This window comes from Paralichthys olivaceus, chromosome 2 (genome assembly GCF_024713975.1).
Source record: "Paralichthys olivaceus isolate ysfri-2021 chromosome 2, ASM2471397v2, whole genome shotgun sequence".
NCBI lineage: Eukaryota > Metazoa > Chordata > Actinopteri > Pleuronectiformes > Paralichthyidae > Paralichthys > Paralichthys olivaceus.
This window is the reverse complement of record NC_091094.1, coordinates 5,933,003-5,993,950: the sequence shown is the minus strand read 5'-3', so window position 1 is coordinate 5,993,950 and position 60,948 is coordinate 5,933,003. Positions and strand designations below refer to the sequence as shown.

Genomic DNA, 60,948 nt, shown 5'->3' with positions numbered 1-60,948 from the left:
TTATCAGAGTTCCTCCAAAGAGAAACATGAACATTTTAACAACATTTCAAATTCTTTCAAGCTGTTGAGACACCATGCACCATAGGGTGCTGCTAGAGGAAAAGTCACCAAAGCCATAAGAATTCATTATCTTTACCAGCTGGAGGCGCTACAAGTAAAGTCAAGGATTCAACAAAGCACAATGTCAGAGCACATTAGATATACCTAATTTCATGGCAATGCAGCCAGGAGTCATAGTCATAGTAAAAAATGTGAACCTGCTGGAAAAGTCAGACGATCAGTCTAGAATGACAGGGATGTCCCGACCGACCGACAGATCAACGCTGGCCTCCCGGCAGCTATGCCAATAGCATAGCTCAAAAATTCCCACATTTTTTCAAGTTGAATGAACACAACGCAAACAAAGGGGTACGGTGCGTCTGAATGACTGAGTGATTGGTGTCTGCACCACATGGCGGGTTCTGCCGGAGTGCTGATGAAAGCAAATTCCACTTTATCTGTGGGGGTATTATGGTTTTCAAAACACTTCGACAGGGGGAATTCAAACTATTGTACCATAACAGTCTCATGATTTTAGAGTCACGCTGGGTCAACTGTTGACAGAAGAATACAGCATAACCCTCCAGTTATGTGGATTTACAGTTAGAGTCATACCACACCAGACAGATCTTTTATAATGAGAACATTTAATGAACATTCCTGACCTGATGAAAATTATATCATATATTTTATACATTATGTCTCTTGGGCACCTTTAATTGGAAGTTTTCTGGGAACATCCAACTGGCAGAGGAGCCTGGGTAAGACCCAGAATACACAGGAGAGACCATGTATCTTATTTAATTTTCTTTAAAACAGGGACATAAGTAAGTCACACCAGATAAAGCACAAGGTTCATTTCCATCTGGAACTCCCAGGATGAGGGAGGGAGACATCAGATGGTTGGATAGACGACACAGTTCTAAAAAACTGTTGAACTGTTGCCACAGAAAACATCTTTGTACGTCAATTAACTTGTTGTATTCTCTTAATTGTTGTATTGTATTGTTCTTGTGATGTTAACATTTTCTGTTCATTTTAGAACAAAATTACTTATTTGGAGTCGACGGCAATGTGGCTTTGTAGCAATGCTTTTTGCAGACTGGACTTCAACTGGTGAAATGTACTTGAATGTAGAAGCACAACAGTAAAAAGTTGTTAAACCACAGCTTTCCCCATGTTGTCCCTGCGGTCAAACAACAACGGAAAACATGGCTTTGCAGAGGGACCTCAGGGCTATCTTACTTAACCTGCTGTCACTGTCACCTGACTCTGGGTAAATGGTACAACATGGATACAAATATTTACAATCTCTTACGCATACATGGGTGTTTTAACTATGATTCAGAAGGTACTGGTTGCAGTAAGGTCAAATACTGTTATGTATGAATCATAACAAAGGTATAAACAAACGTCTCCAGTAAAATGAACCTAATCTTGTAATCTGGTAATCTTACCCATATAGCTCATGGGAAAAGAAGCAGAGGACACAGGCACTGGACTACAAATTCCAGAATGGAACAATACTTTAATTTTGTCAGCTGACTCTTCTCAAGGTTAATGGCGTCAGGTTGCAAGAAGTTGGGCAAACCTCTTCAAGGCTACAGGATCGTGTGAACCGGTGTCAGCATGTGATGAACTGGTTTACCATCCATGCTTCCCTGCATCCAACCTCTCACACCCAGCCCCAAGGTTGATTTAAGGATTATGCTTTTATGATTTGTCAGGAATCTGTGGCACAGAGGCCTTTTGAAATGTGGAGCAATACAGATGGTAGCTGATGAAACTGAGACTTTCTCTTTCTGAGGAAAAATCTACCAATGAAGCAACAGTTACATTTGTCCACAGAGACACTGATATAAAATGTCTCCAACAGAAAACTATGATTACAAACATAACAGAATATAATTAAAGCAATGAAACAGTGATGTCACATGACGGACTCATCATACATTCTCCAACTGAGCCCCGGTGCTATAAATAAGCTCCAGCTGTCTACACAAATGTCCCTTTGAGAATGGAAAACTACACAGAAACTCTACACTCTACTTGATGCGACACAAAAATGACTCAATCTCACAAATATAGGTTTTGAGTTCAGAGACTCTTCTGTACACGTTGTGCTAAATATCTGTGGTCTGACACAGTCACGATAATCCATTGAACGGGAGGTGGTGTGAAAACAACCATGTGCTTCCCAGAATGATTGTGGAGACAAATATAGAACCTGGAGGTGCCACCATGGAGGAGCCCTGTGTTTGTTATGAAGCAAACAGAAAGCCACAGTCCCGCACAGGATGTGATTAAGTCAAGCGCAGCTTAGTCCGAGAGCTATTTAGAGACTTCACCTTTAATTGAGTTGCATTCAGAGATTCACTTTCACAGTAAACATAATAAGTCTGGGACTCACACACAAATAAACACGTATACAAGAGGGTAAATAATGCCGCTGCCACAGATATGCACCAGGAATAATCCCCGCAGTAAACTGAGAAGCAGAGCTGCAGCCCAGACACACTGAGCTACACAGGCACAATAAAACCAGCTGGTACAATAGGTGACAGTAAACACAGTGCAGGCATGACTGTAGCCATCACAAGCTAAAGGATGATGGGGTTTTTCCCAGAACATTCATGGATCATGTGGTTACAGCTTTGTCATTTCAGTGACACATTCAAAGGAAATAAAACAATCACAAAGGGAACATATAGTCACTCTGGCCGAGGAACGGGTAGACACGCCTGACTGGTTTGGTGCACCTCGGTCTGTCCACGGTGGCTCTGCGTGCGCACTCGTCGCTGTCGGTCCTGCAGGTGCCGCAGTGGCAGCTGAGGGCCACAGGGTAGGTGAAGACAGGGTTGGCGTTGACGGGACAGCCAGGCAGCACGACCGTGCGGTACGCCACCTCGTCATAGGTGCAGCCTCTCTGGACGACGCGTGGGCCAAAGCTATCCTTCAAGTTGCGTTCCTGCTCATCACACACAAACATAGGTTTTCCCATCTGCACATTAAAACCTCCATTGAGCAGTTTTATTTGTTGGCCTGTTAGTTGGCAGGATCATGCATCATGTGGTGTGGGTCAAGGAAGAACTCATGAAATACATTTTTTTTCACTTTCTTTAACATTGCACGATACAGCATTTTTCACCATCGTCCTTTATGGAGCTTGATAAAAAAACAAAAAAAACAAGCATGTTTAGGGGTTCGATATTTATGAGTGTGTTTAATTTGGTGCAGATTCTATAAAAAATGTGTATCTAGTGAATTTTAAGTTTCATAAGAGGACTGCTGGGCCTTGGTGGAGAAATGCCATTCTAGTTAAGTTTTGATTTGAGATGGAGGTGAGGAAAAATGTGCCATGATGGTTTCATTTTAATCTGACTTCTTTATTTCATGTCAACACAGCAGTAGATGAAGTGATTGGGATAAGGCTTTTTGTAAAAATGAAAATGAAAGGAAATATTCATTCATCTATATTTGAACTCAAAACTTAAATTTCAGCAGCAATTTTACAACATAATTCACATTTTCTATTTTCAAATCCTTGACACATTGACCCAACCTCTCCAGCTAAATAGAAACTAGTATTCTCTACATTTTCTTTAGTTTTTTTTCTTGTACATACCCATGAGTGGCAGAATCCCATGCAGCTCGTCGTGTTGATCGCCACACAGAAGTCACACTCGGGCTTCTCCACATACAGTGTGAAGTCTGTGGGTAAACACATGGGAACAGTTGGGCTGAACAGCAGAAAAAGGAGCCAGCAGTTGAACACAGTCGTCTCCATGTTAACTTATGTTCTTTATTCCAATCAGTTTCAACCTGCAGGGGAAAGAGAGACAAAGAGATGAAACGACAATCACGTAACAGACTGGATCAAATGCTTGGCATCTGAAGTATTGGTTGCTAGCTCACCTTAATGAGAGCTGTGGCCTGCAGGTCTGATGATGCTGTGAGTCTGAACTGTGATGTGATATTTATATAATCCACCTTTATGCAAATGTCCGTTATCGTCTATCAGTGACGAAAAGGAAGAACTAAACTTCCTGTCCATTAAGTGAATGACATGAATTAATAATGTCTTTCATGAACACATGTCATGCAGTAACCAAGAAGAATGACGCACTGGATTCTTCACCGGCTCATAGAGTCTGAAGCAGTGTCCACTAGATGTCACAACATCCCCCAAAAGCTTCTGCTTGAAAATAATGTTTACTTAATGAAGCGGAAAAAGTCAAAGTTTAACCTGAGTTTTTCTTCATTTTCCAAAACAAACCTTATCTGTCTCTAATTTGAATAAAAATTAACTTCTTTTAACAGAATATTTCTGTGTATGTCTTGTGTGCATGTGAAAAAGATGATAAGGGCTGAAAAAGGAGAGTGTTTGTCAAATCTTATCTCTAAGTCAGTAGAAAATAAAAACTACTGCAGTAGCCATCAGAATTCACGTCCCAATACCAGATTTTTGTTCTTTAATTTTTCATCAACAGCTTGAGACAGCAGGGACTTATCTTTATATTTGATTAATGATTGTCAACAAAACCTCTCTCTTGTGAAGTTAGCGATTGTTTCTTATCTTGTTGTTGCAAGTTTTTATCTGATCTGTCTTCATTCATGGTGAATCAGTTTCCTACAGACAAACACTTATGAAAAATACTCCTAAACTCCTCCTCAAATAAACGCTATCTTTTATCACACACATAGCTGGCATGTCTTGTCCTTCTCTGGTGTATCAGTGACTAGTAACAGTGTGAAATCATGACTGTAACATGAAAACATGAAGAGCGCTGAGCCAGTTCAGTGTCCATCTTAGCTGCTCATTATCTGCTCAGCTTAACAAACATTAACTGTAAAAGCCATTTCTCATTAACGTCAAATAATTTACGGGAGCTGATGCTGTCTCGAATGACTTGAATGAAACGAACCATCCTCATTAGGTTGGTAATATCAGAAGTGATCACACTTCAGCAGCAGCTTTAAAGCTACTTATTCTGTGTCCTCTGCAGTCGTCACATTTTTTCTGAAGTTTGAGAAACGTCTTTGAAGTTGTGTTGGAGGCTGTGTTAAGTAAAGCTTCAGGAATGATGACAGCAGGAGAAGTGAGCCGACCCTAAACTTTAAACCTCCCTGCCCCGAGAGATTCCTGATTTAACCGGTGACTACTGAGTAACCTGGAGTTTTAGAAGGAAACGTTGAGGACGTAAACAGGAGCGGAGACAATATCAATGAGCGCTGACACATCATAAGATCCTCGTGTTTTACTATCGTTGAAATTGTGGGTGACTTCAGCCCGATGTGTCCTTGATGGATTATTAACTCAAGTAAAGAAATGTTTATAGTCTGACGTCAGAGTGAACTAGACCAGAAGTAGTCTTGTGCTATACTATCAGCAGGAGAGACTCTATGAACTGATACTCTCAACTAGCAGATGATAAAAACAATGAAATCTTTGGATTTTTCTTTTCTTTCCGAAAGGTTTGAGGAGAAACTTTTAATTTGAATGAAGCTGATTTCTGGCAGTTGACAGATTCTGAGACGAGCTGAACAGCTTTTTTCTATTTTTTCTGACATTTGCCTTCAGGGTGTATTTTTGTTTTGGTTTATGAACAACTGGACTTGAGAGCAATTTCAGGACAATTTAAAGGGAAGAACATTAAACATTAGCAAGGTTGCATAATAGAGGAATCCTGGTGAATCTGCGCTGTATAAGGAAGCTTCTTCTACTGAACTTACCATGGTTGGTACAGGTGGTCCTGTGGACACGTTCTCAGTGTGGGACTATGTTGTGTTTGCTGCCACGATCTTGGGGGCAGCCGGCATCGGTCTCTTCCAGGCCTTCCGAAGCCGCAAGGAGACCAGCAGCGCCGAGTTCTTGTTGGGTGGACGGCAAATGACAGCTGTGCCGGTCGCCATGTCCCTCACAGCCAGCTTCATGTCGGGAATCACGGTCATCGGCACACCTGCTGAAGCTTACCGGTTTGGAGCTGCCTTCTGGCTCTTCGGATTCTCCTATGCCATCATGTCTGTCATCACCGCTGAGATCTTTGTCCCGCTTTTCTACCGACTGGGGATAACCAGCGCCTACGAGGTGAGGCACCGCAGACATCTAAATTAATAAAAATGGTACAAAGTCTGTAAGACAGATGCAGCATGAAATAACTTTCAAGTATTACATTTCAAAGCTCAATAATGGAAACATGCTCTTTTGAAAAAGCTACACAAACAGACACAGGCTGCAGATGAATCCACAATAGTTGGATGATGAAGGGCTCATGGGGCTGTACTGAATCCAACTGCTAGAAATGTATTTTCTACATAAGTGTGGAGTTAAAACATTAAGAAACAAAAACAAAGAAACAAACAGCTTTAATATTTTGTAGCTATGGATTCAACCAGTAGATGTAAACAACACAATCCATCATTTTAAAGCTGTTTGATGATTGCATTGTCTCTTGTATTTCTAGTACCTGGGGATGCGCTTTAGTCGGCCCATTCGGATAATTGGGACGTCAATGTACATCGCACAGACGGTAACTAGTACAAACAAACACTTGATGAATAAAGTGGTTAATCTAACATGGTAAACAGCAGCTGCTTCTTTCTGTTTGACTTTATGTAAAATTCATTCTTGAATATGAATCACATGCTTGTTGTGCTTCTGTCTAATCAACTAATGGTGGTATCTTTTTCCAGGCGCTGTACACCGGTTTAGTAATCTACGCTCCAGCTCTTGCACTAAATCAAAGTACGGTGAAGAACAGCTCACAAAACAAAACTACTTCTACTACTTCTTACTGCTCCTTGTTTTTCGAAGGGCTCAAAATAAGATTTTAGCTTGTAACGTTCGAACACGATCCCAAACTTAGTAAATCAACATTTTTTAACCTGTGAAGTAAATCTGCATGATGAGAATTTGACGGTGTACATTCATAGAAAAGATTCATATCTGTAAAAAAATTATTCCGTACATACCATTCACATAAGTTAAAGACTGATTGTGATTTCGGCTGCATTTATGCAAAATAATCACAAAGAGAGACATTTGGAAGCAGTGAAAGATTCTAGTTATGTTCTTATTATTATCTATCTTATTTTAGTCATTCACTTATGAACTTAAGATAATCTCTGCTTCACTTTTTTAAAGTTTTTTAAATTCACCACAGACTTGTCTTTCACGAATACAAATTTTGAGTTTTTCATGAAAATGTATTTTAGTCCATTTACAACAACAACTGACCATAACCTGAGCCAGTATTTTTCTTTCGGTCTTCTACACAAAGTTAAACCTAAGAATGTACGTGTCCTACTTGCAATAAATGAAGAGCAAACCTAAATTGAGCATCAAGTAACAAAAGATCAAAGTTATATACAGCATTTGAATATATGAATAACAAGCTTTTCCTTCCTGAATAGTCACTGGACTTAATCTGTGGGGAGTGCTGGTGGCGACCGGAGCAGTCTGCATCCTCTACTGCACTTTGGTTTGTACTGTACATTCTACAGAATATCATTTTTTGGATTAAATACATAATCTGTGCACCATAAGTGTTTTGCGTGCTGATAATAATCATGGACAACAATCAAAAACCTCCAGGTTCATTCAGGTTTTTAAGGACACCATCATCCACCTGCTTGAGTTTGTTGTTCCTGAAACTGCAACCATTGTCTGCATGATGATATACAGTTATAAACATTGTAACGTGACTGTGACTCTCAAAATAATTTCAAGAAAGTGCACGTAAATACTCAACCATGTCTAACGTGGATTTTTTTTCAGGGCGGCCTGAAAGCAGTGATCTGGACAGATGTTATTCAGATGGTGATAATGCTGTCGGGGTTTGTGGCTGTTATAGCCAGAGGAGCCATACTGCAGGGAGGCCTGACCAATATCTGGGAAGATTCCCGCCAAGGAGGCCGACTGGAGGCGTTTGAGTAAGTGCACAAGTAGACTCAGTTAGTTAGTGGAGTTTGTTTGACGGGTGGGGCTTCCTGAATCAGAGTTTTTACTGTCTTCTGAGTTTGCAGACAAAGGGAAACAAACTACATCTAACTTTTTTATCATTTTCTGTAACGCAACTGGTCTGCACTCCCCTTTTGAAACCACATTTAAATTTACTAAGTTCATATTTTTATTTGGATCTACACGAAATTGTCCACAATCATATATATGAGTCCCCTCATATGCCTGATTTTTCATCAAGATCCACAAATTCTTTCCTGAGAAATAGAGGCAAATGTCAAATAAGGCTCACATAAATCTCGTTAAAGTGAAAAAAACAAAAAATCTTGGATCTGCTCCAAAGTGTAATGGCTTCATTCTTGACCTATGTCCCATCCTTCCACCAAGTTTATTGGAAACCTGTTCTGTAGCTGAGTTGTAATCCTGCTGACAAACAAACCAACAGGCGGGGCTGAAAACCTCTTGTTGCCTTAAATGTGACACATTATTGTCAGTTTATGGTTTAATGTCCCTCAAAGTCTCTTTCCGCATTCTTTTGTGTTGTTGATCTTTACTACAGCTTTGACACAGATCCTCTGAAGAGACACACGTTCTGGACCATTGTAGTCGGAGGCAGCGTGATGTGGGTGTCTATCTACTCCATCAACCAGTCCCAGGTGCAGCGCTACATCTCCTGCAAAACCTTGGGCCACGCCAAGATGTGAGCGTTCCTGTGACGTAGTCCAGCAGTATATTACAGAGTGTGAGCGAGGGTTCGTGCACTGACAAGTTCTTCTTTTTCATCTCTCAGGTCTTTGTATGTGAACATGGTCGGCTTGTGGGTAACTGTGAGTCTGGCTGTGTTTTCTGGCCTCACCATGTACTCCATTTACAAGAAATGTGACCCTCTTCTAAACGGTGATATAAGCACCCCTGACCAGGTAGTCTATTAACTCACCATAAAACGGCCGTCCTGCTGTACATTGTGTAAAAAAGTTACAGATAACAGTGAAATGGTTTGTGTCTGCAAACCAGCTGCTGCCCTACCTTGTGATGGATATTTTGGCGATCTACCCTGGAATCCCTGGTTTGTTTGTGGCTGCTGCATACAGCGGGACTCTGAGGTGAGGCCTGGAGAAGAAGGGCAACTGTATTATTTCACATCAGTCAGGTGTTGAAGAGGAAATACATTCGTTGTTAAGCTACAGCTGTAAAGAGATAGTGTGTGAGCAATACCTGAATCTAAACATCATGACATTAATCTAATCTACCATTTAAATTGATCTGAAATGAATCGGTCTTACTGTGTTGTTTTTCAGCACGGTGTCTTCCAGTATTAACGCCATGGTTGCCGTCACTGTGGAAGACTTTATCCTCCCTGTGTTTAAAAACCTCACAGAGAAACAAGTGATGTGGATGAACATGGGTCTGAGTAAGTTGTGAATAAAAAACTTTGATGGAGAATGAAAATAAAAAACATGTACAATAGAGAAGTGAAAGGAAATGAGAAGGAGAGTTAATTCTTGTTATGAATACATGCTGTAATCACCATGAATTACAGCAGACACTCCTATGGCTGAGGACAGCAGAGACCAAGCTATAATTACATCCTCTAAGAAGGTTGTGTTTTCCATCTGTTTGTTTGTTCGTTGCTTAGTTGGTTTGTTTACTTGTTTATCAGCAATAAATGACTCAACAGATTTAGGCAGAACTTGTTTGTTTCCCACTTTCTTTAACAAAGAGAGATAGGCTTGTTAGTTCTTTGGTGTTTTCCACTATTTCCATGGGAAATGATTTATGGATCTTGATGAAAAGTCAGGCATATTTAGAGGACTGATCAAGTAAGTGCAATTTGGTGCAGCATGATTGAATTTACGGAGACTGTTGGTCTTGGTCGAGGGAGGTGCTCTACTGACTGCCAAGAAAGCTATCTTATCATTTAAACACTGATCATTTCCGCTTCACAATTTACAACCGAATCAAAGACAAATATAAAATCTAGTTCATTACAGAAACACAAGACAAACAGACTTCTCAAAGCAAAAACAGTGACTGTTTCAATAATGTGCAGGATTTCATCAGGTAGATTAAATAAGACAAACATGTGCAGACAAGAACACAGAAGTTCAATGAACTTGAGATAGGATGAGATCAAGAGCATTGCTCCACAACGGCATTTATCTCAGAATACAGCCTCAGGAAATAATTCAACACTCTTTGTTGTGTAATAAAGACATTTGGTTTGTCATGTTGTTTTTACATAATACAACAATGTTCTTAGTTTTACACAGGTAATAACTCAAGCAATGGTTTGTGTGAGGGAGAATGACACAATACCACATTAAATCCAATTAAATCCCTGTTTCGTGATTATTCTAGCAAATTTACATGGACCAGAATTATTTCCGGCACTTCAACTCTACAAAAGAAAAGTGATTAAACAGATTCCTGCACAGACAACACTGTCACAACAAGTCTACTTATTGCTAAGGATGTACTGTCTCCCGACAACATGCTCAAAACAATATTATCACTAAGATTACTGCGTATATGCCCGAAGAAAAGAACAAATATTTAGGGCTTTTGTAAGTTAAGACTTGATTTATGAATGGGTTTAGATTATTATGCTTTTGCAGGATAGTGATTTCAATAAAATAAAAAAACTGCTGCACAATTCAGCTTGGAAAACTCTGTAAAAATTTATTTTTGTAATTTTCATGTGCAGAATTTGGCTCAAGTAGCTCAAACTTTTGAAGTTGTGATCAGATTGTTCTTTTAATTTCAGTTTCATAATGACATGTATAATTCATGTCTCCACAGGTGTGTTCTATGGAGTCCTGTGTATCGGAATGGCTGGAGTTGCCTCTGTGATGGGAAGTGTTCTGCAGGTAAAACAAATTTACAGCTCTACAGCACCATCCCAGGGTGAATACAAGGAACTACAATTCTCCTGACAATTTTTTTATTTTCAGGCAGCTCTGTCCATATTTGGCATGATCAGCGGGCCTCTTCTTGGTCTTTACTTGCTGGGCATGCTTTTCCGAACATCTAATTCAGTGGTGGGTATTTACTTGAGTATTTACCAGAACAAATGCGCCCCCTGACATTACAAAGAAGCTTTGATTTAAGAAAAATGTATGTGAAATATTTGACTGCAGCAATGTTTACCTTTCAGGGAGGACTACTGGGAATGATCATTGGTCTTGTGTTGACTCTGTGGGTGGGGATCGGAGGCCAGATTTACCCACCGACAGATGAGAAGACGAATCCTCTCCATGTCAGCACTGAGGGCTGCAACAGCACAGTGAGCCACAACTCTTCAACGATAGCTCCCTGGACCAGTGCGGCTGTGACCGGACAGCCTGGGTGAGTCATGTGACAGAAAACAAAAGGTTCATCTTCTCACGTTTAAACATGACAGTCACAGTTAGTAAGTTAATGCTGACTGAATATGCAAACACTTAAATTTAGATCTGAAAATACTTTTTCACTGACAAAGCTTCAGTTTCAGTTCAAACATCAGAATGTTTGCCTTAATGTTGGTGTCACAATTGTAGAACATCAGGGTGAGCATGATTTAATCTAATGTCGAGAGTCAAATCAAATCTCTTCCAATCACTTGCTATACTTCTTCATAAAGGACTTCAAATTCAGCTGCAACTGCTGAAACATGGTTTTGACGCTGTTATCACCACCAGTAATATTTATAAAGTTAAAGGAATAGTTTGACCAGGGAACTCAAATACTTTCCTCAGTTTCAGACCAGCTCTGGCCGACTCCTGGTACTCCATCTCCTACCTCTACCTGTGTCCGTTGGGCACACTGACCACAGTTGCGTGTGGTCTGCTGGTGAGCATGGTCACAGGTGAGATATGCTTTACCCTCCACTTCCACTGCAGAGAAACAGTAAAGCTGCTCTCCTGTAAATGTTTCAAGTTATAACCTACTGTAAAACAGTTACTGGCATATAAATCTGTTCTTAAGGTGGATGTAAACAAGAGAAGCTGAACTCTGATCTGTTTGTGAGGAGGAGGGACCTATTCTGCTTCAGCTTCTTCAATAAATCAAAGGTAAGATGTTGTCTCTTTTGTCAGGTCAATGTTTCTCACAACACTACAGCGGAGTCTGTCATGGTATTGATGTGCTTCTTAATGTTCTTAACCCACTACAGGTGTCAGATGTCACAGAAAAGGCTTCAACAGAGTTTCATATGAAAGCGGACGACTTCGATTTGAAAATCAAAGCTGAAAAATCCACCAAGCTGTAATGAAGCTCTGTCAATGTACTGTTCATCATGGAGAATTCTCATTTTTATTTTTCTACATTAATTGTGCTGATAAAAAAGAAAGAAAATTACTCTACTACCTGCTTGTGCATATTTATGTTTCAACATGCTGCTGAATATGAGAATGAGATTTTTTATTTAAATATTTGTGAAAAAAAATTCAAACACTGGAATTGAACTTATCGTAACGTATCGAATACAATTAAAATGTAAAAAGTTGTGCACTTATGCTGCTTAATACCTGAGGCGATTAAAAAACAAGACATAGCAGAGAAATGTTCTGCACTGTTCTTCAAAAACATCATCAATAAAAGCAGAGATTTCATATGTTGTAAATGTTATCAGAACAATAGAGGGCAAAAGGGCACCTGAAGCAACACAGACACATCACACCGCGATCTGTTGTCTTTCTTCCATTGTTCTCCCTGAAAGCTGAGTTGCTTCACTTCATTCTAACTCTGACACACTGGAAAATGATTGTTGCCCATTTGTTATGTTTCTGACTATATGTTCATTGTCTGGTTCTTTTTATCAGAATTTTTCTTACCCAAATTAATAACATGTACAAAAAAGTCCCAAGTTGTACTTTTTAATAAATATTTTGTACAAACTGTTTACTGTATTCAAATGTATGTTTGTGAAAGAAAATACACAACAACAAGTGTAGAAATATACATGTGCTCTGTAGTAAAAGCTTTGAGAAAGCAGCTCGTTCTACTCTGGGCTGCAAAATGTATTTGAAATGAGCGCGCGAGAGAGAGAGAGAGAGAGAGAGAAGAAGAGAGATTGAGCTTTGGTCTAGGTTATAACCGTGCCCTTTGTCTCCATGGCAACACACAAAAGAGGAAGTTTACAAAGCACTGCCCTGCCCACTTTTACCTGCCACCATGCCAGCGAATCAACTCAGCCGTTTCATGGTTATAGGAAGTAGAGGAGAGTCAACCAGGACATGAAGGCAGACTCACTGCGGCCAAAGAAGTGAAAGAAGTGACTGTTTTCAGTCAAATTGAGGACACGAGGTGAGCCTTGATGTTTTTAAAATCAGTGAATGAACTATGTAAAAGTCTTTTAAAGTTTGTACTTTATCAAAATTTCACACAAGAGGGAGATAAGAAATGTTTCCACAAAAGACACGAGTCGGCTGTTATGTAATTTCTTGGTTTGTGCTAAGTCACGTTCAGTGTGTACAGTTGTTTCCTGCTGCAAATACGTAAATAAGAATGAGATCTTCTTACACACAGTACCGTGATTGAATCATTGTTTTCCCTGCATTATGTCACCAGTGAGCAAAACTCTTTTTTTAGACTGAATCTTTCTACAATAACGGAGAGAGATGTTCCATCAGAGCAGCATTTACAGCATTTATCCTGAAAGTGTTTTCAGCACGTGTTGTTTTTGTTTTCCAGTTCAGGGCTCAGTGACATGGATCCCCTCTTTGCTGCTCTGACTTGTTGCCTTTTGGCCAGTCCTTTTGCTGTGGCGCAAACAGAAAAAGGGGATTTCCCAGTCACCACAGTGAAACCTTCTGTCTCAAGCATGACACAAACAACTGCATTAAAAATGTCATCGACCTCCAGTGTAAACACAACTGTTGCTTCAAACGTGAATGAAGACACAACAGCCCCGTTCAGCAGCACAACCTGGGACAATGAAACGCTCGAAAAAACCACAATCCACCCGCAGACTTCTCAGTCAACTACCATCATGACTCCTCTGACAAACAGTTCCTCCCTGACGACCAGCACGCCTGCCGCTCACACTCCAACATTAACTGTGTTGACAGTGCCAGCGAGTGAGACCACAACAGGTTACACAAGTACACCTGGTACTACAGAGATTACTAGTGCAAATTCATCTCGCACTGTTAAAACAACTTCACATCCAGTGGACAGAATCACCAAAGGTACATATCAGGTTCAATGCCTTAATCATGAGAGTTTGATTAATCCATGTCTTTATTAACTTCTATCACCTTTTATGTTACTGTGCTTCCAGGTTTAGGACTAAACATTTCAGAAGAGAACATGACGATTGTCTTCAGCGTCGTTCTGGGAGTTTTTGCCCTGTCACTGGTTATATTCATGTATCACAGATGCAGACAAAGAATCCAATACTTGCATCAGCCGTTAAACAACTCTGACTTCCCGGGTAAGGAGCTCCCTGTTCACCACAGGATCAATACCAACTATTCTATGTATGATTAGTTAATAATACCCATTTATATTTTACAGATGCTTTTGTAGCAGATGACGATACGCTCATAATCTCTGGAGGACTTTATGAAGGACATCCCATCGACGATAATGTACCTACAGTCCCAGAAGACCAATCTCAGTTTCGCCTCGAGTTCCTTCAATAAGCAGAGACAGTTAACTACCGTTTAAAACATAATCTACACACAACCAAGTTTCCTCATCTCCCAATTTCAAGAGAAAATTCTTCATGAGGACGGGAAAATGATGAAAACATTCAAACAAGAGCCGACCTGATCAATTTGAACACTTTTACTCATATCACTGTCAATACTAGAACAAATAAATATGTTAGGATAGTAAAACATAACTCATACACCTTTTCCCATACCAACAATATAAACTAAACATAGAAACATCAGTAACACATCAGGTAACATCAGAGGTTTAAAGGATAAAATATGAACACCCACCAGAACTGTTTAACTGACCCAGAACAACACTTCTTGAACATGTAAAGAAATAAACTTATTATTATTATTACTACTGTCTATTTGATATTATATATCATATTATTAAAGTTGGAGTATCAACTACAAAACCTATGTTAATACAGTTTATCTGTCATTTAACTTGTGTACTTATGCAAAGATCTTCTCGCTGTTCTTCTTCTTCTTCTTGTCACAGCTGGTCACCGCGGTCCAACCAGCATCTCTCATCCTCTTCATTGCAGCCAACTTCAGGAAGTTTCCTGGTGACTTAGTGACGGGGCTCTGAATCAGAAAAAACGTTGATCCAAGTTTTCACATAAAATAGAGTTCTTATTTCTTTTTTCATGCATACAGATCATTTTAAGTAGCACAACAGCAAGATGTAATGTGTTACCTTTTTGAAGGTGTTGAGTTTGCAGTGTGAAGCAGGAAAAACAGATGCAGATTCATTTGCAAAGGTCTGTCAAAGAGAAAAAACAGAAACAGGTGAAATAAGCTCCTCTGGTGATCTTGCACAGATAATCAAATATGAAATCATACATTATTGGATTGATTCTGTAAATTAAAAAGTAAAATTATTAAAAAACCCACTCACCAGGAGATCATTATGATCAGAGCTGTCAGACTTAGGGTCGAGCTCGATGGTACTCTTCTTCCAGGATGCTGCTATTTCATCAGAAGGTGGTGTTCTTATTCTGTAGGACTGTAAGGGAATTCAGAGAGTAAATGTCAGCAAAGGTCACTGATATTTTTATTCATTTGGGAAAATGTCAGAATAATATTGTACATTACTTTGATCTTTGATGTTCTGCCAACCTTGTAGGTCATAGTTCTAGAGGGTTTTGAGTCGTCGTTGTGAAAATCCTACGAAGCAAAATCAGTATCAATTTGAAATATCATGTACGCTTACGTTCACAGATAAAGATTAAACTTAATCACTCTATTTACTTTATTAACACTAGTGCAGTGTTAGCTGTTATCGAGGTAAAAGTTTGAAATAATTGTGATATTGATTTAATTCATATTGCCCAGCCCTAATTTAATTTATTGTTTGTACAAATTGCTCAAAATTCGACACTGTACTTCCTTGGCCCCTGATAATACACATTCCAAGTAAGAAGCTGATCCGATAAACAGTTCTCGAGTTATACATTCACATACAGACAGATTGACAGAGATTTCTGGAATTATTAGACAGATATTTAACTGGCGCCTACCCTTTTCTTTGGTGTTGTTCCAAATGATGATCTGAGAGATTCAGTGTCAGGTTCCTTGAAAACAGAAACCATTGATTGTGAGATGATGGAATGATAATGAGCTACAGGTGAGTCAATACAAAGAATTTTAATGACATTTTTTCAGAACCTGACCATGCCAATTCAAATCTCAGTGCTGCTTATGATTACAAAGTACCCAATTTATTTTCCAACTCCTGAATTGACCTGAAATGAGACGATCTGCTCCACCTATGTAAAAGCATTAAAGTAAGCTCACCACGCTCTTCATAACGGCAGCACTTCCATCGTCTGTGCTGCACGAGGGAGTTTTCCTGGTCTTGGAGAAGTCAAACACGTGTCTCTTTGAAGCACTTTCTTTTGGAGTCTCTGAACATCTTCCTTGTTTATGGTTTGAAGCAGGTGACTAGAATTTTGATCAGAACTTGGTTGGTTAAGTGATGACAAATAAACACCCTCAGTAATATATTTGCAGTTGGACTGAGGCTATACCTGCTTGGTCCTTGCTTCTGACAGTGGAGTGAATTTCATTGATGACATTTCTTTCTTTAAATCAGCGAGCTCCTTCTGTAATTTTTCCTAATAACAAAAAAAATGTATCATTTCACTTCCTGTTTCAGTAAAAATAAAAAAATAAAATTGATTCAAACCAGGTCATACCATCTTTGTTATTTCTGTCTTCAGCTCTTTCTTGAGTTGATCATATTCAGTCTTATGCTTCAAGAGATCCAACTCCTTATTTTAAGAAATTCATTTTGGAAATATTAGGATACAACTGATTCATTATCTAATTGTTATTAAATTGGGACATATGTTAATTTAAGTTTTTAACTTCCTACCAGGGATTTCCTTTGCTCAACAGCCTCCAACTCTCTGTTCTTGTTGTCCTCCAGCTCTGCATCCTTTTCTTCAACCATGCGGTCGTATTGGCTCTAACAAAGACAAATATCTTTCAATGCATCATGTGTTTGGAATCTTTTTCAGGCACAACATACTTACAATAGCTTTACCTTATGTTTCTCCATAAGTGTGACCATATCTGCTATCTTGTGCTGACACTTGAGTTCTGCATCCTCTTTGTTCTTGACGGCCTCTGCTGCTGTTACTCTCAGCTTCTGTACCTGTGAGACAAGATGCCCTTATTCTTTTTTGTTTATTCTGAGCAGCTAAAAATGTGGCACATAACATGACATCATCAAGTAACCTCATTCTCAAGTTCTGCTGTTAAGGTTGATTTATTCTCAAGATCCTTGAGCAATTTCTGATGGTCTTTCTCATTCAGTTTTTTAAGGCTCAGGGACTCTTCCTTAAGATCGCTGATCTAAAGACAAAAGTAAGGACGTACATTAAACAAGGCAATGCTCATTAGTTAGAAATCTTATATGTGAATATTACAAACTGGAAAATTAAAAACATCACCATACCACATTTTCAAGCTGACTGGATTTCATTATCTCCTTTGCTATTTGTTTCTTGAGTGTTTTATTCTGAAAAGATACAAGTGTGCAGATAGATACAAACTGTTAAGCTAAATAAACATGAAACTTTATATTATAGTATTGTACATCTACAGTTTCACATGTATCACACACCTCTTTCTGGTATTCCTCCTGGGCTTTAAGTTTAACTTCAACCTTTCTCTTGATGTTGCACAACTGAAAAACAAAGTATTTCTTGTTGGTTCCAGTAAATGTTAAAAAATAAAACATTTTCAGTATTTTAAAATCACCTTTGCTTCCACAGTTTTTATCTGCTTTTCTTTTTCTGAAACTTTCTCCTGCAGAAGTTCACACTAAACACAAAAAGCAAAACTCATTGGTTAGTACTTTCAGAACATTATAAGATTGTTTGTTCATTGATGTTTGGTCTAGTTACTATTCTTACATTTTCTTCAATTTTCTTCTGCAGGGTCTCAGTTTGGTGACATTTCCTTTGGACTCTGGTTTTAAAAGACTTGACTTCTTCGCTATTTAACAAAAGGATACAATTCTTAATCTTCAGAACTACACATTCTCAAAAAATGATTTTGTTTCTAACCTGTGAACTCACTTTAAAGATAAGTTTTGTTCCTTGAGTCTTTGAATTTCTTTTAAGAGCTTTGCAGTCTTCTCCTCACGCTCCTGATCAATCAGAAGTTTTAAGTAACAAATAAATGAAACAATCCAACAGTCAACCCAAACATTCACACATGATAATTGACTCAAGAAAATCCCATTTGAATGGATAATTAATGAAGATTTGCCTCAGTAGCTTTTGCATTAGACAATCCACTCTCCAACTGCTGCTGAATGGCCATCTTCTGAGACTGAAGCTCATCAAAGTAGGATAATAGCTCTTCATGCTTTGCTCTTTAAAACGACAAAAATGAAACATTAGACATTAAGATTTAACTGTTTAATTTAATATTCTATGAGCCAATGTTTTAGACTGGCTGGATGTTATGAACTCACTTATGGTGCGTGGCTTCTTTCCTCAGTTGCTCCATCTCTTCTTTATTTTTCTTCTTCTCAGTAAACAATTGCCCCTCTAGCTCCTGCACTTTGAGCTGAGGGTATTAAAAAACCACACAATATCACCACACACTGTTTTATGATAGGAACAAATTTCCCAAAAGGGGAGTGGAGCAAGAAAATAAAAATCGCATAAAAACCTCAGTCACAGTGGATTTCGTATTTAAATCTTCTTGTGCTTTCTCCACAGCTTGACAAGCGGTCTTCAGTAGATAGTTTTCAGCAGAGGCCATCTCCAATTCACTCTTCAAGAATAAGGCGACAGAATAAGTCACGCATGAATAAGGTATCTGTAAGGAATCTATATCAGACCATCAAATAAACATATTTTTTTTTTACCTCAAATAGCTGGACTTCTTCAGTTTTCTTTGAAAGCTCAGCAGCCAGTTCCTCCACTCTGCCTTCAGTTACATTAACCTTATCCTTCATGGACTCGATGGACTTTAATTTTATGTCCTAAGATCAACAATACATATGTTGTCTTCACTGAAATGTTTATAGAAGTGTATAAAAAGACACTTATTTAAAATAACTCTTTACCAGTTCATTTTCAAGGATCTTGATCTGCCCATCTTTCTTGGCATTCTGCTCCTGGGACTCACCTGTAGAGTAAAACAGTTTTTGTTCAGCGGGACAGAGCGTCAAATAAAACACGTTTCACACAGTGGGACTTACGTAAAATGACGATCCTAATTTCAAGTTCCTCGTTGTTTGCCATGAGTTTTTCCTCAAGCTCTTGAGCCCTTGAAAATGAGTCAAAACAAAGAATGTAATGACACAAGTAAAAACTGGATTTTGTCAAAAAAAAAAAAATTACATTTCCAAAAGTTAATATACCTCCGCATCTCTAATGCCAATGAGCTCTGTAGCTCTTCAGCCGTTGTCTGAATCTGCTCCAGCTTCTCCGCTTGTTGAATCTTAACTCTGCCCATCTCCTGCAAGCTTAAGTCTTTGCTTTGGATGATCTGTGCACATTCGTCTTTACTCTGTTTCAACGCTGCAGCAATGGCTTCGTGATTTTTCTTTGAGGGAGCGGTAATGTTTTAATCAACACAGACAGAACAGAGCAAAGTATCACCAAAAATGACAATAATCTCAAAATAAGAAAGGTGAGTACCTGAGTTTCTTCACGCTGATGCTCGGCAGTTTGCAGTTTTTGAAGAAGAGATTTCAGTTCGGTTTCTGAGCTTCTGAGAAGTTCATCTTTTTGATCTGTAAGAGCAGAATATTACTGGATATGTCATAATCTCAAAATCTCTAATAATTCTCCTTTCTGAACTTGACTTAATAGAACAGTGGAGTTCATTTGGGGTTCAGTGGATTGCTATTCTTATTTCTGTCATTTGAATAAGCAGTTAAACAAGAGTACTGAGTCACTGCACACAAAATTGCAAACGCCTACAAGAACCTTATCTTATCTAATCATGATCTTACTTGTAGCCTCCTGAAGTTGTTTGCAGTGCTTCTGGGTTTCATGCAGGTCAAGCAGGAGTTTCTGTAGTTCATTTTCCTTATTCCCAAGTTTAGTTTGGAGCTCTGCAACCTGTCAATGCAACATCATCCCTCAAGTCTTCTTTCAAAGTTTGTGGTGAAACATAATACATGAATCTTTTTTTTTCCACAAACCTCTTCCTCCTTCATGTTGTATTCTTGACTATAGTTCTCTTTCAGTACTTCAAACTGCAGCAAGCCTTCTTTCGCTGGGAAAAGAAAAAAAATTATTCTCTTGCTATTGGACATGGTTATCTTGCTTGTTTAACGATGATACACCCCATGTCATTTTAAGATAGATATAGTCTTCGATGTTGTTTCAGGATCAAATTATAATGAATTTAAGCATTAAAAAGTATTAAGATTCCGAGTTGTGGAATTTCACTGTGGTGAAAATCATACCTTTGTGCAGTTCTTCTTGATCAGCTTCTACTCGGATACAAAGGTTTTCGAATGCTTCAATCAGTTTCTACAGAAAAAAAAAAATTACTTGCAAACTGCCCAAATGATCATAAAAAGGAAATATTTGATTATCATGACAAATGTCCATGAGTTTACCTGAATACTTTCACTGTTTTCCAGAAAAAGCTGATGAGTTTCTTCTCTTTCAGATTCAACTACAAAATATACATTATGATATAAAATGTCAGTATTTTCTGCACCTTAGCAATATGTCATGTATATGGAAAGCTCTTTTTACTTACAGACATGCATTTTCTCAGTTGACCGCTGAAAAGTGTCCTTGAGTATGTTACACAGGTTCCTGGTTGCATTGCTTCTGCATTGAACATATACATTTTTTTATGAATACAACATTTAAATTGCTTATATTATATCACATATGTAAAAATCTGATTTGGTAAATCATCACATTTATCAAAACCCATACTTGTTCCTCAAATCCTCATTTTCACTGATCTGCTCCTCCAGTTTTAAACTGAGACTCTCATTTCCAAACTGTAACAACAGGACACACCAAAAATATTTCAAAAAGGTGTTAAAATATGCTGTTAAAAAGATCTGCACGTATGAGACAAAGACACACACCTGCAATTCCTGAATGGCTTTCCGCTGAGTTTCTATTGTTCTTTTGTTTTCTTGGAGTCGTCTTTCTTTCTGCACTGTGTCAGAATCCACTTTGACCTTCCAGTCCCTGATTTTCTCAACTTCATCAAGCAGCTTGGTGTAAAGCTGCCCAGGATTACACTTATTCTGAGGAACAATCACAATGACGGGAAGTAAACTGAGGTACTGCAGAATAAAAATGTTGTACAAGCCGGGTATATTTCCTCCCCATATTTATCATTTCCGTACAATGAATATATTACCTCTTCTTTTTCCATCGGTGGCACAACTTTCATCTTGGAAAAGTCTTTGGAACAGAGGAAATAATGAATTTATAACATGAACGATAACCAGTTCTTTGTATTGAAAATCATATTCACAGTGTTGTGTTTATAGAAAAAACCTTGTCTGGTTGGTTTAGCTGGGGTTACCATACTTGTATTGGGAAAAGCCATGTTTTGCCCTTTGTCAAAGCACATACTGTAATCCTAGGGGAAAAACAACCATTATAGTTATGATTAGTCTTTTTACGATAATGATAACTGGCTCTTAAGACACCAGCTGTCTCCATACATGAGAGCTTTCAGCTTGCAACAGGAAAAGCAACGCTCACTAACGTGAGTACTCTCTCAGACGTGAGGCCGCATCACGATGCCTTTACTCGATTCATCCATATGCTGGTTAACCATTCGTTTTAATTTGACTCACCTGCTGTAATGTATTCATGAAATCCCCACACTTGTCAACTTTTTCCTGAGGCCTCACAGCAGAGACCTGTCCGCCGCTCACCCTGGGCGGCACCAACAGTTTGAAGTGAAACGCTCGGTCTGGCTCCATCCTGCAAACTCCACACACGGCTACACACAGATGTTAGCAGAGGTGGAGAAAGTACGTACATCCATGACATTACAGTAGAAATATGAAGACGTCCACGTGCACATGTTATCAACAGTACATTGTGTTTTAATGTCAAATCTTCACAAAGTGGCTAAATCTGTCAAATAAATGTTGAGCAGCACATTTCTTTTAAAAATAACTTTAAAATGGATTAAAAAGGTAAAAGTATCTCAACTGTAAGTGAAGGTAAATGTACCACTTCAGTAGTTTAATTAGTTTCATAAATATAACGATAATGTCAGATTATAATTCACCCACTCACCTGACTGGTAGTTCACTTGCTAATGCTAATTCGGTGTTAACCCCGGCCGGTGTACCGGTGTAGCATGTGGAGCTAGCACTTTAGCTGCGTTTAAATAAAACAAAGATAAAAGCCACAGACACAGTGAAACGCCAGGCTTCGGCCGTGGCGACGTTATTTTCCGGTAGACGACAGAGGGACTGACCTGCTGCCGGTGACACGGCAGGTTTCACCGGTAACAACGGGACAAGTGACGGACGTTAACCGTTAGACTCCGGTGACGCGTCACAGGTGAGCAGCGCGAGCGCGTGCGTTAATGAGAGGTCGTCAACGGTCATCGCGGTGCCTGATTCCATTATCGGACACCATCAGGCTCACATGGGAGAGGTGAGTATTTATAGTTTTATATAATAATGTGTTAACATGATTTTTATTTGTTACAGAGGTGGCAAGTCACGTCTGTCATTTATCCAAGTGATTAAAAGCTTGTCTATTATATTTAATTTTATATAATGTGTTTCAAATAATGTTCTGGTTGCTGTAGTTTAATTCTTTTAATTGAATGGCAAGAAGTGAATACACATCAGGAGTCATGTTCTGTCTGCCTGATGTGTATTGTTATTATGGGAGAGATTCATTAATATATTATATTTGTATGAATGTATATGTTATAAAGTATTGTATTGTATTTTGACTTTTTATTATACTAAGCTCTTTCTACTTTGCTTTTATTTTAATGTAATTATTGCACTGCTGAGCTGAGCTGTTTCTTATTGTCCAACGCCCTTATTGTACTGTTGACCCTACATTAACTTACACATGACAAATACAACTTTTAACTAACGTTAATAAACTATGTGTTTGTATTTTTACTGATGAAACTGTGTTGCTAAATAGATTTTTAATCTCAATGGCACTAACCTGGTTAATAATAAATAAATAATAAAGGCTAATACATTTATTCTTGATAATAATAATAAGTATATATAATAGGCGTGTGTATTACTCCGAAGTAGGCCAAGTACAACTTTAAAAGCAGGATAAATATTTGTATTATGGTTATTTTTTTATGGTTTTGCTATTTTACCAAAGCAAAAAGATAGTACTTCTTCCACTCTTGTTCATCGGCCTGTCCACTTTCATAATACAGTGTTTAAGTGAGATGGCATATACAGTACATTTCACTCCAGAGAGACAGAGACAACCAAATTGCCTGTTTGTCCAATAGCAGACCTTCGGGCCACATAATAAACAGCTGTCCATCAAAATGCCTCATGCCCAGACTTAAAGAGCTGAGACTCTGGTCACTTTGATGAAATATGTGAGCTTATTGTGACCCCAAACACATTATTTAATAAGACCAACAGAAGTAAAGGATATTGCATTTGCCTCTGCCAGGCCAAGACTTTTAGACCATCCATTGAGGATTCAGTGAAGTTTGCAGGTTCACTGACGGAATCATCTGTTCGCAAAAGAAGTGGGAGACATGTCATACAAGTAGAAACTGATCAATGAAGCCTAAATAAATTTGACAAGGGAAAAAAGAAGAGGAAAAGCTTCCAGAGTCTTTAGATCATCTCATTTAATTCCTTAGCACAGTAAAAAAAACACATGTATTATGCAGAAGGAATGAAATGAAAACTTGTGAAACTCTCCGTGTGTCCTGAAATTCAATATCATTTTTAAACATTTCTCTTATAGAGAAAGCACAATGGAAAAAGCAGTTTTGTACAGAATAGTCCAGAATGAATAGCAGGTCCTTTTTACAGCACTTCTGAATTGTCCAAAGGAAGATATTACTACAGCTACAGCTACCTCTCTGAAAGTATTCTTACTTGAGCAACAACCAAAACCTCCTGATCCATGTTGAAAAGCTGATTCCTCCTGCGTTTCGTAAATCTGCCTTCAGTATCAAGCGAATGCATGGCTCTGCTGGGCAGTTTGAGAATATATACAGAGGATACATGGGACATTATTTTATTTTGTTTATTTAATTTTCTGAAACGTGTTTCACTTACATGAACTTGTAGTCAGTGGCACATTTCCTATCGTGAATATGTGACAAGGTTCAATGCCCTCAAAAACCTAACCAAAGATCAAACAAGTTTATAAGAGGATTTGAGATTTCATGAACACATTTGTGGAATATAGAATATTGTGGAATGGAGATTGTTTTAAAACCTTCAGAAACTGCAAATAGGGTTCATTATGTTCCTTAATGAAAAAAACCTGGATTATAAGATGGTGCTTTTTAGAATATTAATATTTTAAACTAGCTAATATAATATGCTGCAGTAAAGTTAGAGTGATACAATCTAAGATAAAAAACAACATATTAATATATAGTGACATAAAAGGCAAAGCAAAATGAAATAGTCGAAACCCATTATACTAGTCCATATAAGAATATCAGCGGTATTATATGTGAATTGTTTATACAAGTTTAAAGGGCTTTAATAGGTGTGTAAATATTTTACACGGTTTTGCAAATGGTGGTGCTCAAAAACAATGCATTATGAAACCGAGGAGTCATAGAAGACTGTGTTTCTCTGTACTGCTTCGTGCAAGCATCCTACATCTTAATGAATATGAATATACATCTCACAGACAATATTAAATTGGAAAAACTGTAACCTAACGTGGTGCAGAACGTTAGACTGTGTCGTCTGTCTTCCTCGTGTCCGCCACTTCCTTAGCAGCATTGATCCTGTTGGACTTCTCTACCTCCCACACTGGCCTTCCTCTCCTCTTCTATTTTCTCTTTGTCCAGCAGCCGGTAGTTGAGTCCCATCCCTGCAAACAGGAAAACACTGGAGACGATGAGAAGGACCCCACAGCCCTGGTACGTGTACTTGTAATCATGATAGATGTCCTTGAACCTTCCTGCAAAGACAAGAAGAGTCAGGTTTCTTTCCACTGTGATTAACAACACACATATGGATTGATCACAATTTCCTTTGTCTTCATGTACTGGGTGATGTACTTACCAAGCAAAGGGGGGCCCAGCAACACAGGTCCACACTCTACAATAGTGACCAGGCCGACAGCGCTGGAGAAGCGCTGAGCTCCCACGAGGTCCATTAAGGTCTCAAAAAGCACTGAGCTCAGCCAGCCAAATGCAAACCCAAAGAAGATGGCGTAAATGACAAATCCTTTGTAGTCTACTGATATGGGAGCTAGGACGTGGCACACACCGTTGTACAGCACAGAGGCAGCAAAGAAGTATTGTATTCTGGGCCGCACCCATTTGGTGTTTGCCACTATGCCCATTGAGGGCCGGGCTACCATGTCGACAAAGGCCAGCACAGACAATAAGAAAGCTGCTTTTTCTTTAGGGATGTCTTTACTCTTGGCATAATTACTGAGGAACACCAGAGGAGCAAAGAGGCCGAAGAACATGATGATGTTGCCCAGGATGTAAAGCAAAAACCCTCGGTGCTTGAACAAAGAGAGGTCAATGAAGCTGTTGATGGTCTGGATCACAGTCTTACTCTCTGTGGTCTCCTCCACTGGTTTCGCTTTGGGTCCGATTGGGCGCATGAGGGATCCGGCAACGCAGCAGTTGAAGAGCAAGCCGCCGAGGATCAGGAAACTTCCTCTCCAGCCAAACTGGTCGAAGAACCAGGTGTTTAAAGGAGCCAGGGTGGAGAGGAACACAGGACTGCCAGCCATGGCAATGCCATTAGCAATAGGACGCTTCTTGTAGAAGTATTTTCCAATCATGGTGAGGGCTGGGTTGAGGTTGAAGGCCAAACCCAAACCTAAAGGATTTTAAATGATTAATGTTAAATATATGAGCTTAAAAATTATTTTCTTTTTTAAATATGTTTTCAAGAACACAAGAGGGCAACGGTGTGTAGGAAAAAAATGGGTGAGTCATGACTAAACTTAGATAGAAAAAGTAAAAATAGGTACCTCCCACCACACCGATACAAAAGTACAGTGCTTCGACAGACTTGCAGAACGAGGCAGCAACGAGGCCCAATCCAGACAGACATCCTCCAGCCATCATAACAGGACGACTCCCATATTTATTCACCAGGATGCTGCTGATGGGACCTTAACAGGAGAAAAAAAAGCAAACAGACGCATACATATTACAACTGAGAGATGCTGATATCTACTCCATCATCAATGCACAGTTCTAAATCTAACCACGAGAGGGCTCTGGTGCCACATCTGTGGCTCAACACATTCAACAACTTCTGCAAATGCTTTTTTGTCAGTGCTGCAGTGCAGTAGATGTGTACTTGTGGCATTAATAATGCAATCTGTCAGAAAAACCATGAAAGCTGTAATGAAATAATCATTTATTTGGTTCAGAGATTCATAGATATTGACAGAGGAATTCTTCTAAATTCTAAATTCTTCCTAAATGGACTTTAAACACATTTGAAATGATTATTAGAAGTACCTCAGTGGGTGGGGGCATTAGTGTGTAAGTGTGCGTGTGTGTCAGGCAACAGTAAACCAACTCATTAATATGCATGCACCTTGGATTCAACATCAATTTAACAAAATCCCAATAACTTGAAAACAAATTCCTGAAAATCCAAAACAGGGTTCAGGTCACAAACACCATCTCCATCTACAGCTTATAACAACTGGCCTAAATGAGTGTGAGGATCCATGCAGAAGACACTTCTGCCTCTCTGCCAAATCCCTGCACTACCCAATGAACCCAAATGGAAACTGACAGTTTTTGTTTAGAGGTTGTCCAGTCTCATTTGCCAGCACGGTGCAAGACAAAGGGTTTTTAAATTGTAATACAGCGAGACCGCACTCCCAACAATGAGTTTTTTCCTCCCGCCTTGCAGGGAGAGTAGCTTCAGATTTTAAAAAAAGAGACAAACCAATGAAGAATATTATTGTAATGAATCAAAAATTGAAGGAGTGCGGAGGTATGCAACAGCTACTCACTAATGAACTTCCGCTGGTGTGCTCAGAATGTTGAACAAACAGCAACAACTTCAGCTGTCATCCACTCACGGCACAGAGAAACAACTTGTCACTTACTTTCAATTATCATGCATAGCTTCCTTTTCATCAGAGTTTATTTATGTACGACGACATTTGCATTAACTATCAAAGTTATGTAAGAACATTGAGAGACACTGAGTCCACTGAGACTCATAACTTGTGAAGAAAGGTGCAAATATCACAGCAACGAAAATAGGTAACAGCCCACAGGAGCTTAAATTTATTACGTGTTACTTCTGATAACAAATATTACACATTATCTGCATGGCGGTGCAGTGGTTGGCACAGCAAGAAGTTTCCTGGTTCAAACTTGGATGGGGACTTTCTGTGCGGAGACAGCACGTTCTCCCTGTGTCTGCGTGGGTTTCCGGCTTCCTCCCACAGTTCAAAAACAGATTGAGGTCGGGTTGATTGGAGATGCTAAATTGATCGTAGTTGTGAGTGTGAATGGTTGTTGTGATACGCTGGAGACCTGTCCAGGGTGAACCTCTCGCCCAAAATCAACTGGGATTGGCTCCAGCTGCTCCTGCATCTGCAGTTCAACTGATTATCGGTTAGCTGATATAGATAATGGATAGATGCAAAATGAAAGACAAATCACTGTAACTCAGTGTTGCAGCCCTCAGTCATTATGGGACACTGGGACCGATTACCTTACAAAATCTAAGGTCATACAATACTTTTATTCTAGTTCATTTTATACATTTCTATCTTTTATATTTGTGCTATTTGAATACTTCAACTTATTTTTACATTTTTATATAGATTTTATTCTTTTAATTTCTTACACATTTAAATCTCTTATATTGCTTGAAATGTGCCCTTCGATTTCTTGTAATCGTGTGCCTGTGTTTATGTCCCTGTGCAGCACCTTGACTCTGTGTATGAAATAAGCTTCATAGATAAAACTGCCTTGCCTCTTCTACTGCTTGCATGTCACCCTGCAGCTACTCGCGTAAGTAGCACTAATTCCTTTAACAGGAGATATGTGGAAACTTGCCTTAATAGAAAATATGTAGTAAAAATATAATAAAAATCTTTATCTAAAACATTCAATATGCAATGGTTGCAGTTCCAGCTTAGCAAGAAAATACTGTCTACTTTTATTTGATTGCTTGCAGATCTTGCAAATAAATTTTAGCCTCATGCCGGAAAAGAAGATTGGATATAAAGTGTTTTATATGCTTTTACATTATATAGTTTCCACTTCAAATCTGTTTGGCACGCTGAGGCAACTTTCCAGAAACATTCCTGAGATTAGAGAAAGTTGCCCATGTCATCTTTTTTTCCAGTTTATTGCACATTAGGGTAAAAAGAGCCGCAGTGTTTTGACTTCAGAGCCGGACCGTCTTCAGGGACGAGGAGAGCTACTTTAAACTTTGTTCTCTCCGTGTTGCAAGATCACACTCAAGAGCGAGGCCTGATCATCACAGGACTGGCCGGACCTGTGTGACATCATCCAGAGCCCCGTTCATCTTATTAGTGAAGGAATGCAACCAAACGTTCACTCTGGAAGCACAGAGGAGACAATCAGAGGGCGAACAGGGCTAACAACCCATTCACATGCTCCAGAGACAGATAAGGCTTCATACAGTGTTATTTAATCTCAGTATGAGATGTTTGATTTAAGCTGTGGCCTCTTTGGGAGCTGTGGCCTCTTTGTGGACAAACCAAGGCTGAGAGGTGACAGAGCTGAAAGTAATGGATCCGCTCTGAATAAATCTGCCACATGTCAACGTTAACAGAGCCACGTTCGGCAGGTTGTGTTTTCGATCATAGCTCACCTCCACCATACATCACCGCCAACATGATGGAGGAGATCCAGGACACCTGGCTGCTGGTCACATCGAAGATCACCTCAATCTCTTTGAAGAAGACTGTGATGGACTTGGGGAACGCATAAGAGAAGCCTATGGATATGAAAGCCCCGATCACCACCATCCACCCCCAGCCGCCTTCAGGTGGCGTGTAGCCTTGAGGTCCACCGACAGCAGGCGCCATTTTTGCTCGGTTTTCAAATATGAGGACCTGTTCAGGCGAGAGAAAAGCAGCACAGAGAACAGTTTGATTATTTTGTTTTTTTAATTCAGTCAAGATTCTCTTCATCATATATTCATTTATTTTATTTATCACAAACTGAAAGATGAAATAGTTTAGTTCAATAATTTCAACAAAACAAAACACATCATGCATGAATATTATATTACATTCCATGAATATTACTATTCATACTGTCGAATTAGTTTTTTTATAAATTAAATCAATAAAAGAAACTAAAATGTAATATGTTACATATATAAAAAGTTTAAATGGTTGCATTGATAAATGTAAAATATTTTACTTGTTACAAATGCTGATAGTTTGGTCATTAGTATTTTTTTATTTCTATTTCATCAATGAACACGGGAAGATAAAAAAACAGCCTTGGAAATGGTTATAAAGACGTTTCATCAACAAGTGTCTAACAGAGCAATAAAAGTTATTTTTAAGAGTAAATATGAAATAAAGTAAATCAATGATATGACAATATTAACACTGAAACATTAAATTTATTACTAAACTTTGATTTTAGTTTGTAAGTTTCCTCGTTAGTTCTCTGTTTGCTTCCTCTGTATCATTAAAGTTAACCTTTAAACTTTCAATGATCATTCCAATAGGAGTGAATTGTTGGTTGTGTGATGTGTGGTTTAAAGATGTGACTCACTTCTGCCACAATTCACCCGTTAAGTTTCTCCTTTCGAAACTGTTTGCCGGACTGACTTTCTAATTCCACTTTCTATGCAGGTTTCAATTCATTTCAATGGAACCATTAATGACGGTGGGGGTGTGAGAAGGAGATGAAGGTTTTCATTTGCTAATCTGATAGAAAGTTGTTCAGTGGCGTTGGTGTCAAATATTTCAAAGGTGAAGGAAAAAGAAACAGTATTCATGTTAAACAGACAATGGAGTTATGCAACCCTTTTCACCCTTTAATTACACAGCTATGTTTCTTTTCTTTGCCGCCAGTAAGTGCTTGACGCATCTGAACTGTCAAAGATATTTTACCTTCATTATATAGAAGATATACATGCTGACTGTGTCCACTGACACTGTCAGTCTCATCTCTCAAAACAAGCTGGCCTTTTTATTCTCTGCTGACAGTGTCCACTTCTGCTTGTGTCGTTGTGCACATTTAGCATCAAGAGGCACAGCACAGGGTGCAGTAGAGCACACCCTCGGTACACTGACCTTTAAGTACCTCTCAGCACCACTGCTTTGCTGATACCTTGCACGTATTCCAAAAGATCAGATTTGTCAAAAAACATTTCCCTAACTTGATAACAGAAGTTAAGATTCAGGATGAAATTTTTGGCCTGGCATTGCTTTGAATTGCTCTCTGCGTGATATTGACTGAGCTCCCACCCACTGATCCTCCACAGTCTCACTTTAGAGGTGATGAATAAGAGTCCATCTGCAGAGTCAAACGGTTTACTGTATTGTTTACACAGAGGAGAGTATTCGAGGAGAACATCGATCAGACCGTGAATACAGGTTGAATTTACACGGCTCAATAGCCCGCTGCTATCCTCGGAGTGGGTGATGATATAGTGTTTTTCAGCCAAGGAGGGCTTGATTTGGTTGATGAATTAGTTTAGTGCTCTGAAAACGTATTGGATAAAGCCAGTTGTGTGCAGCGAGTGGTGAATATTTAATGTGTTAAAGAACTTTTGTTATTGAGCTGGGATTTTAGCTGCTGCTGCAGCTGTAAATGCGCCTGCTGCATTGTTCTACAGATTCATTAGGTAATGAAGGAGAAATAGGAACTTGTGTCACTTGGTGGTAACAAATTAAATTTGCATACAGGCAAACAGAGTTAAAATATTTGAACCGAAAGTGTTTTATTTATTGGATGATCAGGGATTTGTCGGCATCCTGTCAGTTGAACAGAGACAGAGGGATGTCTGCAGGGGGAGCTGGACGTATCAGGGACAACACAGGTCGCTACATGTTGGTGTGACAGGGTTTTTTGAAAAAGGTGATTATTTGAGCTCAACTGATTATCGGTTATCAGTTAAGTTTTATTTTACAGAATAGCAACATAAAAAGTTATCTTTATTTTCAAGCTCAATATAGATGTATTTCAAGAATCATTGGAAATCTCAGCCGATTTATTGATATGGGAAGTTTATACACTCTAATATCAGTGGCCGCAAATCCACATGGGTCAGGCTCTGGTCATCATCACATATCAACACTTAGCACTTGAGTGTTCTACTGTGGGACAAGGTCACAAACACTTGAGTTCTGGAGAGGTTCTCACAGAACCATGTACACATACTAATGACAAACTGAATAATTCACCAGTTTAAGAAGTAACTACTTTGTTTGGTTTCTTGAGAAGCTCAGTATTTATCCGTGCAGGGCTGGTGCAGCTGAGCCTAGCTTAGCATAAAGACAGGAGGAACAGTGGAACAGATAACCTGGCTCAGTCCAAAATTAAAATAGAAAAGCATACAACTATTTTTCCTGTATTTCATTTATCAAACCAGCACAAACAAAGACGACGTTTCATTAACAGATTCACACCCGTCAGCTTTTCCTCTTTCACAACAGAAGTTCTGCACAATTACAAGAAAGTCAGCAGAAACGATTTTCACCTTCTTAAAATAGACAATCACACACACACACACACACACACACACACACACACATATCCACGAGGCCTCTCAAATAGGACAGTGTGCTGGGGAAATGTTCCGCGCTGGCAGCACAGAGACCACACTGACGGTGCTTTTTAAAAAGTGAAAAAGCTCAATCGTCAACATTGGATGATGAATAGAGGGACAAGTTGAGACAGACGGGACAATGGAATGGCAGGAAGTGCAGGGATAATGAATAAAACAGATAATTTCATACAAAGGATGGATCGTCTTGGCTCTAAAACGCAGAGGAAAATGTAGGCTATCAAACATTTCTCTGAGTTGATTCATTTAAGGCAGACAGGAGAGTGACATAAGCAGTCGAATGTGCAGGGGCATCACTGGTAACCCCCCCCCCCACCACCTCCTCCTCCTCCTCCTCCTGCTGCTCAGGTCTAAATAAAGCAGTTAAAGTAGGCAGCCTCAAAGTGCCACTTGACAACAGACAGATATCAGCACAAATCAGGATCAGCTCTGCAGAGGACACTAACAGAAGGACAACAGGATTAAAAGTCAAAGCATAAAGACATTTTAACAGAAATATTATCCATCGCTGCATCAAACTCTACAGATCCTCAGTGGATTGTCTAAACTTCCTCTCTTGAGTTATTTATTCAGCTACATGTTTGATTAATAGGTTTGTTTGATTCACAGTAAATGTACTTTGGGTTTTGTTGGACGAACATTACATTTTTCTTCTTTTAGATTTTTTTTTTCCGCTTTGAGCTCCTGGGCAAAAGAGTAAGCATTCACGCCGCGGGCCTCCTGTGACCTACAGGTTTCTAATATCACTTATTAGATCTAGTGAATTTGTCTGATTAATTATAGATGAAGAACAGTGTGTTTAATATTTGCTCAGGGAAATCTGTCGCGCTCACGTAGTAAGTGTTGTAACATTGATAAAGAAATACACCTTTCATGGATATCCAAGCTGAAAAATCTAATGTTGGATGGTGCACGTCGTCTTTGTCAGACGTCTTCTTACCTTGGCAGGAGCTCTCCAACTAGGCCAGATGAGCTCTGCAGATACACAGTGGTCTCTGAGGCACGTTAACACGCCGCTGACATCATTGAATGGGACTCAGCGTCTCTGAATATGTATGGAAGGAAAAAAATAAATCACTGCATATGTTTCACAGATACTCCAGACGTGATCTGTGGCTCGGTATCTACTGTGACAGTCCTGACGTTGCCTGTGGCACCTCGGCCTCAGACTTCATCTGCTTCTTCCAGTGAGTAAAGTTGAAAAGTAGAGTTCGTTCAGTGTCTAGATCAAACTGCTGGACAATCTGGACACGACGGTGCTAAACGCTCAGGTCGGTCAAGTTCTTATAGGCAGTGGGAGGCTTAGTGCTGTGCTCCTACCACACTTTCTCCACCCCTCCGTCATGTGCCGGGCTCTCACACACACACACGCACACACAAGGTAAGAGAAATTCACTCCGTGGCCCTTTAGCATGTGTGACCTAAGAGGATATCGAAAAATGTCTGCACTCTAGGAGATAAGATGCTTTCTGGAACACTGTTTTCCTGCATTTGCTGATTTATCAGCGTTATTCAATTTAGCCATTGGAATTTGTACTTACAAGAAATCCATTTTCACTTCAACAACATGCATTGTTTCAGTCAGCCACCAAAAAGAAAGATTTCTGAAACCTTCAGCGGTCAGTGCTGGTTAAACCTCGCTGAACTATGCGGAACTCCCTGAGGAGCCATTAATGACTCTGTGAAAGGAAAGGGCCGGCAAAGTTCCCTCACATTCTTTGACATCCTTGATACATTATTTCTCTTTGTTATGTTGTTCCTCTCGATTTTTAACTGCAATAAGAACTTTCTTTTTTATTGCTTTTCAACCTGAGGATTCAATAGAGCAGCACCAACATTTCACAGTTTTCTCACGGGGTCAGTATTTATTTGCAAGTGGGAAAAATGGAAAAGAATTTCAGACAAAAACTTTCGTATGTGGCCAAACAGTCACTCAAATGCACACGTACACACATTTGTACATCTATCTTAGTGAGGACACTCATTGACATAATACATTCCCTGGCCCTTTACCCTAACCATCCAATCTAAATGCCTAACTCTAACCTAAACCTAATTCTAACCCTAAAACAAAGTCTTGACAGCCCATTGAAGAAAGTGAAGACCGGTCAAAATGTCCCCACTCGGTAGGACCTATGCTTGAAATGTGTGTTCTAACTTTTATATCATTGTTTTCTGCCAGTTATTGTTCTGATGGATGTGTACTTACTGCTCTCTCAGGGATTATACAGATCATCTTGATCCTTGATCCACTTTGGTTCAGACCAAGATATTTGAGCAGAGAGTGAAAGTATAGCATGATTATGATACAGACATGGTTCATGGTCCCGGGAGGATGAACCCTGATGACATGACATGTTATATACGTTAGATCAGCAGGTTGCAGATCTAGATGGTAAAGCCTGCTGACTTTCCCTCTAAACATTTTGGATTTTTACTTTACTTACTTTTAAAATATCTGTATTGGTTGGATTGTGATGGAGTTTGGTACAGACATCCCCGGTTCCCTTGAGGATGAATTGGAACAACTCTGATCTATTTATATGGCAACTTCCTTGTTCAGACGTCTCAAAGTGATGAAAGAGAGGAGAACAGAGACACGGTATAAAAATAATTAATAAAAAGAGATAGGATAAGTAAAGCTACTCAAAGGCACCTGTAATAAGATGGGTTTGCATTTGCTTTTAAAGGGGTTGACAGTGTCCACAGATATTAAACACCCCCCTTACAGAGACATGAGGCTCAGGGACCATGATACCATCCTCTCTCACATCACAACCAATCACGTCTGGGTGTCTGTGGCCTACGTGTCAGAGCTGTCGGTGCCCTGGGAGTTAATTGTGCTAATCCTCTTGAGTGAGCGGTCAGGACCAGAGAAGTTTCTGACCGTGCAGAGGTTGGGCAGAGTGAGGGGGCATGCTTAGTCAGGGGTTATGTGTAGTAAACAGGCTGCAGGAGCTTCAGCTTCCTACAGCAGTCATGTAAAAATCATTTTAAAGTTGCAACTGTGTGAAATGAGTTTCTGTGCCAAAAAAGTTATAACCAGACTAAACATCTTTGTATCCGCAGCAGAAACAACCTGCACATGCAGCAAACTGTTGAGACTGTATGTTATGTATGTTAGACTTGTTGTATATTTTCATATCTGGCCTCAGATTGTTTTTTCAAATTTGAGAAATTCCCTGAAAGTATTCTTTAGAGATCATGTTTTAAAAGGTCGCTCCCTTTCAAGGTGGTGCAACAGTTTTACTGATCTCTCACAGCAAGAAGGGTTCTAGTTCAAATCCCAGCTTCCTGTGTGGAGTTGGCATGTGTGAGTTTTCTCCTGGAAACTCAGCTTCCTCCAAAGACAAGCAGATTGAGGTTAGTAATTTAATTTGAGACTCTAAATTGACCATAGGTGTGAATGTGAGTAGTGTAGTACACATGGTGTCTACTGGCTTCAGCTCCCCCTGCAACCACCAAAAAGGACAAGTGGAATAGATAAGAGAACAAAACACGTTGTGAAGTGGCCGTGACCTTTGACCACCAAATTCCAATCAGTTCACTCTTGAGTCCAAGAGAACGTTTGTACCAAAGTTGAAGTGATTCCCTGATGGCGTTGCTGCGATATCATGTTCGTGAAACAAACGTGGATGTTGTTAAATCCGTTTCACCTGCACCACACTGTATTTTAATGAATGTAACACTTCAAGTGTCGGCATCACACCTGCCTTGTTTGGTTCTTCAGGCTTTTCAGATTAGTGTGAACCACGATGACAGTTGTGAAAGGTGCCCTGCACCAAAATTTAGTCAGACTATAAGAGGTCGTCTCAGTCTGGATCAAACAAACCAAAGTTCATTTTCAGTGTAAAAACACCTTTTCGGATAGTTTGACCTGTCAGACCTAATGCAGGAAGTTGAGACAGCATTAAATGATAGAAGAAGAAATGGATGTAGACTTCGCCTCCAACAATAAAATGTTTTAATGACACAAGCGTTAATTTTGGTCGTAATACTATAATTACAGTGGCAACAACATTAACACATCTCCTTCCAAATGAAGTGGCTTCTTTTTTTCTATGCACAAAAAAAAAGTAAGTTAATACAATATCTGAAAAGACAACATGCCGACGACAGCGGCACGCCCGTCCACAAACCAATCAATGTTAAGTTTAGGTATATTTAGCAGCCCACATAGGTGAAGACAACAGGATGTGTATATACATTATACAAGTGTCAAATGCAACGCAGATCTTAAACCAGTTCAGACTTTCAGGTGAGAAAACCTTAAACTAATTTCCATGTAATGATGAGCTGTGACTTTAGCCTAAAATAACTTTTCTGCTGTTGTAAGTAATATCAAGTTTGATGATGAATAAAAACTAAATATTACAATTATTTTCAGCTTTTTTTTAATTAATCATAATATTTCCTTTCTGTCTGGTAGCAAATGTTTCAAGGCCGAGCACTGGCCTGCAGCTCAGTGGTTGGGAACCACTGCAGTAAAACACTATAGCGTTTGTCAGAGGGATTAAAATTGATTAGCTCAGCTATGTGAAACACAGCCCCTGTACAGTATAAAGAGCTACAGTAAGAATCCCATTCAAACTGAGGCGTTCTCTGCACTGTTCTTTGTTCATTACTGTGACTGATTTGCCTTGTGTTCACATGCAGTAATCCCCCCCCACATAAAGTGTTCAGTACGTACCTCTGCTTTTTAAAGCCGTATAAGAACATGGGATAGTTATTTTTCAAAACAACATCAGCACGAACAACAAAACTACCTCAATGTAATACGCTCACAGAACTGACACCCACAGATCAGGGGTCAGTGGAAATGACCTTTCAGCTGAGGCAGGGTGGTGGAGATGAGAGCGGAGTAAATCCTGGTTAGCTGAACTGAGGGCGAGTGCAGGCTTCATAAAGGGTCAGTGTGAGGTCAGGGTGTTAAAGAAAAACCAATTAGCTCACACGTACCAGTAGGATAACATCTGTTTCATTTAGTGGCTGCAGTGACAGCCGAGCTTTCACCTGGTACAATGTATGAAAAGGCCCCGGCGCGCCTCCCTCCACCGACTCCATCACACAAACTGATTGTGTGTTTGTCTCGGGTCCTCTCAGGACAGAGAAGTCGGTGCTGGCAGACATTTTCTCTGTGGAACAAAGCCAGGCACCACAGTCACTGAGACACTGAGCCTGAAAGTGACTGAAGGTCTGTCCAGCTCCGGCAGCAATGCATCATTTGCTTGAGAAAGCCGTTCAGGGAACATTAGTCTCTTGAATGGCTTACTAAAGGATATAATGCTCTTATTAGATCAATGAGACCTGAGGCAGCTCATTTATCACATGAGGATTAATGGACTTTTTGGATCCTCAAAGTACAGTCTGTTTTATCTCAGGCGACTGGAGCGGTGTGGAGAACAGTGTCTGTATATCAAACTTTAGTTTTAAAGTTGTCTGCTGCCGCAGCGTGAATGGACCTGTCAGAAAACCTGTGTCTCAGAGACTTCATTAGAAATCTGATCGTACCACAGCGGCTCAACTACGCTGTACCATTTTGAATGTGTGCCATTCAAGGAATGCAATGAAGGATCCAACGGGTGGATCCATTCTCGCGCCAACCTATCCCAGGATTCATTGCACACCGGTGACAAAGCTAATGAGCTAGCTATGTGGATGGTTATTTTATATGGAATATAAAAAAGAAATGTAATTGAGGCTTAATATTTTACAGTTTAACTGTAAACTTTATCATAAACTATGAATAAAAAGAAATCATCAGGCTCTACTTTTAGTTACCACCGGTGAATTGGCAGCGCAAGCAAGCAAGAGTGAGGGAGTGGCGCTGTAGCAGCTCCGTGCCGAATGGTGCCAAGAACACATGTGTGCTGCACATGTATATTCTGAATCATGGTCAGGTCATACCAATCCTGCACTCATGTTTTCAGTGTTCTGACAAATCTGATCGAGGTGATTTTTGTTATCAGCCAATCAGAGCTTTTGCAGATGGATAGTGGGGGGGGGTTCTTACACCTAACAGCAAAATCTGACTGTGTGTGAAAGAGAGAGCGTCACAAACCAACATCAGCAGCACCACTGCAGAAGCTGTCATACATTGATGATAAGGATAAAAAATACTGGTGGTAAAATATGAGATTATTAATATTGATTTGTGCTTGTGAAGCTTGCCCTCATATGTAATATAATGTCAGCGTGACCCAGGGAGGCCACAATTACAAGAAGATCACCCAGGTTGAGAAAAACTAGAAATGATTATATTAATAAAATAAAAAAACCTTGTGTCGACCGTAATTCTAAAAATGAACCTGATCATGTATCATAACTGCCAGCTGTGTCTACATATAATGGGGTATGTCCTGGATAATAATTACACCAGCAACAACACGGTTCTTTTCTAGATACACCTGAGTGCAACAATACCATTACCCGACCTAATCTTTCTAATGTGTCGCCGGGTTGTGTGGCTAAACAGGCAGGTGACCGTGCATCCTAATGTGCCAGAGCAGGCCAGAGCATGCAGGTCTGTGCCAGAGCTTCGGGAATCACGCGCAAATGTTTTTTATTAAATCACACATGATTTATGAGGTATTGTTACATGTCACAGCACATTTCAATGTTATCACACAGAGTTCGCGACAGAGCGCCACACACAACTGTGCGCCACACAAAGTGTCGGTGAAAGATTCGGAAACTGCAACTTTTAACTTCTCTGATAAATACATCAGTCGCACACACTTTGTTTTGATCGCCTGTTTGTTTACAAGCCTCCTACGTTTCCATCAGTCGTACGCACGCACGCACGCACGCACGCACGCACGCATGCACACGCACGCACACGCACACAGTCCTCTCTTTCCTTCAAACGCTCTTTTGTGCTAACAGACATCCGGCCCCACGTACTTCCTGCCATAAAGGCTTTAATCTTGGCGCACAGTTGTGTTGAACTGAGGCCACAGGCTGGACCCATGTGCACTTTTGAATGTTATACACATGAAATCTCCTTTTTTTTGGTTAACATTCATAGTTTCCCACCAAGATACACTGTGTTTATCCCAGTAGTTAAAACAGTAACGTGTCAAAACAGTAGCACATCTGTGTTTTATTTGAATTTTGCATCTCATATGTTCTCATGTCCACATTCAACATAACCCAAACTCCAGTCTTGTTTGGGTACAAGTGGATTTATCTTATTTCTTTGTGGTTATTTGCCTCTTTTTCTTTAATATTATCTGGTCTTGCTCATCAATAGCTGGTTTGATGCTGCTTCAACAGAAACCTGATATTTCTATGGGGATCTGTACATCTAAATAATTTGTCTAATGTAAATGTAATGAATAAAAGCTCCATTGGCTGAGGAGGATCATGTCACACAACTGAGAGCTCTGAGAAGACGAAGCTTACGGCTTTAGCAACTATTGTTTCCGAGGACATGAAGAAACTTTAAAGAGAAATACAGGTTACTGTTTTACTTTCTTGGAACATTTACATGTTGCAGCACTTTTCAAACCCATCAGCTAAATTTCCCCTGGAAGAACAACTCGCACTAAAGATCAAATGTGCTCTGCATCATAAAATACAAATATTTGTCAAAGAAAAAAAAACCTCCAGCAGCAGAGGTCTGGAAGTGTATTTGTGCTCTTTCATTATACACAAGAGAGAGTTTTTCTGATGCAAACACTTTTATAGCTTTTAATATTTAATGTTAAGATTTTTAAATAAATAAAATCCCCCTCTTTCCCAACAAAATCAAATGTAATTTAAACACACACAGTTGTTCACAAAGCAAATATTTGTCTGGTGGAAAAACAAAGAAATAAAAAATGAATCCAACATGTTTTTCTTAATCTCTGGAGAGTGAACAGCCTGGTGCAGATTCATCACACACCAAACACTGAGCAGAGGAGTTCACTGTGTGCACAGATAAAGCATATGTGGTCGGGGCATGTTCTGTTATCACAGGGCTCCCACTGTTTGATAACAGAGCATTTGAGATGAAGTGAGGACCTTGACACTGACATGTGGCGGCAGCGCCGGTCCTCCGCAGACACATAGCTATGCTTTAGAGAGAACAAAAGACAGTGGAGATGGTCGTCTCGAAAAACATGACTGTAGTTGAGTCAAACCAAAGACGCGTCCCTCTACACATGCCTGACTCTTTGGAGTATAGTGCAGTCAGCCACCAGGGGGTGATGGAGACACTTTCGGGGAGTAGTGTCGTCCATCTTTATATAGACTCTATGAATCAAACGCTGACACCACCTTAGTAATATCTGACGGTTTTTCCTGAAAAATCACCAGAGACCAGAAGCTGATGAATTCTCTGTTGATGGACCATTGGACTTTTCATTTATTCCATAGTTACAATAAATCTCTTTAGTCTGTCTGTGGATTATCATCAGGTAAATGTGAGATAAAGTACAAAATAATGACATGCCACCAATGTTATCAATCTTATCTTGTCCCTCGTTCTTGTCTCTTTTTCACCAGTGCTTCTTTATGTTTCAGATCTTGATGTATAGATCAGAACCGACGCCTACAAAGGTGGATTCGATGTATATGCCCTGGTATATGTTCTGTCTGCTGTGTTGTGGGCTTCACAGGATGATACTGAAGTGGGAGAGAAAACGGTGAAGTCTTGAATCTTAATAAAAATAAAGCCTGAGAAAACAACCTATGTTTTTCTGATAGGATTTATCTCGGCTGAGTGAACAGCATCGTCTCTCAGGTGCAGAGGTGCAGGGTGCAGTAGCATGATGTTCATATGACAGTGTGAAGCCTCACAGTCACGGCGGATGGGCACAAAGGATCAGTCAACATTGTCGTTTTTTTCTATTTAAACAATCACCACAATCCTGCTCCATAACCTTCAACAAATAGCTTTCGCTGTCTGAATGTAACCAAGCCTGGGATTCAGAAAACTCTCACCTGGATGAGTTTTGAAACAGACCTGCTGCGAGCTTTTCAGGAGGCTGCGATAAACTCCTTGTTTGTCACTTAAGCTGTCTTCAGGCATGAGCTCTGGACATTTTCCTGAAATTTCCGTAAGGGGCTGCATGTATTGGATTTTTTCCTGATGTCCCAGTGAGCCCATGTAAGAATTAAGGGAGTGTCGAGATGAACACGTGAAATAAAAACAAAAAGAATATAAATATCTTTAGGATGAATAAGAAGAGAGCACAAGACATTGACAAAGATGTCAGGATTCAAATGCTTTTGGAGATGAGGGCTGTAAGCAAAAATATCTGATTATACATCATGTCCTACCGCACCACTTGCCTGAACATCAATCATTTAAGAAATTAGAACCCAATATCTTCGAGTTGTTCGGGTCTTCCTTTTAAACATGATCAAATAACTCAGAAAGTAATCGACCGATTGTGAAAACAACTAGAATGTCACTCAATAGATAGTTTACCTCATTTAAATTTACTAGATGCAGATCTTTATTTGGCTCTGCACCAAGCTGGCCAAACTTATAAATATCAGTCCCCTAAACATGCCTGATTTAAAAAAAAAAAAAATGCATTAATTTCTCAATGAAAATACTGAACAGCAGCTTTTGTCATAAAGAAAGAGATTAAAAAAAAAAAGTCAGGTTCTTCCCTGACCAACACTGCATCATTCCACCAAGTCCTCTTTACGTTATCTTGCTTGCAAACAATCGGACACGGGTGAAAACATAAACCTCTTTAGCGGAGGTAATAATTGCTAGTTAATGAAAGTTAACGTAGGTTTTGTTTTAGGACTTAGTAATATGATCAACACACCTCTGAGGCATCACAGGCTATTTAGAGCCGAGTACCTCGAGGCTTTAACAGTTTATCTAAACCTTGTATCTCCTTGATTTGGAGCCATTTTGTGCTGTCAACACGTTCTTCCCCCTCTAATCCCCGTGGCGCTGCAGGAAGGTGGTGGTAGTCATTAAAGTATCTGTAATGTGATTGGAGCAGAGGGGCAGAGGGGGCGGCGGCACAGCGAGCCGGAGGTAGGCAGGCAATAACGGGGGAGCTGTTCTGCTACTTTGTCCAACAGCATGGAGAGTTGACCTTGAGGGGAAGGGAAAATTGACAGAGGGGGGAGAGCAGTAACAAGGGCCCGCTATATATCAGGGAGGCAATTTGGAGCGGTTTATCCGATGAGGGTCAATTCCTGCTGCAGTACCATAGATCAGAGTTTTCAAGCCTTCACGGGGAGAGGTTAGGATAGATCCATGTTTGAATGACTGAGCTGCTGATTGAGCCCCTGAAAATCATTCACACAAAACACAGAAGAGCGGGGTAATCATGAGGATTTGTTATGCAGGAAAACGTGCATCAGCAGATTTATCTCCTGCTATTTGCGGCCTTGGCACCCTGGCTCCGATCCAACTCAAATCTTTTTTAAGAGGCAATTTCACACTGTTCCCTTCAATTATTTTACACATCAAGGACATGGAACAGGTTATTATCTGGAGGATACAGGCATTAATGTTATTATTACCGGTGATAAAAATGAATATCCTCATTTGTGGCTAAAGCATATTCCTCCTCACTATAGAAAAGACATCAACGATCCGCGCTGAATCCGTCACAGCTTTTCGGAGCAATGCCAGAAAAAGAGTGATTTTGCAGATGCCTCTACTCTGCCTGACCTTTTCTACTACTGCTTCTATTTTGGATCTTTGCACCTAAGAGAGCAGCCAGATGGCGCGTCTATTGAGTGATAAAATTTGAGAGACAAGTGCACTGTTACGCCATGAGACTCTTTGGCTCGGGCCCAGCTCCAGTCGAGGCTGCAACGGGCACATAACTCGAGCACAACATTTGAATTCCACTCATTATCTTCGCCTCCTGCGTGGCCGACAGACTGAGCTGCGGTTTTCACAGGGTGGCAGGACAACATAATGAAGATGGTGAGTTATGTAGGACGACCACATGCAAGCTGTTCCAGACTAAATGGTGTGATAGATGATGTGCAGAAGCTGAGATGCTCCTGAAATAAAATCCTCAGTGTGAAGCAAAACATGTGACTCATAATATGTTAATGAATGAGGACACCTTGTGGACAAGGATGTATTTTGCATTGTGTTGATCCGCCACATGTGAAGGGAGGCCTCTGAGGCATTCGATGGAATCTCAATATTTATAATTCTATCTATTTCTTTCTACTTTCAATTACAAGCAGAAAAATATGCTTGATGTTGATGAGCAGAAACTACTCATCATTCCATCAAATCCTTTGTGAAGGAAAAGTTTAAAATCTTTACAAATGTATAATAAAACACTTACTCATGTCTTTAAAATAAAAATTGGTTTCACCTTCTTCAAACCTTTTAAACCGGTACATTAATTCTACAGATTGTTCTCTTATACTTGGAGACTTATTTGAAAGGAATTAAACTTTATGCCCTTATTGTTCATTTTGTTCTCATGGGAAGTCAAGAAAATATATTAAAGTTTTAGAAATTGTTAGACTATTTCTATTATCCCAACAGTGGTGTCACTAAATAATGGCACTAATTTAAAACTTTACCTGCAGCATCAGTGTCTGCTCTGTCTCGCAGCACAAGGTCATGGAACAGTTATGGATAAAAGAAGAATGAAGAGAAACATCTCTTTGTTGCCTTTGTTCAAGTGCAGTGTTTAATTGACCCAGTCATCCACCCTCCTCTTAGATAACATAACTCTGCATCATGAAAAGCTGCTTGCACAAACTAGCCATTGTCATTTTTTATTTACAGGAGGACAGTTTGTATTCGATGTGTCTGCATTTATTGATTTGTGTTCTTACTGCTCCTCCTGCACAAGCAGCGAACAAACACAGGAGGTGTTACATATTGGGAAGAATGCATCATTCGTCTGGATGTGTACTGTGGAGGATCAACAAGAACACGTGCCTCTGACCCATGTTTACTTTTAGTTCTGACTAGATCCAGATTTTTTTCTGAATCTGCACCAAATTGCACACACTTTTAAATATCAGTCTCCTGAACATGTCTGATGTCTGAGGACTGGAATACTTCTGGTTCTACTGCTACTTGGGATACTACTGAGAAGTATTTAAAAATTACTGAAGTAATAACTAGAATGGCAAACAGTAGAGCGGATACCTCTGCCAAGACCCAACAGTCTCCATCATTCCAATCAAGCCTCATCAAACTGCACATGATCATAAATAGAAGTTCTCTAAATGTGTCAGATTTTTCAAGATCCATGAATTATTCTCAATGAACATTTTGAGAAATGCCTAAACAAATTTCCTGCGAACCAACAGACCGAAAAAACGAACGCAGATGAAAACATAACCTCCTTGGTGGAAGAAACAAGGGATAATCACATTGAAATTCATCTTGAGTGATTCAAGTTCAAGTGTTTTCACCAGTTTCATGTCAAACCATCCAACAGTTGGCAGGACAGTCACACAAATTCTAAAAAGGCATCCTGCAGGGGGCAGTAGATATAAGCACAGGGCATCTGACTCATTAGGGCATCAAGACAAATGCTTGTGCACAATTTCCTGGCAATCCATTAAAGCAACTCTACATTTCAAACCTGCTGATGACGTACGTAAAAATAAAATAAAATTCAGTACAGTTTGAAATCATTTCCATCCTTTAATAATTCAATTCTCTTCCAGTGTGACTGCTTGACTCACTCCCTGTAGTTATGTGTTGGCTTTTAACCGCATTCATTAGTGTCTCTGCAATGCCATGGCTGCATCGCAAGCATTTATCCGAGCTTTAAGTAAATCCATTTATCCGTGAATTCATAGCTTTATAGCTTTGTCAGCTTGAGGAGTGAAGTGTTCATACTGGCTAACACCTAATGAAAGCACAACAAAACAAAATCAGAGACAGAAATGGTCGGATGAGCTGTCTACATTACCGTGGAGATGATGGGGAATATTTATGCATTTTGATTTGAGTTACAGTTGCTTCTGATAGTCTACAGGATTTTCACTGTATTCCGTCATAAAGCAGATATACGACACACCTCGCCAATGCACGTTCCCATCTTATCTGTGCTCTGCTTATTTTCCGCTTGAGGAAGTTAGGAAAATTGACTTCGAATTTCCTCATGCAAAGTAGCTGCACCTTCCCCTCTCACGGTTAGACACAGGGCATCAGAGTGTGGCGCAGGTGTATGCATGGTTTTCAGCAACTCCAGAGACCTTGAGCGTCCATGCTGCAAATAAAAACCATCAGCACTTGCATTCTCATTAATACGCAGGGGTGTGGGGAGGAATTTAGGATGCAGCTTCCTCCCCGCGGAGGCTCGTAAAAACAAAAAGGCAGCATATGCTTGTGTAAAATAATGGATCATGCAGCCGAATCATAACCTTGGTCTCTTTCAGATATTAAATTTGACTGTTTAAAGGATGAATTAACTATTCACACACTCACAGTTAAACGTGTTACTTCATTCGTAAAGAATGTCACACTGCACCTTTGAATGTTTATTAGTTTTGTATTGTATTTGACTTTTCTATCGTAAGCTCTTCCTACCTTTGCTTTTATTTTATATAATTTTTGCACTGCTGAGCTGAGCGGTTTCCTCTTGTCCAACACCTTTCATTGTGCTGTTGACCCGCTGTTAACTTCCATAAGACAACTACAGGATGAGACAGGGGTTCACTGGATGTCTGTTTCTTGTAATAAATTCATTACTAATTATTATATTGCATTTTATTTGAAGAGCCTAGTCTCTTTTTATATTAATGACAGCTGTCAATTTGCTTAAAAACCGAGACCGACAAATATAGATTTTCAGTCACTGATGCAGATATTTGGTATTGATATGGATCAATACAGTATACACAACTAGAAAATCTCTCCTGCCGAGACATTTTGAATGGGTGCCTTGCGCTCGTCGCCGATGCTCGCGTACAGAGAGACATATTATCCAGGTTTACATGACAGACGGTGAGAGCGAAAGACATTTCCAAATGTTGCTTGATTTTATAATCATGCATGAATCCAGGTCGGTGACAAAGAGACTGTACCAATTTCAGAGACAGAGAGAAACCATGTTATAAGGTCTGATCACCATCCATGGCATTTAATCTTAAAAATTCAGCCACTTTCAGGCTTCCTGGGAACATTCTGTAACTATTTGTGGATTTTATTTTGAAAATCCAGACTCCTTCAAGCATCCTGACAACATCACGCAACTATCTGGGGTTTTTATTTTGAAAGTCCAGACTTTTTTGGGCTTCTTAGGAACATCCCTTAACCATCTGGGGATTTTATTTGAAAATCCAGCATCTCTTAGGCTTCCTGGGAACATTCTGTAACTATTTTGGAGTTTTATTTTGAAAATCCAGCATCTTTCAGGCTTCCTGGGAACATTGTGTTACTATCTGGGGGTTTTATTTTGAAAAACCAGCATCTTTCAGGATTCCTGGGAACATTCTGTAACTATTTGGGGGTTTTATTTTGAAAATCCAGCGTCTTTCTGGATTCCTGGGAACATTCTGTAACTATTTGGGAGTTTTATTTTGAAAGTCCACTCTTTTTCCGGCTCCCTGGGAACATCCTGTAACTATTTGGGCATTTTATTTTGAAAATCATGTGTCTTTCAGGCTTCCTGGAAACATTCTGTAACTATTTGGGGGTTTTATTTTGAAAATCCAGCGTCTTTCAGGCTCCCTGGGAACATTCTGTAACTATTTGGGAGTTTTATTTAGAAAGTCCACTCTTTTTCCGGCTCCCTGGGAACATCCTGTAACCATCTGCGGGTTTTATTTTGAAAATCTAGCATCTTTTAGGCTACCTCAGAATATTCTGTAACTATTTGGGGGTTGTATTTTGACAATCTAACTTTTTTTACGCTTCCTAGGAACATCCTGTAACTATTTGGGGGTTTTATTTTGAAAATCCAGCATCTTTCAGGCTTCCTAGGAACATCCTGTAACTATTTGGGAGTTTTATTTTGAAAATCCACTCTTTTTCCGTCTCACTGGGAACATCCTGTAACCATCTTGGGGTTTTATTTTGAAAAACCAGGCTCATTACATGTTTCCTAGTAACATTCTATTACTATGGGGGGGGCTTATTTTCAAAATAAAGGCTCTGTACAGACTTCCTAGTAACATCCAGTTACTATTGGGGGGCTTATTTTCAAAATAAAGGCTCTGTACAGACTTCCAGGTAATATCCAGTTACTATTGGGGGGGCTTATTTTCAAAATAAAGGCTCATTAGATGTTTCCTGGTATCATTCTATTACAATGGGGGGGGCTATTTTCAAAATAAAGGCTCATTACATGTTTCCTGGTAATATCCAGTTACTATGGGGGGGGGCTTATTTATACGCTTAAACATAGGCTGTGTACATGTTTCCTTGTAATATGGGGGGAAGGGGGGGCTTATTTTTAAAATAAAGGCTTTGTACAGACTTCCTGATAACATTCTATTACAATGGGGGAGGGTTGTTTATTTTTATATTCAAAATATAGGCTCTGTATAGACTTCCTAGTAACATTCTATTATAATGGGGGGGGCTTATTTTCAAAATAAAGGCCCATTACATGTTCCTGGTAATATCTAGTTACTGTGGGGGGGTGGGGGGGCTTATTTGTACTTTTATTTATATGTTAAAAAATTTAGCAAAAACCACCACCCTCACCCGGATTCGAACCCAGACTTACGTCACATGATCCGAGTGCCTTAACCACTGGGCCAAAGCGGATGGTGGCAAAATCTTTGAATCTAGTAAATTTATAGAGGAGACTTGACCTCTGACAGTCTATGGGGTTGCTATGGTTACTCACTGATTAGATGAGGAACACCTGCTGCGCGCACACTTTGGAGACAAAAACTGGTTTCAGACCAACCCTCAAACAAAAGCTTCTAACTCAAAATCTATAAGTCGTATCTGAGAAATGAACACATTGTGAGAATCCCAAGACTTTGGCCGTCGTCCACATATGTTTATATTTAATAAGAGTTAAGAAATGAGACCGTAAGAGCGATTTAGAAATTTAGTTTTCTCATCAGGAATCTTTTTTGGTGATCTCCATTGAAGTCAATGAAAACGGTAGAGGGCGCTGCTCTAGCGCCACTCTTCAAACAAATGCTTGTAACTCAAAAACTATAAGTCCTATCTAAGAAATGAAAACATTTTGAGAATCCCAAGACTTCCACGAACGTACAGATATGTTTTGGCGGGAGAGCGTTCAGAAATGAGACCGTGGGAGCGAGTTAGAAATTTTTCTTCGTATTTCTCCTTTTCTGACTTTTTTCCAAAAATTAACATTGGAGTCAATGGAGAGGTGAGACCGGAAAAGATTTCTCGGTAAATTGACTCAGCCTAAACTACTGGACCGAGAGATGTCAGAGTGGCATGTGTGCGTAGGAAACAAACTCTACTTTCACCAGATGTAAAAATCATGTCTGTCGGACTCCGTTTGTGGCTAGGAGAAGTGTTTAAAGACAAAAAAAGTGGCTGAAAAACGCCCATTTTTGCCGATTCTCTCTTTAGGGCGAGAGACCTTGAGTCCCATTCGTCGGTTTTGGCCGCGTTTCCGCGATTTTTGAGCGAATTATTGGACGAAATTCTTAGAAAAGTCATAGCACACCATTCGACGTAATTCCGCATGTTTTTTTATAGGTCTCGAGTATGTGCGACGAAATCTGTGGGAGGAGTAGCGGGACGAAAATTTACGGAAGAAGAACTAAGAATAATAAACCTGGAATGTTCGAGGAATAATAATATAAGTGCCAATGCATTGCATGGGGCTTCGCCCCATGCAATGCATTGCCAGCTGGGGGCTCCGCCCCCAGCTGGCAAGGCACCCATAACTAAATATATACATACTTATGAATATATTAGTTATCTAAACCTTATGACCAAAAAACATATTAACTAAACGTAGATGCAGATCTTTTCTAAATTGTCAACATCTTTGTAAAGACATTATTAATTAATATAAACTACAAACAAACTAAATACACAATGACAACATTTCCAATAGCCAAAGTTCTCAGCTAACATAACAACCGATATCAAAACGTCTGTGAAAGATTCACAGCAACTGATAAATGAGTCGAGCTCAGATACGTAAGTGTTTGCTGCGCAATGTTCTCTATATGTTTCTGTCCTCTCCAGCTAAAGGGTGAGCTGTGTGCAAACCATTTTAAAAATAATAATTATTCATCTTTCACTGAATAAAAATAGTACATTCGAAGACAAGCACAGGGTAAACAAAGTTCTGAGGAAGTGAAAAAGCCTGTAATACAAGGCCATTTGCATTTCCGACATCTGTTTCCATGACAGGTACATACAATCCTTTATTTCTGCCGCACAGAACTTTCTGTAGTGCTAATTCTGCCTGGCCATCAGAGGCTTTGTCAGTATGTAGGCCTGGACTGTTTGAAAAGCCAATGAATAATTAATTGGTGCCAACGCAGTTAGAACATAATTTACCTCACCATTTCATAGTGATTTTATTAAGGACCGGCCCGGGCTGGCCAGTCAAGCAGGAACCCATGCAATATTCATCACTTCAGAGATGCATGAGACAATGGCTCACAGCCCGCGGATTCATTTTGCAAAAAAAACAATAATGATATCAACAAATCCCAACCTGTTGTAAAAGCCTGGTATGCTTCGCAGCTTCTTTCAGAACGTGCGTGGTGGATTTGTGGCAACCTCTCTGCAGGAGGGCAAACGGCCCGAGAGGAGCTTTTCTCATACCTCATAATGCCTCGGTGGCCTCCAGGGAGCAAGGCAGCGGAATGGTGGAGCGGGACAGAGGAGCAGTGGACACATCACCATGCTGGCCTGTATGTGCAGTGCATATTGTATGAGCCAAAGTTAACAGTTAGCCTGGATAGTTTTAAATATTCAGCACTGGAATGCGACTGCTGCTTCTCCTGTATTATACTTAAAACATAACTATAGAATGTGACTCAGTGTTCACTCATCCAAGGCCCAACAGTCCCTTTAATCCAATCGAGATGCATAGAAAGTCACACAAAATATCTTTACCCTGAACAAACCTGATTTTTTTTCATTGAGACACATGAATTAAACTTAAGCATGAGATGACAAATTCCTGGATTCGCCCCCTGTTCCGGAGCCACACCCAAATTTAATGGTTTCCTCCCTGAGCCACAGGACATCCTCCCACCGAGTCATGTGATAATCTGCCAGTAGCTTTTTTGGTAATCCTGTTTACGACCAAACAGACAGAGGTGAAAATAAAACCTCCTTTGCACGTCAACTCTCATACATGAAACGCAGCTCGAGGTATTTCCCACAAATTCACATAAAACATCTGAGTACTGAGTAAATTCAATATTTCAGTCGAACTAGAGCAAAATATGAAATAAAGAAAACACACGTATTTTAAAATGCAGCGTCTCTTAAATGTAGGATTAAAGATTAAAAAGATGAGTCTGTAGATATATTTCCGCAGAATTTCACAGAAGTTGAACGTCCGATATTTATGGGATGTTCCGCCTTTTGATGAAGTTGTGGAGCTCTTTGCCTTGTTGCCTGTCCAGTGCCAACAAAATGTGATTATTCTCAGCGCTGATGCAATAAAAGTTTTTTGGCCCTTAGGGAGCAGCAAAAATAAATTGTGGAGACAAAACAGTAAATTTATGGAACGATGGGCTGAAATAAACTATAGAGTCTTAGATGATCTCTGGACGATAGCGGAGAATGACATGCTCTTTCACACGTGCAGCAGTTTTATGACAAATAAATAATCTAGGTTGTCAGACGCCTTAACTGCTGTTTTACTCTTTGTAGTTTCAATTTTAACTTTTTTATTAACATTTACTGTTGTGGAGAAACATTTCAGATTTGAATCAGATTTGTACACGAGATTAAAGCTGTTCTCAGTTTTAACATCCTGGCTTCACTTTAACAGCAACGACTCTGAAACTAATGATACTTGAAAACTGAATCGATAACTTATTTTCATGTTGCTTTGTCTACGCAAAATCTTCAAAATCTTCAAAATCCCTGTAATCAGATCACTAAAGTTCATTAAAATCTTCTGTGATGGGTCAATAAACAAGTGTCTCTTTTCAAAATCAGATCAGGGATGATCATGTGAACATACGCTGATCTTTTTTCTTTTTGTACAAGCTGTAAATCTAAATGCAGATTTTTATTTTATGATGAGACAAAGGACCAAATGCAGCTTTATGACCCACTTGCACAGTTGAACAATCCAAACCCTCTAAACAGGAAACTCCATGGGCCACAACCAGGTTTTAATGCTGCGAACATCTGTAAGCAGCGAGGAGCGGTTCATAGGCTGGAGAACTGAAATATTAATCAGCTGCTGTCTTTTGACAATGAAGCTACATGACAATGATCTCACTTCCAAATGTCTCAGGTGCACAAATCCAAGGGGGAACCTTTCTTACATAATTCCTGCTTGTTTGAATCAGAGCTCAGGCGCGACAGACACTCGAAATTCAACGGCACAATTAAACGACAGGTTAGTGAATCACCGTGATGAAAACACTGCTCACCTACAGAGGAAAAACACGTATGTAAATATGGAGAGAGCGGCGCATGAATATTTTATTTTCTGGCAACGTAGCACAGAAGATAAAAATAATGCTTCCTTCGAGTGAGGACCTCTTTATGAAATTGGAGTAAAAGCTATTCCGTGTTATCAGATTTTCTATGAAGCCTGGCGTTTCTTTTGAATTGCATCATCTTTTATTTAAATGTCAGGATCTCTCAGCTGCGGGTGTTGGATGATGATGCTTTTCACAGCTTGCTGAGATCAGGTGGGTGCGGAGCTGAGCGTCGGATTTGGTTGAATTCGGAACACAAAAGCTCAGTTAGTTTGTCGTATCAAGAATTCTGTCTTATCTCACTGGTTTAACATGGAGGGGAATCGTTTCCTGGTATTTTTTGTGCTTTAATCAGAATATCTAAATACACGCCTGAGCTTCAAACGATTTAATATCTGATGTCAGCAAACAAGAGGATTACTCTAAATGTTTGTCTCAGCTACACCATCCTGACTCTCTGTTACTGCATCCCTCCTTAAGGGTCGGGTCATGATAAACGATTCACACCACAGGCTGTATATTAAGATGGGCAACACATCTCCACTTCCTCCAACTGTAGAGAAATGAAGCCAAACTATCCTGGATACCAACCATTCAAGTCATTAAAGTTTTCTCAACAATAAATCATTGAACAAACATTAGTGTTATGAGAACTGCCTCAAAATACATTCAACATTACTGTTTTAGTTTGGTCCATGTCCCATTTGCTAACATGGAGGAGGTGAGGTTTTTGAACTATACTGCAGCTACCAGGAGGTGATCAAGATGCTTTGGCTTCATTTCTGGCCACAGACATTTTTATTTACTCTGATAAAAGTATGTGAGCGACTGTTTATGTAACTTACCAGTAAATAGAAACCTCTATTTAATCTTTTTTCTCAAATTTTTTTTTATTTACAGATTTTTTCTTAAGTTATTCTTTGCTTCTGGAAAGCACACTGAATTGCCTAGATTAAATTTTCTTTTAAATGTAATTTTAATGTATTCTTAATGTCTTATTTTTAATTTAAGGCAGTGTCTGAATGGTTGCTATATTAAAAAGACTGGCTCTGCTTTATTCATCATTTTCCTGTTCGAAGTGAAAAGAAGAAGATAAAAAAGAAGAAAAACTACGTGTCATGAAATGAAGCTGAAAGCTCTGGTAAAAGGTAACGGAGTTAATGGATTAACCTTGAAGAGGAAACAATTTTATTCTAGTGAAATCTCACGAGCTTGTTTCACTTTACGTGCAATGTGTGTATTTGAGGGTCCTACTTCCCTCATTGGTGTCTCATGAGATAAAATGTTTTATTTATTTATTCATTATTTGTTTGATTTATTTTGCAGCTCGACACATGAACCAGAACGGTTTTTAAAGTGTGCTCGTGTAAAACGTGATTTCTCCTTGAATGTATGGATTGTTGACAAAAAGGACCGAGCGGAACAGGAGTGTGACTGGGTGAGAAATAATCAAATCTGTATGATGGGATTAATGGTACATTTATATTTGGGTCATAGTTTTTATTTCCTTCAACTGAAACATGTGAGAGAATAAATCCTTCAAATGAAACAAGAAAACACGATGTTACGATGATACACGAGACAACACACAAGTGTTTGCTGATATGAAGCCAGTGTCGGGTGGACGACACCTTCAGTCAGAGTGAGAGATTATAGTGATAATAATGAAGAGAGTCTAATTTAAGTCATGATAAAACCCTTTGGATCCTGAACTGGTGTGTTCACATAAAAAAATCTTATACTTTCTTAAATGGAATAGAATAAAATGACAACAGTGATTTGAATAAACTGTATATATACTCAGGCTTAATACAAAAGTTAAAAACCAGGTACAGACTGAATGTAGTGGTCCGCGCTAATAAATGTCAGAATTAGCCATTAACTCACTTTAATTTATCTGACCATTAATCCTGACATTACTAGTGACCCTATAAATGAAAATGATTGCAGGCTATCTTTTGTAATAATCATAAACCACAGATATTCAGAAGTGAACTCTGGACTTTGCCTTCACATGTGAAAAACGCAGCAGGAGTTTGTTGGCGTCAGACGTTTGTTTATATCAACAGCACATTGACATCGGCGACGGCCCTTATCCCCAAAAATCTGGTCATCTCTGTCTGCATCTTCTTCATAAACCTCTTATTCACGTCTGTCGCGTCAAATAGTGCGTTTCCGAAAGCAGCTATTTCAGATCCTTGAAATAATTATAACTTAATCTATAGACAATCATTTACTTTGTGGATTTGTTTTACGAGCAAAGATGCTTTAATGAAAGGGTCACGTGCTGTTGACTTCAAGTAAGGATGCAAAACGTCCATCATGTCCCACCACTAATGAGAAGTAAAGTTCCTCCTCTATAAATCACAACTGTTGACAAGCGTACAACAGTTAGGCTTTGTTTAATAAGTGTTGCAGTCAGGAGCACACATTAGGTACTTCCTGTACTGCACCACGGAAAATGGAAAGCTCAAGTTTTGCTCATTATAAAGGCCGGTATCATGCAGTGTTCTCCAGTGTGCACACAAGCATGAGGAATTTTAATGCAGAGAAGAACAACAGTCAAAAATACTTTAGTTAAAGCTGATTTTGACATAAACACTAAATCACTGCCAACTCTGACACCGTAGAATATATTTATACTCAACTGTCTGAATGAAATGTTCAAAAGACTTTCTCTCTGCAGGATGTGTATGAATTTTTATAGTTAACATTTCAGGCAGTCAATATAAAAACTGACCCCCACTGATAATTAATGGTAATGTGTTCCACTCAGTCAATGACCAGCAGGGTCACGTTCGAGTTTGTAGTTTGAAATCGGTTGGTGCTGATAATAACAATACTAAGAACTAAAAACTGAACTATGACGTTTGTCAGTGATTCCTAAGATTTAGTTATTAAACCTTAATGATAAAGAAATGTGATTGAGACTTGATATTTTACAGTTTAACCATAAACTTCGTTAACAAATAGAAATAAAAAAACTAACAAATACAATTAAATATATAGAACAACAAATACAAAAAGTTAAAACATTGTATGTGTCATTGTGAACTTTAAAAAAAAAGAACACTAAAACAAAAAGTTTCCAACAGAGAATGATTCATGGGTCTTGATGGAACTGGGACTGATATTAATAAATGAGTGAAATTTGGTGCAGATCAAAATTAGACTCCAGACGCAGTGAAATCTGGTTCCATGTTGAGCCTTAGTGGAGATATTCTCTCTACTGCCATTTAAAGTGGTGTTAAACTGGACTATATAATCTATTAAAATGTGTTTCTAATATTCTTCCCTCCTCAGTGGTGAATATATTTTATAAACACCTCTCAATATATTATAGTCCGGGTCAACACCAGCACTATAACTAACATTAAGTTAAATTAATGCTCCTCTGACAAGATTATTATCTGTGTAAAGGTTGTATTTATGGCTGAGCTGTTGTATTAGACTTCATTAGATTTTATAGCCGCAGACTACCTAATAAAGGGGCCAGTGAATGTATTTGACAGTAATATGACCAGTTTTACAGGCAGGGGGATGATGATGACAGCGGCGGTGAAGGTGGAGATGTTGGCACGAGCTGTCGTTGTCATAGAGACGTCTCATTAAGTCAGAGGCGGCGGCAGACAAAGGCAGTGGAGGTGAGACGGATTTTTAGGACAAGTGATTCGGTCTGTGAGGTGGTTATTGGTGAAAGGCATTGTAGTCTGAATTGGATATTGATCCTTTCGGGGGCAACAGTGTGGAGCAGCGAGTAAAGTGCTGACCTGCGCCTCATTTCATTGAGAGCGAGTACAAGGGCAACCACGGTGAAATTCACACAGTCGTTTGAGTTCCTAAACTGGTCACTGCTCGAATCACAGCGGGGTTTATACGACTTTAACAAAACCCATAGACCCCCCTCATCAAAAACTCTCCCATTAAACTCAGTGGTTTATGAAGCAATAAATCAACTTTACATGATTCATTTAAAGGATTGTACATCTCACCTGAAGATCTCGGGCTGTGATATGTCAACCAGGGGGCGGTTAACGCTTCAGGGGGTTTAGAACTGTGGACTCACTGAGGGAGAAAGTTGCAGCTCTGCACATTGTCTTTGATATGTGGCTCATAACAGTTAACTACAGATCAACAGAGATCATTGCTTCTCTGAAGCTTCAGCTTCAAACAAACAAATAAATATAACAAATAAGAAACAATTAAATAAATAAAATCAGTTCCCAGTAAATGAAAAATTGCAAATATATCTTAAGTGCAATTTATGTTTTTTATATCAAGTAGCTATGTAGGACAGCAACACATTTTCATATCAACATTATTATTAAAGGATTGTTTTTATAGTTATATTTTAATTCTGCTGTTTATTTTCCAAATAAATCAATGTAATAATTTTCTGTATGATATGAGACAATTAAAAATGTCCTTTTAAAGCAAATTGACATTTAAAATCACACAAGCAGAGCACTCGGCTCATGCTCTTTCTTACTGTGATAAAGAATAATGAATCTGCTATTTATTGTATTTTGTTTATTGAAAACATCAATGTACCTGGATTGGAACCTGCACCACAGAGGGAGGTTCGACATGAACACCTTGGTGTCAACTCATTTTCTGATAAAGTAAAATGCAGCAATAATCTGAAACAAAGGCAGTGGTGAGATGAAGAGCCGCTAAAATAGAGCAACCCTCATCACTGGCAGCCGGTCGTGGATCATTAGTGAGTTTAAGGAGTTTTCGGTGCTGAGAAGTGCTTTAAAGTCGGCTTGATCAGAAAAACTGAAAGAAAAGCTGTTGTTATTCATTAAAGCAGATCCTTAAGGGGAGTTAGGTTTTCTGAAACCTTAGATAAAAGATCTTTGTCAACGGCTCAGAGAGGCTTGTTATTGTGCTCAGAAATCACAAGTTCAGCACGCCTGCATTTAGGCATCTTGTCGGAAATCTCAACAACCGCAATGTACAGACATGTAATGTGGGTTTTGTGTAGTATTTTAATGTTTCTGTAAGTTCTGTGAAATATACAGCAGAAGGCTGAACATACACACATGAACTGGACATAGTTTTTTTCTCCCCCCCAAACACTCCAGCTGATATATTATGAATGAGTCGAGGAACAAAAAAGTTTCCGTATTGGATATTTATGAATGTAAGACTATGACAAATGTTAGGAGCAATACTCACAATATGAGTTCAACAGTAGAAAATAAAACTAAATCGAATATATTAAAGCAACAACATTTTTAGTTTTAAATCATTAAGTTTGCTACTGTCAACCCCTGTGAGTTTTCGAGCCTCTAAAACAAAGAACTCTTATTATATATTTGAGTCCGGACCAAAAAAGTTGGACAGACTCACTTCCATGCTAACGCTACAGTCAAGTTACTACGGTGTCAAAAATATAATTAAAATCATGTAATCAGCTATGAAATAAGAGTTTGGCAACATCAGCCGCTCTGTAACAATTGTTTGTTTTCTTTCATTTGGGATAAATTGAAAATCCCAGGAGTGCAGAGGGTCTATCAAGGAGGTCTTTCATGGGCTGTCACACAGGAATTTCTGAACAGATCTGAGTGACTGAGATACAGCACAACACTTCAGCTCCCCGGCCCCGGTAAGTTTATAAGACATGCTGCCAACAGATAGAGATTGATGATAGCATCTGATGCAATTTGCTCCATGTCCAGGGTTGCTGGTTCACATTCTGTGGTTAATGGTGAAAGCACAGGTTACAAAGAAAATCTCCTCTGAATCTGTCAGCTCGAATTGAACTCTGGGCTTAAACAGCAAAGTCTGTGGATTGGATTTTTTTTTGTGTGTGTGTGTTTATCTGCAAATGCAGATGGGAAAGAGTCATTGGATTTGTGTGGTGTGTAAATGACAACTCTACAGGGTTCAGGTAATTGTATTCACTGGTTGGAAAACACTGAATAGAAAAACAGTATTTGAATACATGCATGTAGAAAACTTTCAAAATTACCTTTTTATGAATAAAAAAATATTCACATCTTGAAATTTGGCTGTTTTTCTCACTCAAACAAGAAAAGGAATGATTTCTATTCCTCTGCAATCTGTGTGGCTGCTCTCTCTTTAATTTAGGAGTTTCCTCAGACAGGACTCGGTTGAGGAAATCGTTAAAATCTGAAAAATTACCATGTTATCTACATTAGGCAGGCCAACTTATCAAGTAATCTCCTGATAGGGCGTCTGAACGCTGTGATGGATTGTGTGCTTTCTTTTTCTCCCTGATTTGTATTTTTAATTGCTCGTTGCAATTATGTATTGCCATGGAAAAGACATATTGGTAGACACTCTGTTTCCCCATAGATTTTTCGAATTTGTTGAAAGGTGTGAGCTGCTCTTTGTATCAAAGCCAAACGGATAAATCATCCAGGGCTATGTATATCAGCTGAAATTGGATAAATGCAAATATGTTGGATTGCGAGGGTGTATATGTTGGCTTGTTAATAACAAGAAATTGCATTACATTTCTTTTTTTTTTTAAAACAAAACACAGTTAAAATCTCTTCAGCATAAATGTTTATGCAATTATTGTATGTATAATTTTTCATATGTTGAAATCAGCCACAAATACCAGAACACTAGTATCGTGCTGTGTATATAGATGAATATATATTAGAATGACAATGTACTTTTTCATAAAACGTATATACGTCTGCTGGAGATTGGATTTGATGTGAAATGCCAAAGGTTGCATCGGAGCGGCCAGGACACGTCTTTGAGGAGAAACAAGTGGAAAATCAAGAGCGCTCTCCCACAAGACGCTGCCCAAGTGTTGACATGTGTTGGACAGAGACAGAAGCTTTGTTCTGAGGGAAAATTAGATTTCAATCAGAAATTGAGAGAGCTACAGGTTCAAACAGAAAGAGTGTGTGTGTGTGTGTGTGTGTGTGTGTGTGTAGGGACTGAGTAAAAGAATGATATTGTCCAGAGATAATCGTGTGTGTGTGTCTGTAGCTGCCTCAGTGACTGGAGGACTCTGCTTCTTAAATGCCACTTATTTCAGGTGCATTAATTTAATGTCAGTCCTGGTTTCTGAAAATGAGAATGAATTACAATGACCTCCCCCTAAGTGAATTAACATGGGCGATTGTGGATGTAATTGCTAATTAGCATGACTCACTGATTCTGCGGACTCACAGGTGGAGCCATTTTCGATCTCAGGGGGGGGTTTTAAAAACCCGGAAATCTTCATGGATGAAGCCCTGAGATGAAAAACAAATTTTCCTTAATGCAAGAGCCACGGCTCTTGTTTTTTTTTTGTGGGATAACTTCCTTTCAGTGGAATTAGATGTGATTTGTGATGTCACGCCACGCATGCAAGTAGAGTAAGTCTGCACCACGTGGAGCAAAAGATTGAATTCACATCACAAAAGGTTAAGGGAATCATTTTTCTTTTGATGGCGTGGCCTGTAACCCGATCTTTCTTAATATTTGGCAGCACGCAGCATCTCCCCAACCATCAAATACTTCAGAGACAATATCATAATGGGAGACACAAACAACCCCTCTTGCCCCCCTGACCCCATGATCTCATAAAAAAGCCAAAAGCTCCACTGTCATTCCATCTGGGGGTTGAAATAGGTGACCACCTTTGTTTGCTTAAATCAAAATCCAATACACTGCCCTGGCTCTTTCTCTCCTGTCTTCTCTTTTCTGCTTCCCAAGCACTGAGCTGTGGCACGGCTCAAACAGATGCCCTTGACTTTTCATTAGGTTATTAACCTTTAGAGAGATGAGCTATGATTCTGAGTCCCTGAAGGCAACACTGTCAGATGACTGAAAGAAAAAAAAAAAAAAAGGACAGAGGAGATGCAACAGGAAAGAGACGGAGGGGAGGTGGAGAGCAGGTGTTTTCTGACAAATGGAAAACAACAGATGTTTAAAAAGTCTTGTTCTGCTGAATCCCAGGATCACCGCCTGAATGCGTAAAACCTAAAGCGATGGCTCAGAGGAATAAAAACCAACAAATGTGCCATTTTGTCTGGATAGATACTTGTGTCTTATATCGCTGGTTGGATTTCAATCTTGTAGGGGAGCCGCAGCCGGCCTGTGTAACTCAGCCGAGAGCTTGTACAGTTTAGCTGTGCTATGTCGAGTCTCCATCCCACGTTACACACAAAATCTCATAAGGGCCCGATGACTATACAGCAGGTTTTTACTACACAAACTACAGTACATGCACTAAGAGACTAAGAGTGAGGCTGGTGTTGTTTCATATTCTTCTTATAGTCAATAATAGATCAGTACAATCTTTTCCCTCCTGTTTTACCGTCTCCGTCCAAGCTCCAACCCCCATTAGATCATTCTCAGGACGAATGAATCAAAAATACAGTTTCATTTTTAAAAAAGTTTCAATCTCTCACAAAACAGGTCAAGCAATATGGATTTTGTTGGGGCCAATGACAAAAAATGTAAAACTTATATTTACTTTCTGATACCAAGATCAGTCAATGCATATTTTTTTTAAAGTGGCAATGATTCCTGAGATATCATGATGTGCTATGGAAACAAATCAGGTGGATGGAACCAGGATTTTTTCCCCCACTTTCTTTAATGTATGAAAAAACACAGGTATGTTGAGGCAGCTGATGTATGAGCCTGTGTTATGTGGTGCAGATTGAAAAATGATCTGGATTTAGTGAATTTAAATGTGATTAAATAAAGGGACCGTTGGGTGAAGGGGTTCGAGTGTGCATTGTTTATTCTGTAAAGTATCAGCAAACACTGTTGATACCAATATGTCTGCGAAAGGCTCATATTGGTCCATTTTTATCCAATAAATCCGTCAGGCTCTAGAGAAAATTGTACATCGGCTGTGAGGCTTTTTTCATCTGTGGGCTGATGCGCATTTACTCTTTTGTGTGTCACTATATCACAATACTCTTACATCATTTATATTTGGCAACACTGCCTCTTGCAAAGTCTGATTCCGAGCGGGCAAAGATGCAGCAGTTAAAAAGTCACCCATTGCACCAGCAAGATCATGTACCCAGCAAATTCCGTTAACCTCAAGTGACCGTACCTCTCAAGTCCCCATGGGCTGAACTGGCAGTGTAAGTAAGTGGATGTGACCCGTTTTCAATGTGCAAGAAGACGAGGGAAAACTGCACTCCACTTTTTGTGTGTGTGTGTATGTGTATATATACACAATGGCATGACTCAATTATACCCTGAGGTACCTTTGTCAGTCCTGAAGAAAAAAATGTGATTTGAAATGGAGCCCAAACTCTTTACAAAAGCCTGCTTCACAGATTCAGTGTGTGAAGACAAACAACAAGCCAGCAGTGATCCATAAATCCACAACAAAAGACAAC

General features: G+C 39.4%; 4 protein-coding genes and 1 long non-coding RNA gene across 7 annotated transcripts; 2 read left to right on the top strand and 3 right to left on the bottom strand.

Moving 5' to 3' along the window:
• Positions 1 to 667: 667 nt before the first annotated feature.
• On the bottom strand, positions 668 to 4,086 carry tshba (thyroid stimulating hormone subunit beta a). The gene is made up of 3 exons (XM_069532901.1): positions 3,955 to 4,086; positions 3,665 to 3,861; positions 668 to 3,007 (listed from the first exon to the last, which is right to left on the bottom strand). Exons 2-3 carry the CDS (start codon positions 3,824 to 3,826, stop codon positions 2,732 to 2,734), a joined length of 438 nt encoding a protein of 145 aa, XP_069389002.1. The 5' UTR covers positions 3,827 to 3,861; positions 3,955 to 4,086; the 3' UTR covers positions 668 to 2,731.
• A 1,137-nt stretch (positions 4,087 to 5,223) lies between these two features.
• On the top strand, positions 5,224 to 12,878 carry slc5a8l (solute carrier family 5 member 8, like). 2 transcript variants are annotated; one of them, XR_011244299.1, is made up of 16 exons: positions 5,403 to 6,127; positions 6,504 to 6,569; positions 6,733 to 6,784; positions 7,453 to 7,520; positions 7,817 to 7,971; positions 8,559 to 8,699; positions 8,790 to 8,919; positions 9,014 to 9,102; positions 9,298 to 9,410; positions 10,799 to 10,866; positions 10,951 to 11,037; positions 11,154 to 11,344; positions 11,734 to 11,843; positions 11,963 to 12,048; positions 12,150 to 12,387; positions 12,443 to 12,878. XR_011244299.1 is itself a non-coding variant. In XM_020096507.2 (15 exons), exons 1-15 carry the CDS (start codon positions 5,774 to 5,776, stop codon positions 12,243 to 12,245), a joined length of 1,806 nt encoding a protein of 601 aa, XP_019952066.2. In that variant the 5' UTR covers positions 5,224 to 5,773; the 3' UTR covers positions 12,246 to 12,878. The 2 variants fall into 2 exon arrangements, 1 of the variants encoding a protein (XP_019952066.2); XM_020096507.2 differs by having other exon boundaries at positions 5,224 to 6,127; positions 12,150 to 12,878.
• sycp1 (synaptonemal complex protein 1) lies at positions 8,273 to 22,729 on the bottom strand. Of its 2 annotated transcripts, none has more exons than XM_069532861.1 (36): positions 22,591 to 22,729; positions 22,407 to 22,490; positions 21,956 to 22,104; positions 21,651 to 21,735; positions 21,511 to 21,554; positions 21,230 to 21,394; positions 21,072 to 21,139; positions 20,887 to 20,960; positions 20,741 to 20,799; positions 20,585 to 20,651; positions 20,318 to 20,391; positions 20,126 to 20,234; positions 19,809 to 19,903; positions 19,529 to 19,713; positions 19,367 to 19,434; positions 19,232 to 19,293; positions 19,031 to 19,147; positions 18,832 to 18,936; positions 18,632 to 18,726; positions 18,424 to 18,529; positions 18,231 to 18,301; positions 18,066 to 18,147; positions 17,911 to 17,973; positions 17,774 to 17,836; positions 17,606 to 17,668; positions 17,386 to 17,502; positions 17,192 to 17,302; positions 17,021 to 17,113; positions 16,842 to 16,916; positions 16,674 to 16,760; positions 16,441 to 16,587; positions 16,164 to 16,217; positions 15,739 to 15,810; positions 15,542 to 15,649; positions 15,341 to 15,406; positions 8,273 to 8,452 (listed from the first exon to the last, which is right to left on the bottom strand). In XM_069532861.1, exons 3-36 carry the CDS (start codon positions 22,082 to 22,084, stop codon positions 8,288 to 8,290), a joined length of 3,144 nt encoding a protein of 1,047 aa, XP_069388962.1. In that variant the 5' UTR covers positions 22,085 to 22,104; positions 22,407 to 22,490; positions 22,591 to 22,729; the 3' UTR covers positions 8,273 to 8,287. The 2 variants fall into 2 exon arrangements, with proteins under 2 accessions (XP_069388962.1, XP_019952085.2); XM_020096526.2 differs by lacking the exon at positions 8,273 to 8,452 and adding an exon at positions 14,753 to 15,228.
• On the top strand, positions 22,667 to 24,038 carry LOC138411824 (uncharacterized). Its single transcript, XR_011244304.1, has 2 exons — positions 22,667 to 22,772; positions 23,784 to 24,038. It is a non-coding gene; the product is annotated as an uncharacterized lncRNA (long non-coding RNA).
• Positions 23,950 to 33,713, bottom strand: LOC109635421 (monocarboxylate transporter 1-like). The gene is given in 6 exon segments (XM_020096572.2): positions 23,950 to 25,101; positions 25,103 to 25,268; positions 25,373 to 26,146; positions 26,301 to 26,444; positions 29,150 to 29,393; positions 33,030 to 33,713. Coding segments are annotated over 5 exon segments (1,365 nt in total). The 5' UTR covers positions 29,367 to 29,393; positions 33,030 to 33,713; the 3' UTR covers positions 23,950 to 25,037.
• Between the last annotated feature and the right edge of the window lie 27,235 nt (positions 33,714 to 60,948).

Coding starts and splice junctions, on each gene's coding strand:
- slc5a8l (XM_020096507.2), top strand. CDS start 5,774: ATGGTTGGTACAGGTGGTCCTGTGGACACGTTCTCAGTGTGGGACTAT. Junction 6,128..6,503: donor GGATAACCAGCGCCTACGAG/GTGAGGCACCGC, acceptor TTGTATTTCTAG/TACCTGGGGATGCGCTTTAG. Junction 6,570..6,732: donor CAATGTACATCGCACAGACG/GTAACTAGTACA, acceptor ATCTTTTTCCAG/GCGCTGTACACCGGTTTAGT.
- sycp1 (XM_069532861.1), bottom strand. CDS start 22,084: ATGGAGCCAGACCGAGCGTTTCACTTCAAACTGTTGGTGCCGCCCAGG. Junction 19,714..19,808: donor ATCAGCGTGAAGAAACTCAG/GTACTCACCTTT, acceptor GCTCCCTCAAAG/AAAAATCACGAAGCCATTGC. Junction 15,811..16,163: donor GAACAACACCAAAGAAAAGG/GTAGGCGCCAGT, acceptor TTTGCTTCGTAG/GATTTTCACAACGACGACTC.
- tshba (XM_069532901.1), bottom strand. CDS start 3,826: ATGGAGACGACTGTGTTCAACTGCTGGCTCCTTTTTCTGCTGTTCAGC. Junction 3,008..3,664: donor TGGGATTCTGCCACTCATGG/GTATGTACAAGA, acceptor TGTGATGAGCAG/GAACGCAACTTGAAGGATAG.